This window comes from Pecten maximus, chromosome 8, assembly GCF_902652985.1.
Source record: "Pecten maximus chromosome 8, xPecMax1.1, whole genome shotgun sequence".
NCBI classification, from domain to species: Eukaryota; Metazoa; Mollusca; class Bivalvia; order Pectinida; family Pectinidae; genus Pecten; species Pecten maximus.
Window position 1 is genome coordinate 26,910,151 of NC_047022.1, and position 61,329 is coordinate 26,971,479.

Consider the following 61,329-nt stretch of genomic DNA (forward strand, 5'->3'; position numbering starts at 1 on the left):
GCTTTGCTTCCGTAGTGCTATTGGTCATTTTAACAGCAGGTTTTTGCTTTTTTGTTGTTTTTGTTCAATGTGACTTAAAAAAACACACAAAAAGAAAGAAACAAATTAAAATATTGGGAACAAGCCCTCAATCATCAAAACAACTAGTGCACAATTTGTAGGCTGGGAAAGTATGGATGTTAATATCATGAAATGTGAAATTCACAAAATTTAAATCATGACAAAGAAACAAGAAATTTGTAACAAATGCTCATTTATTATATATGAAACCTTTTGTTTATCATCAATTCATGATTACAACTACTGTAGGATTATGAAGAATAGACTCATATATTTGACTATCTACAAACTTTCAACGCTGTAGTCTTGTACCCCAATTACAGCAGGAGGAAGCTGGCTTATTATAACTACAGCAAAGAATTTGTTCTCTATCGTAGAGAGTTTGGTTCCCATAATTGATGTTTTATGTTTCCAAGTCAACACTTTTAATATTTAGCATTCAGATAACTTTTTTTTCAGACCACTTATTTCCACTTTGTTTTTATGGAATTATTTTCTTGCATGTATAGACCTTAACAACTGGACTGTCTATAATTTGTAATACACATTACATAGAAATGTTCGTTCTTTGACAGTCAGATATCACAATACATATTCTTATTTAACAATGATTTATACTGTGTCCTGTACATGCTACAATACCTGTCAAATATACAAAATAAATAAATATGCACATAATGTACAGATATAATCTATATACAAAATATCACAGTTTTTTTTATTACAGATCCATAGTATATAAGCCTTCGGTATCGATTCCCTTTGCACCAATATCTACCAACAGCTGATTACTGGTACTTCAATATAATTTGAAATTTTAACTGGATATAAATATTTTGTAGTTCTTCTTTTTCAAATGAAATTCGATACATTTAACTGAAAAATGTTTCCTAATTTCTTGAAAAGCTCAATAATATGTTTTCTTATAATATCAAAAGCTGTGATTTCAATCAAACACTATTGATCTCAATAGATATTCACACAAGCCTACACTTTTTGAGAAGTCAAATGTAATTTTGTATTATGATTGGTTTCTCACTGTTGGTCAAGGCAATAATTTCAATAGGACCTTGTTCCTTTGTCTTGATTAAATCTTCACATTACACTAACATCAAAACACACCGAGTATCCAAGATGTTATCAAACTTCACAGGTCATATTGAAACCTCATCTTCATAATCATCTTCATAATCTTCAAAATCATCATCATCGTCATCATCATCCTCTTCAGAATCCTCATACTTGTAACTGACTTTCTTCAGGCTATCCTCATCTACCTGTTTTACATTTGTCTCCTCGTCTACAGAAGGTATAGAGAAATGTACAGGCTGATCCTTAAAGACCACCATAGAAGGGCTGTCCCTAGGGGCAGGGCTTGGCAAGGTGGGGGGAGGTGAGGCTGGAGGACTTTCCCCGGACTCTTTTGGTATTAAAAACTCTGATTTACACACATTAGTGACAATATCTTCATTCAAGTCCTCTAACTCCACAGAAATATCAGCCATACATTCATCCATAATGTGGTCAGCAACCCTGATAAGTACATGGAAAATGAAATTAGAAAATGGAACTTTTACAAAGGAATTCGAATAGATCTTACAGAACCCAAACAGCAGTCTTTAAGAGACCCTACATTTAAAGAATGATATATCTGTCAGATACATATTTCAGTTGTGTTTACAGTGGTTTGACATGTTTTTCTTTCCTTTTTTGCCTGAATGGTTTGAGATTTTTATTGCTAGCTCTGAAGTCCATAACTTGGTCATAACATGGTAAATTTCTGATAGATGGTCGTCATCAGAGAGCAGTGTAGGCAGGGTATGAATATTCGTTCTAGGTAAATATCTAATAGCTTCAAAAGTATCACTAGACTGGTCTTTTATTAGATAAAAGTCTGGCATTTATAACTGGTTTCTAACTGTTCTGAGTGCACTAGTAGACCTTCAGAAAACATACATGTACCATATCGCCTACAGTAGCCTTCTACAGCTGACATACTGCAATAATGTGGTTTAAGATCAACATAATTATCAAGTATTGTTCTACTGTGGTAATGTGATTTAAGAACAACCTATTGTTATCAAGTATTGTTCTTGTCAACCTAATGTTATCAAGCATTTTTTCACTGTAGTCTAAGGTAAGATACAATTGGTATGTGTAAATCACTTAACCACTTAAGGATTGAATCTTGATTTGGCCTTTTGTACTAGTATATCCCTACAGGGTACATACTTCCTTCCCTGGTTTGTCTGTGATTAATTATAATTATCTCCCTAGACTCATGATAACACAAATACATATCACCTGAAAGAACATAAGATTCTAACATGAAATAATAACACTGACCATAATTCTGCTGTATGGCTAGAGGCTGAAATGCAACTTGTAATTGTTAGATTTTCCACCTTTCCCAGTAATCAAAATGTTTAAAAGTATAGTGTAAACTTACTCTTCCATCAGCCTCCAGGGATCAAATTTTCCAATGCGCTGGTGAGAGGTCTTCTTCAGATACCTCTCGTAAGCCTCCACTCCAGACATTATTCTTTCCCGTACACGCTTGGGTATTGAGATCTGTACTTCTGGTCGACTTCTCATTTCATAAGCAGAATCGTTAAGAGGAACATCATCGAAACCTGCTTGAAATCCCGTTTTGAATTCTGTGAATCTTGCTTCAGACTTCATTTTTGTAAATATGATCGGCTCATCATCTCTGCTTTTTGTGAATTCCCTGAAAATTATACAAATATTTATGTCAGTAAAAGAGGTTTCCATCAGTAAAAGGATCACAATCTTAATGAATTTCATTTCATTCATTTCATGAGATTTTAATTTTAATTTTTGCAAGCTTAGCCAAGCTTTAGAGACAAGATTAATAATATTTTGACAAGCCTTTGAGTAAAAACAATTTGTGGGCAGAAATCAAACACAGGTAGGCATTTAGTTGTACCATGATCCATTCATGACATAACATCATTGTTCATATTATGACATCACAATCCATTTCTGACTGGCTCAGCCAATGAAAACGCTCATTACACCAGTGACATATATATAAATCATGTGTGATTTCACTGGATAACAGGATGGTTTTGTGATAAAACCTAAAGCGAGAATATCCCATTACAGAACTAACAGCCAAAACTCCATTTAAATCCCAATAAAACCTCATAAGTTAGAAATAAAATTGATTTACTCTGTAACAGAAAACACTGCAGGAGAACATAAACATCCACCCCCTTGGGCGCAAGACAAGAAGATCTCAATTCTCAGAGTAAGATTCTTAGCTTCCTAACACTTAGTACGCCTCATATTTATCAACTTTTATTAAGATGCTATATTTCGACAAAGTGTAATTATGATCGATTGAAAACAATAAAAATTACAGGTTTATGCTATCATTTTTAAATCTAAGGTGAACAATAGAACTGTATTGTTCACTGTATCGTTCACGGTTAATCACTCACCATATATCTCACTGTATCTCTCACTGTATATCTCACCATATATCTCACTGTATCTCTCACCATATATCTCACTGTATCTCTCACCATATATCTCACTGTATCTCTCACCATATATCTCACTGTATCTCTCACTGTATATCTCACTGTATCTCTCACTATATCTCTCACCATATATCTCACTGTATCTCTCACCATATCTCTCACCATATATCTCACTGTATCACTCACCATATATCTCACTGTATCACTCACCATATATCTCACTGTACTGCTCACAGTATTGCCCACCGTATCTCTCACATTATCCCTCATCGTATCTCTCACCATATATCTCATTATATCTCTCACCATATATCTCACTGTATCACTCACCATATATCTCACTGTATCACTCACCATATATCTCACTGTACTGCTCACAGTATTGCCCACCGTATCTCTCACATTATCCCTCATCGTAACTCTCACCATATATCTCACTATATCTCTCACCATATATCTCACTGTATCTCTCACCATATATCTCACTGTATCCCTCACCATATATCTCACTGATCACTCACCATATATCTCACACCATATATCTCACTATATCTCTCACCATATATCTCACTGTATCTCTCACTATATCTCTCACCATATATCTCACTGTATCTCTCACCATATATCTCACTGTATCTCTCACCATATATCTCACTGTATCCCTCACCATATATCTCACTTTATCACTCACCATATATCTCACTGTATCTCTCACCATATATCTCACTGTATCACTCACCATATATCTCACTGTATCTCTCACCATATATCTCACTGTATCTCTCACCATATATCTCACTGTATCTCTCACCATATATCTCACTGTATCTCTCACCATATATCTCACTATATCTCTCACCATATATCTCACTGTATCTCTCACCATATATCTCTCACCATGTATCTCTCACCATATATCTCACTGTATCTCTCATCATATATCTCACTATATCTCTCACTGTATATCTCACCATATATCTCACTGTATCTCTCACCATATATCTCACTATATCTCTCACTGTATCTCTCACCATATATCTCACTGTATTTCTCACCATATATCTCACTGTATCCCTCACTGTTTCTCTCACTGTTTTGCTCACACACTTCTTATGTAACTTTGACGTTAATCTAGGTCATTTATGCAGATACTAAGCTGATGAAAGATTTATTCAAATAGAGTTTGAAAGCTAGGTTAATTCATTTAAATATGTTTGTAGCCCTTCACCCCAGCATACTGATGCCCCTATATTAGGTATCTGGGTCTGTTGGTTATTAAGAAGAAGTCATTTAAACATTTTAAATCATTTGACCCCTTTGACCTTGAAGTTCAATGCCATACATTTGAACAATTGTTATGGAAGGCCCTCAACTAAGCATGCCCATAGCCTAATAGCAGGTCTCTGGCCTCTTTGTTATTGACAAGAAGTTGTTTTAAATTAAAAGATTTTAGTCTATTTCACCCCTTTGACCTTGAATTTAAGTCAAGGTAATTCATTATTACAAGCTTGGTAGCCCTTCACCAAAGCACTTCTTTCTTTTAATTTACCTGTGCATGTTTTTCTGGACAGTACGTGGAGGTACTGTGTGCCTTGTGATCTCCATAGCAGCAGGTGCTAAAGGACGACCAGGATCTGTAAAACAAATGGAATACTGTTTTATAAACGAGGCCAAAGAAGCCAATGTGTCTACAACTAATTAGTGATATAAAGTTTCATGTAGGCCTGGGGTACTAATTAAACCATTTTAATTAACAAGAATTTTGTGTAATTATGTCATAACTATTGCAGTATAAACACTGTTGCAGTATAAACATAAGGTTCATCTTGGTAAAAAAACATAAATGACAATTTCAGGTGAAAGTAATGGGGAAATATAAGCTACATGAATGTTAATCCGATATATTTTCTGTTTGAATTGGAAGGGGAGTATTAAAGTGTTTCTTGCGATATCATACAACAATGATCACTTTACTTCTTTATTGGAAAACATTGCAGCACACATTTTTGTCAACAGAATTCTGGGTACAGATGTACATGTACGGCAGATATACAGGTTGCAGTTTCAGGCACATAATCATTGTGTCCATTCTTTCTATTGGACGACTTCATTGTTTCTCTTTATATCTTATTAAAATCAAAATAACTAATTCATGCAAATCTTTTTATGTCTTATTAAACCTTATAAATCGAAACTATTGACATAATAACTGAGTAAATAGTTTTAAATATCATTGCCCTCCTTTGAGGGGTTCATAATCTGAGTGTTGTTGAGGGATGGCTTAGTACCCGAGCCAGAGGGAGGGGAATATTCCACCTCAAGACAACACTATCAGACCATAATGCCCTAAAAAGAAGGCAACGCTTTGTTCAGTACATCACACTTACATTTTGCTTTGCTAATTTTAAATATTCAACTGAATATTTCACAAATTGAGGGACTTTCAGCATCAGACCTTTTCGCTGCCTGCGTCCAGCACAACAGTAACAGTGATGTCATAAAGATTCACGTTCAATTTCATACCAGTTTGATAATGCCCCCAGGAGCAAGCACTATCGCCTCATAGTACCTATATGTGTATAGGACGTCAGTATCGTGTCATGGGATGTACAAACATAACTTATGTTTCCTCGGTAGTTCAGTGTCGTTATGATCCCAACAATAATGTCATACCATTAATCATGTGTAAGATTCCTTTTTACCTTTAATAGTACGTTTGGTTAAAGGTTCTGTCTCTGAGAACTGTACTGTTGCCCACCGTCGTCTTATGCTATGGCGTTCTTCCTGTTGAAGATACAAAACAAATTTGAATACCTGTATTTTCATATTCATACAGGTAAACAATAAGGCCATGAATAGAGCTTTATATTTTGCAATTTATTCTTGATGTTATGATTTTTGAAAATGTGGGACTGGCCTTCAACATTTGAGTAAGATATTAGTCCATAAGGAATGTAATTCTCTTCCTTTTCACATTGTGTTTCAACTGACCTCCATCTGCTCAAGCTTATACATTAGGTTCTCCAGAGTGGGACGGTCCTGAAGTGCTGCAGCCTTTTTCTCCGCCCGTTCCTGTCGCTCCAGAGCCTGAAACTCCTCTGCTGTGTCTGTGATAACATCCTGGAGAATCATCTCCGTCAACACGTCTCTCCGTTCCTCGGGCTGCAATCACAAAGTTTATCAAAATTAGGTAACAAATCAAAACCAATTCGATACTATTGTCATCAATACAAATGTGTGTTTTTGTCTTTAAAGACTTAAAAGATTAATTTGAGAAGACACAGCTAAATGGAACACATGAGGCATGGGCTTCACAATTTTCTTAATACAATTTGTATATTTTTGTGTGTGTAATTTCAGCTAAATTATTTCATTCAAAAGTCAGAAAAACAAAAAATAACTTGCGATTATAAGGATAATGTTAATGAAACGGAATGATGTGAACATGTCTGTAGAATTTACCACACGAGGAAAACTTACATTGGTGATCTCGTCTGCAAGCCCCTGTCTGAAAGTTGGATCAGATGCAGCCAGAAGCTGTTCCTGACGACAAGCTATCTCCTACAACATGTAAAGAAAAAAATCTTCTCAATATCACTGTCCATATTAGATGGTCATTTTACATGACTGGCAAGTTGTTACACTTCCCATACTTTAATATGACATAAAAACAATAAACAGAAAAAAACATACAATTAGTATTAATTACAATTAATAAATACTATCATATAAATATCAGCTTCATAATACTTCTTGTTTCTTTTTCTGAGCATCTTAAATACCTAGATTAGGTTTTGTTAACCAGACTATAGAAGCTGATAAGCTTCACTATAAATTCTTTGACCTCAAATAAAATGTCTGACACTCTTCTTTGTTCTAAAATATACCTGAAATAGATTATGATAGGAATATTTAATCTGAGAATTTTGTCAAGCTTTATCATGTCATTAATAGTGTGATACATGTTTCCTCCTCAAAAGATTACCTCTGCTTGGTCCAGTAAGGGCTGTAGTCTCCTCTGGATGGCTTTCTCAGCGTTATCAACCAGTCTCTCTGTTGGACTGTGTGACCGTGATGACCTGTACAAGATGGCATACAATCATACATAACACTGTGGAAAGACAAGCAATTCCAAGTTTGTCTTTTCATATCCAAGCTTGAACCCAACAAATCAATTAAACTTATTACATGTTGGAATGAAAAATAGCATCTATCACTGATATCTTGAATAAGTAACAAGAACTGTATTTAAGATGATAAATTTTCGTTCAACTTGAAAAGCTCTGTAATAATGCTGTTCCACCTTCCTTTACACTACGGGCATCAATCAGATTAATTCCAGATATGCCAGAGTTATGTCCCCTACAGGAATTGAATCAACTGAGAAACTTTACTGAATACAGATCAATTTAAAGGTCTCAAGTCCCAAAGCTTGATTAAGAACAAGATAATCCTATAAATTGTTAAACTTTACCTTTCCCGTCGTGAAGTGGCAGAATACAGCTGCCTGCCTCTGACTGGAGTCTTCTTCTGAAACATCAAAACAGGCATTATACTACACGAGTTACAAGGTAGACTTGTACATGATAAATTTAAAAGCATGTTTGTGTCTAGTAAATGATAATTATTTCAATTTTCTAAACATTAAAAGCTTTTCTGAGATACAGCATTCAATGTTTACATACTAGAGAACTCTTAGACTAGTAGATGTTGTTGGTACCCCCTAAAAAATACTACCATGAGCCAACTATTGGGTGATACATCTATATTGTTTTTAAGTGATATTTTTTTAACAAACCTTTTCTATGTGTTCCATGTCATCAGGAAATAGAGTTCTGAAACAGAATATTTATAAACAGTTGATATATTGTACATCTTAGCTGGAGAAGTTCTACAATTGCTGTCTTTATTGTTGGTCATAGTTAGACACATCTGGTAGACATTTATAATGTTGTATGATGGCTTTTTACATCAACACATTGCTAGTCATTGATCTTATCAGGTTGATATCACCACTTACTTGACTAAGTCTCCGTCAAGCATGTCCTGGATGAGGTGACATCGTTGTAGAGCGGGACTCTGTGAGCGGGTTCTTCTCTTTCCTCCTTTAGAGGGAGTACGGCCAGTGCCACCTGGTCGCCATGGCTCCCGTTGTTGTCCAGGACTTACTGATCTCCCTCTCCTTTATTTAGATCAATCAAATATTGTCTCTCATCACCATTTGATTTATTCTCTTTTTCTTTTTAAATTCAAAGAAGGCTGTTTAGACAATGACAGCCAATACTACCACGTCGTACAATACATTTATAATCAGATCAAGTTATAATGTCCTTTTGATAAAAAATTGCTCATAGTCACTCTAAATTAATGAGGCTATACTGTAACAATTCACTAATCCTACAATTGGAATTCAGATACAATAATGTTCTATCTGAAAAAGGGGAGGTAACTGCAACTTCATTACAAAAGGATTTCCAAATAATATGATGATCACCGTTTCATTTGTTGAAGACTTTATTTCATGGTTGTATAATAAATGTAACATTTTGCTTTGTAGAAGAACTACACGTTACTGTTCAATCAACAGGTAGTTATAGCATCTTTATTCTTGTTTTTTTTTTAATTTACTTTTTTTTTTTAATTTACTTTTTATTCAATTTCAGCAATACAATGTAATGTACATTATATATGATATGCCTTGCTCATATTTATTGCTCACACATACATACTGACCACCCTAGATCAATTGTAATATAGATTAAGATATATATATACATTGTATATATAAATATATATTCTCAGAGACACTATACATCAACTATACAGTTACTGTTATTATATAAAATTACTGTATTATCAATTGCGAACAGAAGGTTTCTATATTTTTATCCATACACCCTCGCACCCTCTCATTCACATCCTCTCACCTATACACATACACCCTCACACAAACATTACAGCACCTTATTCTTACCTGGAGGGAGTGGGTGGAGCAGAGAAGGATCGCTCCATGACAAGGTTATGCTGAGGGGTTACAGACTTGAGATTTGAGGACACAGTAGGATCCGCGAAGTGACAGTCGCTATTTACCTGGACCGTAGCCCTCTGAGCACGGGCTCTCTTCTCCTAGAAATGAAGTATATAGGAAAATAAATGACAGTTCTCCAAGAAATTAGATAGTATGGGAAAACCAGCACTCCTGACGTCTTAAATAGCAGTCATGTTCTTGCAATGGATGGATACCTTTAAGTATTTGGTAGAGATCCTCACAATGTGGTGGACATAAAATTTAAATAAAATGAAGGCTGTACTGGTAGATACCATTGGCATGTTTTGATCACTAGCAGCCATCGTCATATTATTTTCTCCTACAAATGGGGTATATAGTGACAGTAGTTGTATGAGAATAACCTGGACAACTCCACACTTGGTGTGGGCTCTCTTCACATTAAAAGTGCTGAAAAATTTGTCTTGTTATCAAAGTCAATTTTCTCGGTGGTAATAAAATCCCAACTGTATCAGGTTTATCACTCCAGCTCTATGGAACGTTCGACATGTATAAAGATTCTGAATCAGCAGTTAAGGGAAATAACTCAAACCTCACACTTTCTGTTCAAATAACAGTGCCATTAATCAACCAAAAGCATAAAAAAAAGATTGATTAACCATCAGTATCAAAAATAAAACCATTAAAGAGCCAATTGATTAACCATCAGTATCAAAAATAAAACCATTAAATAGCCAACAACATTAGAAACAAAACCATTGATTTACCAACCGCATCAAAAACAAAACCATTAATTAACCAACAACATCAAAAACAAAACCATTGATTTACCAACAACATCAAAAACAAAACAATTAATTAACCAACAGCATCAAAAACAAAACAATTAACCAACAGCATCAAAATCAAAACCATTAAATAGCCATAAATATCAAAAACAAAACCATTAAATAGCAAATAGCATCAAAAACAAAACCTTTAATTTACTAACATTCCATGATTTATGTAAATTACAGGAAAGTTTGGGTGCTTACCTGTAATTTGGCTGGGAGGATGAGACTTTTAGCTGCAGCCTGTGATGGCTGATGTCCAGACACTTCCCAAGCCATCCCTGCTCTACCTTTCTTAAGCTCTCCAGCTTCCACCAGGGCAGCAATACCTGCTCTCATTGTTGCTTTCCTGTCTGGTGTCCCATCCATTACAACTAAAATATTTATATAACAAGCTCTTTCATTTGAACAATCTTGATAGCCCTTCACATGCTTTAGGCCCAATATCAGGTCTCTATACCTTTTGGTTATTTTATACACAACACACCAAAACAGTATGAAAGTCAAAAATTTATTGAATGGAACCAAAAACTTGTTCAGGCTCATATTAAATATTATCTAAAGGTTTTGGCATTCTTAGGGGCTGCTCATTCTTACAACTAAATAACATCAACTAACAATATTACATAATAAATTTTTACTCGCTACTCAAAAGATACACCTAAACAATTAAGATACTAATTATACTATAGGGGCATGCAACCCCCAAGCTAGAGCGATCATAGCTTAGCTAGCTATGACTAATAGAGAGGAGAGAAACCTAGCTTGAGCGACCTCAAGCCACAGAGTAAGCAGTTGGTAGCTAAAAAGCAGGCAGTTCTGCTAAGACTGTTTCAGATGGGGCGACCCCCGAGCTTGGGCGATCCCAAGCATATCATCTACATAAGAAATAAATACACAAAATATGATATAATGAATTGGGGGCAAGAAATTCCCCGAATTTAAAAGTGCTAATATCACGGCGTGATAAATTCATTACTGTGAGTGATATCCTCTAACTATTCCTTACTAAGAAGAGCAGCCCAAAATAAAAATAAAAATGTGACAGCTTGCATTGTAACAAAATAAAGCTTATAATTAACCAACACAGATGTACAAAAAGGTGCTGCGAGCCGGCTGCCCCAACCTGAATCAGGGAGGTAGGTTTATCCAATGCTCAGACCAGCTTGCCAGGTGTTGTCTCACCATGAGGCCTTACTTACCCCTAAACAAATGAGCCCGAAACAAGTAAAAAAGACATGTAATAAATATAAATATTATAATTAAGTAAACACATATAATAAAAACAACATATACACATGAAAAGTACAGGCAATCAAAACAAAACAACAGTATATAAATATTAAAAGGTAATTATAATATAATATAAACAATTATACACAAACCACAGTAAAGAAAACTGCAAATTATCAAAGGTGGAGGTGGGGCGGATGGTGGATGATGAATAAAACACTGCTGCTACAAATAATCACGCTGCTTGAAAATGAATGCAGGTGGCGCTATCCCCTGACGTATTTCCATTGGTCAAGAACATCACGTGATCAAAGGCGCGAGGTTAGAAATAGATATTTACTAACATGAAGACTGTGACGGGGTTTTTAAATGTTGTGTACAAACAACTATTTAGTAAACAAAATATCATTTTATACACAACACACCAAAACAGTATGAAAGTCAAAAATTTATTGAATGGAACCAAAAACTTGTTCAGGCTCATATTAAATATTATCTAAAGGTTTTGGCATTCTTAGGGGCTGCTCATTCTTACAACTAAATAACATCAACTAACAATATTACATAATAAATTTTTACTCGCTACTCAAAAGATACACCTAAACAATTAAGATACTAATTATACTATAGGGGCATGCAACCCCCAAGCTAGAGCGATCATAGCTTAGCTAGCTATGACTAATAGAGAGGAGAGAAACCTAGCTTGAGCGACCTCAAGCCACAGAGTAAGCAATTGGTAGCTAAAAAGCAGGCAGTTCTGCTAAGACTGTTTCAGATGGGGCGACCCCCGAGCTTGGGCGATCCCAAGCATATCATCTACATAAGAAATAAATACACAAAATATGATATAATGAATTGGGGGCAAGAAATTCCCTGAATTTAAAAGGCCAAATCGAAGAGGTTACAATAAAGTAACCGAATGAGAGCCCCCAAGAAAGAAATTATGTGCAAGAAGGATATGACAATGTAATATTTTTAAGAGTGTAGATAAAGTGAATCGATGATGAACTAGAAAATTATTGATTATAATCAGTACAACTAAGCACAAATTTGCCTATAGAAATTAATGCACCGTATTACATATATACACACATAATTATCATATGCTCTAAAATGAGACATTAAGAAGTTAAATGTGGTCAGTGGCACAGTAACTGGTATAAAGCTTGCAGATAAACCAAGTAATGACAAGAGTTCAAATGATTGAAAGGTTATATCACGTATGGAATAAAGCTGAAAAAGAGAGGAAAAACATACCTAATACTATAAAGTGAGATAGTATTTAAAGGAGCACTAGATTCTGCGTCTGTGAATGAGACAGATGCAAGAACTACATCCTTCTGATGGAGGTCTAATTAAGGAAACAGTGCCAATGATAAAGTGTTAAGGATGATAATTAGGTACTGGGAACGCACCCTGAAGATGTAAGAGGATAACAAGCTCCGTATGTCAACTATATCTACTAATAATAGACAAAGAAAGGGTTGCAGATGTCCTAAGAAAGTCAACAAACTGGTTGCCAAGACTAAGGAACTTACATACACAGAACAGGTAGTTATAATGAACCTGCCAACACTCAAACTGATTACGATGCATAAAAGGAGATACGATTAAAGTTATAAGTACTTAATGCAATAAGGATACTGAATGTAGTACAGGGCTTATACAGCTAACTTAAATAAACAAGATGTGAGTATTCCGAGAAACACCCAGAGAAGAGACTTGACTCTGTCGGACTCCAGAGAAGCAGCTTGACTCCAGGTATTTCACAGTGAAGAAAGAAATTGAGTACTCAAAACTAAAGAAGGGGCTTGACTCTACTGAACAGCAGAAATACAATAAGGATACTGAATGGTGTACAGGGCTTAAACAGCTAACTTAAATTAACAAGACTTGAGTATTTGGAGAAACACCCAGAGAAGAAACTTGGCTCTGATGAACTCCAGAGAAGCAACTTGACTCCAGGTATTTCACGGTGAAGAAAGAAAATGGAGTACTCGAAACTTATAGAAGGAGCTTGACTCTACTGAACCGCAGAGAAGCAACTTGACTCTAAAATGCCTGACTTAGAGAAGAAGCTTGACTCTACTTGACAGCAGAGAAGCAACTTGACTCTAAAATGCTTGACTTAGAGAAGAAGCTTGACTCTACTTGACAGCAGAGAAGCAACTTGACTCTAAAATGCCTGACTTAGAGAAGAAGCTTGACTCTACTTGACAGCAGAGAAGCAACTTGACTCTAAATCATTCATACTGAAAGGTCCTACTAGAGAAGAAGCTTGACCCTACTGAGCCATAGAGAAGCGACTTGACTCTAGTACCCCTGTAGTGACAAACTTGACTCCTATGTGCTACTGGGAATACCCTTGGCTCAGAGTCGCAGTGACTCATGAGAAGAGACTTGACTCGCAGACACAGCTGAGAAGACCCTTGACTCTTGAGTTGTGATTACTCATGAGAAGAGTTTTGACTCATGATTGGAGAAGCGATGACATGACTGCATAAACTAACGAATCAAAACACAGCGAAGTAGTAGCTGGTGGCATGACAAACTTGACTCCTAAGTGCTACTGAGAAGACCCTTGGCTCTGAGTCTCAGTGACTCGTGAGAAGAGACTTGACTCGCAGACACAGCTGAGAAGAGTTTTGACTCTGAGTGTGATTACTCATGAGAAGAGTTTTGACTCATGATTGGAGAAGCAAAGACCTGACTACGTAAGCTAACAAATCAAAACACAGCGAAGTAGTAGGTAGCTAGTGCGGGACACTCTTGACTAAGTGCTACTGAGAAGACTACATACTTTGAGTCGCAGTGACTCATGAGAAGAGACTTGACTCGCAGACACAGCTGAGAAAACCCTTGACTCTTGAGTTGTGATTACTCATGAGAAGAGTTTTGACTCATGATTGGAGAAGCGATGACATGACTGCATAAACTAACGAATCAAAACACAGCGAAGTAGTAGCTGGTGGCATGACAAACTTGACTCCTAAGTGCTACTGAGAAGACCCTTGGCTCTGAGTCTCAGTGACTCGTGAGAAGAAACTTGACTCGCAGACACAGCTGAGAAGACCCTTGACTTCGAGTTATGACAACTCAAGAGAAGAGTGACTTGATTGTGGTTGAAGACATGACCTGATTACCCACAAAATAAACAAATAAAACATGGCATAGGTTGGTGGCTATTGTAAGGAAAAACTTCACTTCTTATGGCTGCTGAGAAGATCCTAGACTTTAAGTTGTGATTACTCATGAGATGAGTGACTTGACTCGTAATAGAAGAGGCTTGATCTGACTGATAACTAATTAAACCTAGTACATGATAATAACAATCTAGTAACAGACTAAATAAAGTGAGGAAGAAACATCATCTCTATATATATCTATGACAAAGCTCTCCTTAACAGTTGCATAATATATTCCGCACAAGTATAAACAAGAATCTGTGACAAGTACAAGGAAAACAATAATGCTAGATACAGATAAAAGGTGTGACAGCTATGCCGTAAACCAATTATTTAGAAATATCTGTGACAAGTACATAGAAAACAGTAACGCTAGATACAGATAGAAGGTGTGAACGCGAAGATATAAATGTTTACTAGAGTAACAAGTATCGAGAATGCTCCTCTGATATCCACGCTGTAACCAAAGTCTGGTCAGGTACAACAAGTCAAAATAGACAGATTGATGAGTAATCTCACCGCTGAAAAGTCCAAGACAACTGAGTTGGAAGCATAGTAAGCTGATGCTACGATTTCCACTTTATCTGCATGTCGCTATCATTGGGAGATGGAAACGCATAATGTAGTTCGGTGAGTTTCCGAGTCGTCTGTATGTAGTTATCAAAGTTGTTCGTTGATTATCCGAGGAGTCTGCATGTCGTAATCGTCGGGAGATTGAAATTCCGACTAGTTAAGTTGTTCGGTTAGTTCCGAGTACACTGCATGTCGTAATATCGCGAGATGGAAATCTAGACTAATAATGTTGTACGTGTAGTTCCTTAATTATTTTTCCTTAAATCAGATAATTACCCCTACAAAATTAACCGTAAACGCCAAAGAAGACGATGCAATGCCCTACAGTGTTCGACAAGACATGGGCGCTGCCATCTTGAATCCCGCACGGAATCCTGGGATCGCGCACCAAGCTGCTGGTAGTGACGCGTTCCTGACCTGCTTGGCCGCCATGTTAGATGACCCGAGACGGTTTACAAACTGATGTCTTTCGATTTCCACTAGCACGAATAAGTCACACACAAAGTTAGATCCCGATAGCAAAGAAAACACATTGTGGTTGCATAAAGACTGTTAGGATCCAAATAGGAAATACACAGCTCGATGACGAATGACATTCGTCAATGTAAACTAAAGGAAATGTCCTCGACACACGTCGATAAAAATGTAAACAAACACAACACACGTGTAAATACCGTTATTGGTGTGTACTTCACTGTCGTAGGAGACGACAACTCCAGGCAAAACACTAGTAAGTTCAAAAGTCAATAGGAGTTGTTGCGACGAAAGTAAACAATAGGAGAAAATAATGATGAATAAAACACTGCTGCTACAAATAATCACGCTGCTTGAAAATGAATGCAGGTGGCGCTATCCCCTGACGTATTTCCATTGGTCAAGAACATCACGTGATCAAAGGCGCGAGGTTAGAAATAGATATTTACTAACATGAAGACTGTGACGGGGTTTTTAAATGTTGTGTACAAACAACTATTTAGTAAACAAAATATCATTGAGAAGTGGAAAATGTAAATTGCTCATGAAAGGACGATGCACGATTATTTAAGACAATTAGAATAGGTCACTTGAAACATCATCAGGTGACCTAAAAAGTATAACCAATCAACAACTCTGTTTTAGTTCGGTTTTTCTATAGACTTTATATGTATTGTAAAAGAGAAAATTTTTTCAGTCTATCAAAATGAATGAATTCCTTGTCAGATGGCTGATACAGTGTAATATATCTTTATTTGTTCATTTGGACAAATTAGAAAAGAGAGAGATTTTGGTTTGTATTTGTATTTCAAATTTAAGGCAGTTTTTATTTTTATAAAGGAATATAGGATAGTTGTAACAGCATCCTGACTGACAGTGAATTCGAATAGCTGTAACATATCACTATCTGTACTCTGTGTCTGTAGCCTTGTGATCCCAAGGTGACATAGATAAGGACAAAGCACAGTAAATGTAAACATTGTATACAAGAAACATGTTGTCTATACATAAGACTAAAGTGTTAAATTCACCTTAAAATATATATTTATTTAGTATCTTTTATACCCAATGAAAATTCACTTACCAAACATAGGAGTTATCTGTATCATACTGGCTACTAGACCATTGATGTTTTTAATTAACTGATGTATATATGCTAACACATTCACTAGTCTAAGACCACTCTGGCCATGTACTGTGAAGTTTTAGTATTGACTATTGAAATGTGGTGGCATTTTTCCTATTACAGTATAATGTGTTTCAGAAATTAAAATCAGTAAATGTTTAGCATTCAGAAGTGCTGTTTTACCTTTTCTGGGTTTTTCTACCTTCCTAGATCCTGCTGTAGATGGTTTGATGATTCCTGAAGACACATTAAACAGAAAGTTCAACAGGAACATAACAGACTTTGTAACAGTATTTACATCTAACTTAAACTCAGACAGACTGGCCAGGTTCACATACTGACATTTACATGTTTGTAACAACATCCATTAGGGGCCAAAGAAAATGATGTAAATAATTACATTGAACGTTAATGAAAACACAAAAAATGAGAAAGTTGAGTTATTGGACCCTGAGACTGATTTTCTATAAAGCTAGATGGTACTATCTGGGGAAAATTCAGGGTTTCCTGGTGCAGTTTTCACATTTTTTCAGAAAAGTCTTCTGGAAATAAACAATTTTTGCTGAAGAGGTTCTATTTTGTTTGATAGTATACAGTATGTACCTTTCATGGGTTTGTTTTCTTTGCCTACATCCCTCCTCTGCACCGGGCGACCTCTTGGTTGGGGGTCTTGACGAGCGGGAGGAACCCGAGGTTGTTCCCTAGTCTTGGTAACTACAGGTTTGGCTGGCTCCTTCTCTGGTAAATCTTTGCACCATGCTTTGTTAAGATCCTTAATTGAAAGAAGGTGTAATACATACATATTTATTTCAAAATACCATATTTAACCAAAAAAGTGTACAGTGCACTATAGGTTGAATAAACTATGGTTAAAAACCATTATTTCATTTTAGATTTTTATAACATTTTCAGTACAGACTTTACATCAAACTTGATGCCCGTCATGTTCTTGGCTTCATACATGGAGTTACTATAGTCAGGGGTAAAATCTCTAGTCCACTTACACAATAACAAAGAAACAAAAACCTGATGAAAATAAAATTATTTTAATACTCTTGCTTAGATGACTGACATACTTCCATTGATGATTCAGATATATTATCGAACATACCAATGTCTACATAAGAAAAGTATGAGTATCACAGTGATTTCTGTATTTAAATGCAACTTATATATAATCAAAGGCGTTGTTGATTTTTACGTATGATATCTTGATTCAGACATGAAATAGACCAATTTCCCTGAGAGAACATTGGGTCCAGAGATATGGTATGCATGGTTGACTTTTATTTATTTATATCAGATTCAGAGTAAATTTTTAAGACATCTGACTCATAAAACAAATATCCCATGAAACAAGGTAGGAATCCTCTAATTACAACAGAAAATGTACACTCACGTCCACCTTGTCAAGCATCTTGAGCAGGTCAGCCTGTACACTGGACTGTTCAGAAGCCATCTGGTTACTGAGGAGTGTCATCTGGCGTATGAGGAGGGCCAGCTCATGGTAGGTGGCGGGAAGGCCTCCACTTAAATCAGTGTGGGGTAAGTTAGCAACGAATGACTGGATTGCTCGCACAGCTCCACGGTGAGCTGCTGCTAGTCGTGCTGAGCTCCGACTCTAAAAGAAAAAAAAGAATAATGATTAATTTACCATTGTTTGTATGCAGAATTCAGCTTTCTAATTGGTTGAGTGTTTTTGCATACCTCTATGAAAAAATGTCTGTAAATGGCACGAAAAATGTGACGTCACAAATTCGGCCATTGACGTTGCGTATTGATTCGTGAAAAAAAATCCCTTAAAAATCAGTTAAATTGTACATATAATATGCTTTGATTTTGAAAATCAATTTCAAAAATTAATAATAAGTGTCGATGTTAATTATTTTTTAGTTTCATAGGGGTATGAAACAAGGGCCCAATGGCCCAAATCGCTCACCTGCAATGCAGTGATCTTTTCATATATGGATCCTGCAGTTATTTGAAAGCATGCTACAGGACTAATATAATGTCTCTCTGCACTTTTGGCTTTTCACTAAAGTCATTTAAGATTTTAAGCATACTTGATTGAAGTGACCTTGAATCGAGTCAGGGTAGTCTTGAACAAACTTGTTATCCCTTTACCCCCAGCAGGCTAAAGACCCAATATTAACTCCATGGGACTCTTGGTTATTGAGAAGAAGTCGTTTCAAGATTTTAGCCTTTTTGACTCCTGTGACCTTGAATGAAGGTCAAGGTCATTCATTTCAACAAACTTGGTAGCCCTTTACCCAAGCATGCTACAGACCTAATATCAACTCCCTGGGACTGTTGGTTATTGAGAAGAAGTCGTTTAAAGATTTTAGCCTTTTTGACTCCTGTGACCTTGAATAAAGATCAAGGTCATTCATTTGAACAAACTTGGTAGCCCTTTACCCCAGCATGCTACAGACCCAATATCAACTCCCTGGGCCTCTTGGTTATTGAGAAGAAGTCATTTAAAGATTTTAGCCTTTTTGACTCCTGTGACCTTGAATGAAGGTCAAGGTCATTCATTTGAACAAACTTGGGAGCCCTTCACCCCAGCATGCTACAGACCCAATATCAACTCCCTGGGCCTCTTGGTTATTGAGAAGAAGTCGTTTAAAGATTTTAGCCTTAATGTTGTTTGCAAACTTTTGTAAGAATCCGCTATGCAGATGAAACTAACAAAAATTGCCATCAATGCTTAAATGAATATAATGTTTATAAAACATTGCACCATTATCCATGACAAATTTTGCCATACAGCCATTCATTTGATAAGAGTATGTCATACTTTCTTTGTGTGCTTTATTTTCTCTGGTCCAAGGCGGATACACTCATTCTGCATCTCGCGGACTTGTTGTCGTAACATATAGAGCTGGCGTGAAGTGCGTGTTGCCAACTCCTCCATGCGCACATGCTTTCGCTCCGATCCCTCTTCCACTTCAAGATACCCAACTTTTGGACGGTGTTTAGAGGAAGGTTGTAAAAAAGTTGTGTTTTGATCTGTTACGTAAAAAAGAATTAAATAAAAAATCATTAAACAACTGCAGTTCAATTACAGGTATACTCATGCAATCATTATGTAAATTTGTATTTGTGATTTAGGCGAGATCATCTGATGAGTTAATGTTATGTTTTGAAATATTGTCCTCACATGTAGTTGATATTGACCTCACATGTATAGTTGATAACACTAATATTGTACTCACATGTAGTTGATATTGACCTCACATGTAGTTGATATTGACCTCACATGTAGTTGATAACACTAATATTAACCTCACATGTAGTTGATATTAACCTCACATGTAGTTGATATTGACCTCACATGTAGTTGATAACAATAATATTGACCTCACATGTATTTGATTGTGATTTCATTTTGGTAAATTATCACTCGATTTATTATTTACATAAACCTTGAAAGACACTCTTCGACACAGACAGACTTAACACATGTGTACTGCTTGTCAGGTTGTGTAAAATGGGGCGATATTTCAACTTTTTGGGCGTTACAGTTTATGGGGCGTAATACATTTGTGGCGTAATATGGTAACAGATTTGGGGCATAATGGAAAAAATTTATAAAGAACAGTATTTAATAATATATTACCAATCATTGCCCGCTGTTCTATAATCTGAATTTGCTGTAGATAACCCTCCATTTCATGCTGTAGTCTCTCTATCTCTTTCTCTGGTTGGGTAGAGGGAGTTGTCCGTGTAACAGGGTAGAGCTTGAAGTCTGTGTCCCTTGATGGTGGTGACTGTGATGATACTGAGAAAAAAAGCAATGAAATTTAATGTTATTTCATATTTTTGTGCTTGAAATAACAAATAAATTATTCTTTAAAAAAAAGTATAAATTTCTGTATATGGATCAAGCATTTTTTGACAATTCACTAGTTTTGTAAATGTTCATTTATTACAAATTTAAAAGCTTATATGTACATATACAAGCTTTAAGTATACTTATTTATTTATATATATTTATTTATTAATCTGAAAAAAAAATCACAAATATGTTAAAGTAAAATTGCATTTTCTTTGATGTTTTTGTTTTCTTAATATGATTCATACACAAATGGTGCATGCATATATTGAGGTTACAATTTCAGTCATTTTTTCTGTTTCATAAAACTATCAATCATTTACATATTAAATCAGTCAGTGCAAACAGATTTTTTTATGAGAAGAAAATCCTTGTGCTGTAATTTATATATACCTGGCATTGACAAGTCCGGCACACGCCCTCCACCTGGGCGTGACAATCTGGGAGGGGTTTGTGTTTTGGCATTCTTTGGACTACAGTTCCTGTCATGTTCTTTAATCTTTAAGTTGGCTTTGCTTTTCACAGGTTGGCGACGCATCCTATCTCTTGATGCTCGATCTCTTATCACTTTTGTTTTCCCAAATGTCTTTGGAGAAGGAGAGCGTGATTTTGTTCTGGTTCTTCCAAGTTGCTTCTTTATATTTTCTTCTTCTCTTTTCTTACGAATATCCCTCTGGGCCAGTTTCATAGCTATAGACATTCTATCTTCCGACATGGAAGACAAGTTTAGCCCTCCTGAAACATCATGAATGCCCCCTTTTGGTGGGCCATGGACACCAGCATGACCGACAGGAAAGATAACTCCTGGGGGCCCTCCTCCTTTATCAATCACTATGGGGTTTGGTCGATGGAATTTGAAAGCCACATTCTGCACATTACTGGGAACATCTAGATTGAACTGCAGTTGATTCTGTATAGGAAAGAATGCCATATCTGGAAGGAAAAGCAAATTCAACCAACAATTAATTTCTTTTAATAATCAAGATTAGGAAAGACAGCTAGGGTCCAACTGGCCATGTGCAATTATGAGTCTGTATAATTAAGTGTGCAGTTTTTTTTCCCCCATTGATTTAGGATGGGGCCTTTACTAAGCTTCATTTTGGGAAGAAAATTTGAGATTTCAGGAGTTAACTGAAATTTGAGAAATTTGGCTTAAATATGAAATAATTTCACTTTGAAAGTGCCATCTATTTTCTCTATTTAATTGTGATATGTAATCATTAGATCACATGTTACCAAATTACTCAGTATAACATAAACGGCTTTTGCTTGCTTTTTATCAGATGTATTGTGCTGACTGCTGTACAAAGCGCCTGTCGAAAATTCCTCACCTCTAACCTTGCTTGTTGGAGTAGTAAACAAAGGTAAAAAGCAAATTAGAATTGATTGATTCAGAGCTTTCTTTTTTTTGCTTTGTTTTTGTTTTAATCATTTCTCATTGCATACCACCTACATTATGTATGAGGTTATTCAGGAGCTAGCCAATGTTCTGTACAGTAAGTTGAGATGCTGGCTTATTTACCAATGAAATAATGTAAAGTTTATTATTTAATTAAAGGATGTTGTTTAATAGCAATCCTTCAAAATCAGACTTTAAAAGATTTCTCAGAAATAGTTATTTGACTTCTGAAATTGCTAAAAGTCGATCGAGGGTCAACTGAAAGCCGTGGTCATGCATTTGTTATATACAGTACTCTCTAGTCCGAGTTTTCTCTGGCCCTGTCACCATGTCTGGTGTAGGGCCCCTATATTTAGCTACACCAGACATGGTGACAGGGCCAGAGAAAACTCGGGCTAAGTACTCTTCAGCTCTTTGTTAGGCGCAGGTTGTAAACTAATATATCCAATCCCACCTTATGACGAAGGTGCGATTTCTATACACTTCCTCGTGTCGGTGTCAGGAGACTGAAAGACATTCACAATGTATGATACGATATATACTGTATTCGTATTTTTTCAGTCTTTGTCGTCGACAAGTACGGACACGAATCCATAGCAAAACCGAACCGAAGTTTGTAGATAAATTCAGTTTTCAGATTGATGTACATGAATACATTCCATAGTATCAACTAAAACAAGCTAGATATACACAACAAAATAGTAAAACCAAGACAAGGATAGTTAAAAACAATCGCTCACTTCTACACCTCGATATGTCATCTTACCGTGTTTGTTGACAATTTTTGAAAAGTACAACTCCTCAGTTTCGTACAAATCGCTTAAGCACACACAAATTTATGTAAAGTACTTATTAAATACCACAATGATAACAATGCTATGTAATGAAATTATAAAGATAATTCATAAACAAAAATATGGTATGATCTGCGTTGTATTTCAATATTTGTTAAAAGATAGATGTCGCTTACCTCAATAATAATTATCAAGTTACTTCCCTTTGACCGTGTAAGGAGACCCTGAGGTACACCGATTTGTCATATTTTTTTTGTAACACATAACATTGCAGATGTGAATCTTGACGAACGTGCAGATAGTAATCCAGACCTTCAAAGTCTTTGCCATATCTTGTCAAAAAGCCACCGTGTATACCGCGGTAAATGAAAGCGGTCCTAATGAAGCATCAAACGTGGGGGTGACATTAATGCAAAAAGAAAAAGAAAAGTGTTACATACTCAGCATAAAAAAAAACAGAGCCAAAAATTCTATACACTTAACGGGCACATCCTCCAACAAGTACAAAATAACCCTTATCTCGGCCTACAAATCTCAGAAGACCTCAAATGGAGTACTCACATTAAAAATGAAGCAAAGAAAGCAAACTCGAAAGTAGGCTTCCTAAGACGCAATCTACGCCACTGCAACAAAAACTGCCAAAAAAACCTGCATACATCTCGCTTGTAAGATCAATTATGGAACATGGATCTATCGTCTGGAACCCATATACAAAACCAGAAATTGAGAAGCTAGAGAGAATACAAAGACAGACAACCCGGTTCATAAATAAAAATTACTCCAGCCGAGAAGAAGGATGCGTGACAAAAATGGTAAAAGATTTGGATTTGCCATCACTCCAATCAAGAAGAACAGCTCAACGCCTCATCTATATGTTTAAAATTGTCGAGGGGTTGGTACCAGCCATACCACCATATGATTTCCTACAAAAATCTAGACCTAAAAGTGTCATCAGAACACCAGGAAACTTGGGCAACTTTATATCAACAAACATTGTGCGCCAAAACAGTGGAGGGATTCAAAGTACATGTATCCCTATCAAAGCAGCGCCAATAAAGGCATTGCCCTCTCTCTCTCCCTCTCCGTCGCGTAAAATCTAGAATTGGGACATGCGACGTAACGATTCAGAATGTCGAGTCCCATTTGGCGGCTTATCTTCATTACCATTCTTAAGTTACAAAAATTCGAATCTTTGGATTAAAAAAGAAGAAGATATTCACATACATTTACACTTATAATTTACATAAAATGACCAAAGACCGGAATTTATCTTCATTCATAACATTTTATTAACATGACTTATGATATTTGAATGACTCGAGAAATTAGACTACATCATAAACGATATATGCATAATTTGAATACTATCAACAATTAAGTCCCAAATTCAATTTTTGTAACTTCATTCAATTTGAAGACGTGTGTGTATATACAGTAATATGACCCCGCCCCCGCCCGCTCTTTGAAACCAATTTGTAAATATGTATGTCATCTTGCTGTAATGTTTATGTATAATTTCACCGGGAAAGGGCTTCATATAAGTTGTATAACTTGTGCCCAATCTCTTTGTTTATTTAAGTTACAAATAAAAATATGTTTAAATCAAACCGTGCACTCTAAAATCGTGTGTCCTTTACGGAAAACATTTCTTTAAATATCTGTAGATCGAAACTACATTGGTCCCTAACGCGAACCCTTAAAATCCGCGCAACGAAACTTAATAGGTCCCTATAAGTCCGTACGTCGAAACCACGTTAGTCCATCTCCCCTATAGCGAAACCTCACAAGTCCGTATAGCGAAACCTCATACGCCCGTATAGCGAAGTCTCATAAGTCCGTATAGCGAAACCTCATAAGTCCGTATAGCGAAACATCATGTCCGTATAACGAAACCTCATTAGTCCGTATAACGAAACCTCATACGCCCGTATAGCGAAACCTCATAAGCCCGTATAGTGAAACCTCATAAGTCCGTATAGGGAAACCTCATGTCCGTATAACGAAACCTCATTAGTCCGTATAACGAAACCTCATAAGTCCGTATAACGAAACCTCATAAGTCCGTATAACGAAACTTCATAAGTCCGTATAGCGAAACCTCATAAGTCCGTATAGCGAAACCTCATAAGTCCGTATAACGAAACCTCATAAGTCCGTATAGCGAAACCTCATAAGTCCGTATAGCGAAACCTCATAAGCCCGTATAGCGAAACTTCATAAGTCCGTATAGCGAAACCTCATAAGTCCGTATATAGCGAAACCTAACCTTATTAGTCCGAACAGCGAAACCGCACTATTTGTTCCTTTCAATTCCTACAGTAAATGAGCAGATCATATTAATCCGTCCTATTCATTACATAAACTTTTATTCCTTAACAAACTTTGTTAGTCCAAACAATGATTCGATCGTTATATAAATTGTTCTTAGTTTTATTTTGTATCAAGGAGAACGGATTCTCACATAAAGTACAATGTAGAAGCCTATATATATCTGAAGTCCAAGCAGGTAAACTAAATCGATCACTGTTTTTATCGGTACTACATTTTGCAGTATGTACAACAGCGTACTGTACCTGGTTGCGAGTGTTTGGCGAGCACTGGTTCCACGTGATACCCACGGTAATGGTGAACAGCTGCAAGGAAAGCAACTCCCAACAACACCTATTATTTGTCTAATAGACGAAAATCATCTTCACGCAAAAACAGGAAATATTTTTGAAGATAAGATTCGAAAGACTTACGTTGTCATGGTAACCCTTAGTAATGTTAGCGAAGATAAAGAGAAAGTATATATATACATCATATTACAAGGTTTTCCAAAAGAAAAATGTGAGCGCGAGAGATGTAGATCTGTGTATGTGCGGATAGCTGTATAGACGTAGTACACCAGGCCGGTGAGCAAAGGAGCGTTGGAGGGGGCCCAGTAAACACGGAGTTGTATTTTAATGTATCCACTCCTCCTCGTAAACGCTCCAGCCTCTGGGAAAACGATCAAAGTTGCATAGATGTGAGACGTTACAGTGAAAACTTGTAAAACACATGCACTGTACCTACAAAGACACCGTATGTGTGTCGTATGGGGCTGCGCTTTTGGTAGTAGTGGAATTGGTGAATAATCTAGAAAGCTAGAACGCAAGTCACTAATCTTTACTCCATGGAATTACTAAGTCTTTAATGAACTTAATTAAGTCGGAATCACATGGAGATTCTGACGGGTATCAGTCGGCTGGATAATTTTCTGTGTGGAATATAACCGTTTTATTGTGTGTGGAACCAGCCCCAGGGGTGAGGAGAAGTATGGTGGTCCCGGGGGAGAAGTTTGTCCGAGTGAATTATCGACACTACCACTCCTGGCTCATACCACGGTCAGCTGTCTGTGGACTTCTGTCATGTGCCCTAATATCCATGTTGATTGGAATCATCCTACTTCAGTTCGGAAGGTCAGTATCAATTAGCAAGTTAATGTCTCCGTATAGCATGTCGTCTACACGTATTATCTATAACCTTATCTAAATGATCTTATACAGTCTGTACTCACAATATGTTACCCAACAAAACCAGACATAGAAATCATGTTTCATTTTATACCGAACTCATTCCGGTTATGCGGTACTTCTGTACCAGTACATTTATAGTATTCCTTGTATGTATTATCACAGGCGCCTGCTTCTGGTTGGTATTAAACAGTCCCTAGTCTTGTTGATGTAGTATGGGTCGGGGCTAATATTTGTTTCTATTAATACTAACCATAAGCAGACGCCTGTGTTATTATCAAAGAACTACATTGTATAACGTTTATAACTTGTTTTTTTCTTCTTAGTAACGTATTTAATTAATGTTTACTGGCCTCGTTTGTTTATGTATGGGACACATACCCACCCTGTAAGACCCTGCATACCTGTATCGTCAGGACCACTCATTGGTCATCTGATGTAGACTGACCACTATCATATACACACATTTATATTACATACTGGTATAAGTAGGACTATATTTACAAAGCTCGCTTAGCTTAATATTTCATGATTATCAAACCGGAACCTACTCCAGTTTAGATATTGTAGTTACCGGTATCAGACGGAAAGCAGTCAAGACAAATATGGTATTCAACTCATTCCTCAGTGGAAGGATAGAGAAAATCCCTGCTTTTACAGATAATTGTGAATGAAATGTCATGATTTGGTTGTCATTAAGCTAAACCCCTCCTCGTGTCTCTGTGACATTGCTGATATTACTGGAAGGGTGGACATTCCTAGCTGGTTATCGTTAACAGCCGCGCACACTCAGTCGAGGTTCAGAATTTACAGGGCTCTATCAAATGGTACGTACTGGACTTTGATTCCATGAATGTTTGTAAGGTAATACTGGCATTGATACACTAAACAAACTCAGACAACTGTACCGGACAATGATGTAAAATTATATTGACGTGTTTGATGAATTGGAAATGAGACAAATATAGGTAACCATGGCATTGGGGATAATCATATACATGTACATACAAAAATGTACAGGTATTCTTTGTTCAATAGGACGTACTTAACCCAATATAGTATAATGGTCCGAGAGGAAGCGGACGTACTACCCACAATAATATAATGGTCCGAGAGGAAGTGGACGTACTACCCACAATAATATAATGGTCCGAGAGGAAGCGGACGTACTACGTACAATAATATAATGGTCCGAGAGGAAGCGGACGTACTACGTACAATAATATAATGGTCTGAGAGGAAGCGGACGTACTACGTACAATGTACAATAGTAAACTATAATGGTCTGAGAGGAAGCGGACGTACTAAGCGCAATAGTAAACTATAATGGCCTAAGCGGGCGTGTTCTGTCCCCTGGCCGAGACATACCAGAGTCATTAAAAATGGTAGTTGCTACTAGTACTCCTGCTTAGCGCTCAGCATATTAGGAGTGGGACGACTGGTTCGCCCGTTGTCAGTATAATGTGACTGGGTGGGGTGTCCTGCTGGGTGTCTTCGGCAGTATGCTTCAGTGAGATAGCACTATAAATCGGCAAAATTTCCGGCCTGAGCACGAACATACCACAGCCTCCCAAAACACACATACGCACTCGCCACACGCATGTATGTCGCACGCACGGGAGGCTGTCCTTAAATGACCTTAGCTGTTAATAGGACGTTAGACAAAATAAACCAAACGAAAGCAGTGTTCTTCGAGGAAACCTTACGATTTTGTAACGGGAAATCTATGAGGAAAAGGTATATGTTTATACTCACATCATTACGTAGGTAATTTGTAAAGTATCTACATGTATACAATTGTACCACTGATGAATATTACACAGGTAATATGTAAGCCCGCGGAGGAACGTTTGATGTGCGAGTGGTCTAACAACCTCCTGAACTAGAGGTCACGTGATAAATACCACTAACGTCATTCAATCATTATCATCTGGTTTAGGGCCATTCATAAATCTCCGGTACTATCTCTATACATAAAACACTGGCTGTTTATATAAACAGTGTTTTAAAGTTGTAACCTCTATATATCTTGGTCTACATGTTTGCGTACTCTAACGCCAGTCAGTATGTCGGACATAAATACTTACTGGGGGCTTTGATTGTGTTTATAAATATTAAAACCATATACCAGTCACACACACAGGACCACATGACTTCCTCCCAGTATCGATGGGAATAGCACTAAGCAATTCTTTCAACCTCTTCTTCAGAACAACAATACCTAGACTCTGAAACTTTGGTGAAGAGGTATAAGAAAAAAAAAGTTTGTTTAAATGAATGACATGAACAGGTTCAAGTTCATACGTATATCGGGACTGAGACCTGTAACTAAGGTCAAACAGAGGTAACAACTGAAACATGAAATGTAGCCTTATTAGTACATAGTAATCACGGCCCTCCAGGTAGGGCGTTAGAGTTATTCTAACAGTAACTCACAACCTCACTGCAACATTTGTAACACGCGACTAAAATTTGAAATACTATCTTTTCCAATCCTCCTTAATTTTCTCTTTCTTGGCGCCTCCCTTGACACTGTCTCATACTTTAGGGACGGCTATGGATTACGTCACTGACTTGCGGACAACTGAGGCCCAATTTAAAAGTTCGATTTGAGGAGTGGTTCGCCCGTTTTCAGTACATTTTTTGTATCATGTGACCAGGTGGCATGGGGTGTCACAATTCCTGGCGTGATATTTTAATGTGATGACACCTTAAATGCATCTTTCAGTACCCACCACCATCCATGGACAACGTCCTTTTAGTGACCTTGATATGTTAAAAGGACATAAAACAATACCAGACCAAGTCAAAACACAAAGGTTGGGTCTGCTGTATATAACCATGGGTATACACGGTCCAGGGCTAGAATAGATTACATTTAATAATGTCACAAAAGGGCTAGGTGTGGGATGTCGTAAAGTCGCAAACGGGTCAGGTGTGGGATATGTCGTAAAGTTACAAACGGACGACGTGTATGATATGTCGTAAAGTCACAAATGGGTCGGGTGTGGGATATGTCGTAAAGTCACAAACGGATCAGGTGTGGGATGTCGTAAAGTCACAAACGGGTCAGGTGTAGGATATGTCGTAAAGTCACAAACGGGTCAGGTGTGGGATGTCGTAAAATCACAAACGGGTCAGGTGTGGGATATGTCGTAAAGTTACAAACGGACGACGTGTATGATATGTCGTAAAGTCACAAATGGGTCGACGTGTATGATATGTCGTAAAGTCACAAACAGGCCAGGTGTGGTACATGTCGTAAAATCACAAACAGGTCAGGTGTGGGATATGTCGTAAAGTCACAAACGGGTCAGGTGTGGGATATGTCGTAAAGTCACAAACGGGTCAGGTGTGGGATATGTCGTAAAATCACAAATGGGTCGGGTGTGGGATATGTCGTAAAGTCACAAACGGGTCAGGTGTTGGATATGTCGTAAAGTCACAAACGGGTCAGGTGTGGGATATGTCGTAAAGTCACAAACGGGTCAGGTGTGGGATATGTCGTAAAGTCACAAACGGGTCAGGTGTGGGATATGTCGTAAAATCACAAATGGGTCAGGTGTGGGATATGTCGTAAAGTCACAAACGGATCAGGTGTGGGATATGTCGTAAGGTACAAAAGGGCCAGAGGTCACAAGGGTAAGACAGCAATTCGCCAATCAGTACCACAAACTTGTACTTTTTTAAAGTGAGGGCTCATTCTTTGTGGATACCCACGTGGATACTTTCCATACCTTTATGGAAGTACCTGTATACAACAAGGCTAAAGTCGATGCTAAACATACTTGAAATTTATCGTTGCTACTAATGTGGAAAAAACTATTGGACAACCTCGAAGGGTCAAAGGAACTGTGAAAATATGTATATAGATATATATGTACTCTGCCTGGTCCTATAGTCTATAATGATACTTGCTCTATATTACCTGCCTCGTCCTAAAGTCTATAAGGATAGGTGTTCTATGTTACCTGCCTCGTCCTATAGTCTAAGGATAGGGGCTCTATGTTGCCTGCCTCGTCCTATAGTCTAAGGATAGGGGCTCTATGTTGCCTGCCTCGTCCTAAGGTCTAAGGATAGGGGCTCTATGTTACCTGCCTCGTCTTATAGTCTAAGGATAGGGGCTCTATGTTGCCTGCCTGGTCCTAAGGTCTATAAGGATAGGTGATCCTTGTTACCTGTCTCGTCCTATAGTTATAAGGATAGGTGTTCTATGTTACCTGCCTCGTCCTATAGTCTACAAGGATAGGTGCTCTACGTTATTTGCCTCGTCCTATAGTCTATAAGGATAGCTTTTCTATGTTACCTGCCTCGTCCTATGGTCTATAAGGAAAGGTGTTCTATGTTACCTGCCTCGTCCTATAGTCTATAGGGAAAGGTGTTCTATGTTACCTGCCTCGTCCTATGGTCTATAAGGATAATTGATCTATGTTACCTGCCTCGTCCTATAGTCTTCAAGGATAGGTGCTCTATGTTACCTGCCTCGTCCTATAAGGTCTATAAGGATAGGTGTTCTATGTTACCTGCCTCGTCCTATAGTCTATAAGGATAGGTGCTCTATGTTACCGGCCTCGTCCTATGGTCTATAAGGGTAATTGCTCTATGTTACCTGCCTCGTCCTATAGTCTATAGGGAAAGGTGTTCTGTTACCTGCCTCGTCCTATAGTCTATAGGGAAAGGTGTTCTATGTTACCTACCTCGTCCTATAGTCTACAAGGATAATTGTTCTATGGAACATGTCTAGTCATTTTTAGGCTAATTGGTTGAAAGTTTCGTATTCATGTAAATAACTCCCATTTTTTTCGCAAAGGTATTTACAACTTGAACGCTGGTTTATATAATCAACATAGGACTGATCCTAAACTCTGCTAACATTGAATTATACTGATTACACACGAATCTGTATACTTAGGAAGATCAAAACTATCGTATCTTTTTAAGGTTTTGTGCAAATACCATTTTTATGATTTCTTCATGAAGTTCTTAGCTGAATGCTGATGCTGCTTGGCTGTGAAGTGCTTTGATTTGCTGCACATACAAATATGCATATACATTTCATCTGATCTTTATGATTACAAGCAGTCCCACTGCTACCAAACATCTTGAGGGATTTTGATGAGAGCCGGGGATGTAGAAGAGAGTCTCACGTTTGTTCGCACCAACCTGTTGGTTGTAACACCGAGTGCTATTTTAAGGGTCCCCGGGGGAGGGCAATGCCCCGGTATTGGTGGTGGTAATACACTTATGAAATTCGGGATTATTACGATAAGACAGGGAGTCTACATATTTATTTAATACACCAAGGGCTGTGATAGACTTTCAGGAATCCTGCCGTGCGGACATCGGCATCTCAACCCAGAGATATGCTTCATCATCAATCTCCGACTATCTTCTCTTCATAGTGCCAGGTCGAGTGTGTTCAGACTCTATCACCGCCCTCCGAAAATTACCAATTAATATAACATCTTTTTCACAATTCCGAATTATATGAAGTCGATGAAGAATTCTGATTCAGAAAACGTTATAAATACACAATTACAATGGTCGAAATAAATCTTTTAAAAGACGAAATATTTCAGTAAAATATTTTCTGTTGGGATTTTTTCTTTGAAGAGGAATAGAGATATTTTGTTAAATATTCATTTGACTAGATAATTAAACACTTTAGTGATAAAATCAAATTAAGAAAGACATTCAGAGATAACTATGCGTAATAGTCTAGAACGATGTAACAGTATATAACCCCAATGGACGTGAGAAGATCTAGGTCAACCATATGCTGATAATGGAAATGAAACATACATGTAATTTAATATGGAGTTACCACTTTTTTGTTATAACATATCTTGTAACGCTTATTTGTTAATACCAATCTAATTAAAACTTGTTATTTCCATTCCTCTACGATACACTGCAATGCAATGCAGTGCATAATGCATTACAGTGTATCATAAATGTGCGAAAATTACAAGTCTAATTTTAATTAGATTGTTGTTAATACTCAATTGTTATAATTTTCTTTTGTCTTTAAATACTAATTTGTAATTACTTGTTTGTTATTGCTAATTAGGAAGGTAACCCCTGATCACTTAAACCCAATAAAGTGTGTCGATTGATATCGATATTAGACGTTACCAACAGTAACCCTTCCAGATGTATCACGTTTTCTTGTACATTGATGTAAATATCAATTACTAAAAAGCTATATCAATTAAATTATAACAAAGAAGGAATATGTAACCAATAAGTAATAATGAATAACTGACACAGCATGTCCCTCCGCGGCTTCTATACTTTCGCGAATTCTGAGCTGGAGAAATATTTTAGCTTACAGTAACATATGTACCTTTACATGTATATCGACCCATGTATTATATAAACTTTGTAATTGTGAACGTTGTGAAATATTCATGTCGGAAATGGTGTTCAAAGGCAAGGTACTTGACAGGGAGGGGGAGGGGATACTTCACCATCAGACTGAGATGGTTGACGGGAACGTGTCTCGGAGTATATGGTACATACAGCAATACAGAAACAGAGGAAGCCATTTTTCTATGTGGATTTGTTTATATAGTTTCACGTGTACATGTTTAGCATCACTTATAGACCGCCATTGCACTAGTTAATTTGTCTGTTCCCCAGGGGACGATTCATCCATCCTCACAAACTATCAACAGCTTCCAGTTTAAATAACTCTGTAATGAAGAATTCCATCGATATCATATTGTGAAACATCAGTCTGTGATTCTTTCTGGAATATCTTACTATTTTGATTGGATATAAAATATGAAGGATAAGAAAGGAAACAACGCTGCCTTCTAACGTATCCTGGTATACCATGCACGCAAAATTTGGCGCTACACAACCACCCACTGTAAACAGTGACGCCGTGATAGTGTAAACGTTACTTCCGTTCCCCAAGCTTACAGACATTTTATCGGGCCGTTAGAAAGTAATGAACGATACCTACATGGATAAAATGGATAAATGCTGAAATTACACGAGTCACGTGGAGGTCAAGGGAGATCTGGTATACAGAAACATGTGGGATGTAATATGTAATGGGGTTTTATCCCGTTGGGGGAAGGGGGGGGGGGGGGGGGGTGACAGGAAGTAGATGTTTGAGAGGAGGAGGGGCATGGTTATGGGTACGGGAGGGAGGAGAGGGAGAGGAAGGGATCGGTATACAATGTGCTAGTATTCATGTTCAATCTTGACCCAAATAAGCGACCAGTTGTCGGTCCCAGTATGAGGTCAGATGTATACTTGTTAAAACGTAGATGTCCAGCTGCTATTATCAGTGAGGCGACTGTGGTCTGGGTTGGGAAAGAGATTGGGTGTTTGAATAGGATTTTATGGTTGTGCGAGTAAAGGATGGATTGTAAAGGTTAATTCCTCTCAGTTGAAATTTGACATTTCGAAGTTATAAAAATTTCAGAGGTAGAGGCCAGTCAGCCTAATGATGTTCAACACTTTCACCTTTGAAGGGCTACATGTACATGCAATGATTTGTCGTACTACATCAATACGCTCTGTTTTAAAAGCCATTATTTACAATGTATAGACCCTTTCCTACAGCGAACAGGCAAACTGATAAAAGTCAATCTCTGCCTGTACACTTTTAAGAAACCAATGGTTTCACCAGGGTACTTCGCAGTTTAAGTATCGCTAAATGCGCGTGGTCTTCGTGTACATTTTGTATATGTGGATGTTATCATAAACACTCATGTCTATTTCTCCTTACATATTGACCCCATGTGTATAATTGTTCCTCGCCGACAGATGGCGCGTGAGTGTGGGGGGTCCCGATCATTAGCCGGAACATATTCCACCCTTCGCTGCTACTGACGGTATGGAATTCAGAACGTCATCAATGAAGTACTTCATAAACATTTGAAATACAATGCTTCCTTCTTCGGTGAATACAGCGCATTTTCTTTGGTATCTCGGTTAAGTGGGTTATGCAATTTTAATGTTGAGGGTTTCGATGACGTTATTAATTGTTTTATAACATATGGTTCTTAAAACGAAATATACAAGAGAACATTAAGAATTGGAACCCAACCACAATGTATCCAGTGGTATCGGTGACGTCTCTACCAGTAAATCGAGAACAGCTAATCAGTTTTGTAAATCTTGTTTAAGATGCAGTGTTCAGGTGAACGTGTCCGGAACAAGTCTCACAAATACCATTTTGTTATGTAACATAATTGATAGATGTTGTTGAATTACCGAACCTGTATATCACCTACTGTATCTTACGTCATTGCTGTTAAAACACCCACCATTGTACATACCAATAACGTCAGCAGGCCAGATATGTGTATTTGGCACAAAGTACTACTCTGCTAACGAGAAGACCTCGCTGTTATTTCTGGCTTTGATACACGTGCCACAAACTAGAATAGATCACTTAGAAGTGGCATATGTACAGGTGTGGCAAAACAGGCAGGTGCGAGAGTTACCATAATAAACATAAACAAATCGTAGACAGATGCTTGTCACCAAAACAGTACAGTTATTCATTAAGTGACAGCTGTGAAAGTGCAATAAGAGAAACGTTTAGTCCGTACAAGGTAATTACATTTTGTGTCGTCGGTGATAGACTTACACGTGCCAAACTGGTCATTAAACTCATCGTTCCAATACTGTTTCAATAGTGATGCAATGCAGAGCAAGTTTGCTAAAACTACGGCATGGCTTATAGCCGCTACCATTATCAATTAAGATATACATTGTATATACCATTCCTATTGCAATGTTCCGGTTATCCGCCATAGCCGTATAATATTCTTTTGGCCCCGGATATGACGCGACAGGTGGCATTACTGGTCAAGATGAAGTATGTGATTGGTCAATGTAGCGGTAAATGCAAAATGCAGAGAAACAAATTGAATGCAAGCTGAATAAGTGGATGTATCTTTTCAAATGACACATTAATAAAATTATATTCCTGATTCAAATGCAGTCTTATTATCACCAAACATGATTCAAACTGATATAATTTTGTTATCCGTGCTGAAATGCATTAGTTCGTTAATCTATTTCACCAGCAGTTTTACATTATAACCACCAGCAGTAAAACTATGCCGTTTATCTTTTTTTCGGCATAGCCGTCTAATTTTCTTTTGGTCCCGGATATGACGCGAAAGGTGGCGTTACTAGTCAAGATGAAGAATGTGATTGGTCAATGTAGCGGTAAATTCAAAATGCAGATATGCAGTTAAAAACGAAGCAAAGTTAAGATTGAATGCAAGCTGAATAAGTGGATGTATCTATTAAAATGACACATTATCAAAAATGATATTCCTGATTCAAATGCACTGTTATTATCACCAAAAAATGATTCAAACTGATATAATGTTGTTATCCGTGCTGAAACGCATTTATTAATTAGTTCATTAATTTATTTCACCAGCAGTTTTACATTATAACCACCAGCATTAAAACTATGCCGTTTATCTTTTTTTTAAAGATATTTCTTGTTAAAGATATCTCTAGTTTTTATTTGCATTGCAATTCTGAGGTAACTCTTCCAATTCGTACCTAAAGAGTGTGACATTTCTTGGATTTGATCTAGATGTACGATGATAAACATTCAACTGCCATGGTAGGTTCGGAAAGCGCTGACCGTTCTGAAACACCTGGTATTACACTACTGGCAGTCATTTATTGACATCAGTATAAACCTTTGTTATTTTTACATTTTCTTTGATTTCATTTTATGATTTTGTCTTTTATACACCTAGGCATTCTCTTGCTGTATGTGATCTCTTGTTGTAGGTGTCCTCTTGTTGTAGGTGATCTCTTGTTGTAGGTGATATATTGTTGTAGGTGTTCTCTTGTTGTAGGTGTTCACTTGTTGTAGGTGATCACTTGTTGTAGGTGATCTCTTGTTATAGGTGATCTCTTGTTGTAGGTGATATATTGTTGTAGGTGTTCTCTTGTTGTAGGTGTTCTCTTGTTGTAGGTGTTCTCTTGTTGTAGGTGTTCCTTTGTTGTAGGTGATATCTTGTTGTAGGTGTTCTCTTGTTGTAGGTGATCACTTGTTGTAGGTGATTTCTTGTAGGTGATCTCTTGTTGTAGGTGTTCTCTTGTTGTAGGTGATCACTTGTTGTAGGTGATTTCTTGTAGGTGATATATTGTTGTAGGTGTTCTCTTGTTGTAGGTGATCACTTGTTGTAGGTGATCACTTGTTGTAGGTGATCACTTGTTGTAGGTGATATCTTGTTGTAGGTGTTCCCTTGTTGTAGGTGATCACTTGTTGTAGGTGATTTCTTGTAGGTGATCTCTTGTTGTAGGTGATCTCCTGTTGTAGGTGTTCTCTTGTTGTAGGTGATATCTTGTTGTAGGTGATATCTTGTTGTAGGTGATCTCTTGTTGTAGGTGATATATTGTTGTAGGTGTTCTCTTGTTGTAGATGTTCACTTGTTGTAGGTGTTCACTTGTTGTAGGTGTTCCCTTGTTGTAGGTGATCTCTTGTAGGTGATCTCGTGTTGTAGGTGTTCCTTTGTTGTAGGCGATCTCTTGTTGTAGGTGATCTCTTGTTGTAGGTGTTCTCTTGTTGTAGGTGATCTCTTGTTGTAGGTGATCACTTGTTGTAGGTGATCTCTTGTTGTAGGTGTTCACTTGTTGTAGGTGTTCTCTTGTTGTAGGTGATCTCTTGTTGTAGGTGATCTCTTGTTGTAGATGTTCCCTTGTTGTAGGTGTCCTCTTGTTGTAGGTGATCTCTTGTTGTAGGTGATCTCTTGTTGTAGGTGTCCTCTTGTTGTAGGTGTTCTCTTGTTGTAGATGTTCCCTTGTTGTAGGTGTCCTCTTGTTGTAGGTGATCTCTTGTTGTAGATGATCTCTTGTTGTAGGCGATCTCTTGTTGTAGGTGATCCCTTGTTGTAGGTGTCCTCTTGTTGTAGGTGATCTCTTGTTGTAGGTGATCTCTTGTTGTAGGTGTCCTCTTGTTGTAGGTGTTCTCTTGTTGTAGATGTTCCCTTGTTGTAGGTGTCCTCTTGTTGTAGGTGATCTCTTGTTGTAGGTGATCTCTTGTTGTAAATGATCCCTTGTTGTAGGTGTTCCCTTGTTTTAGGTGATCTCGTGTTGTAGGTGATCTCTTGTTGTAGGTGTTCCCTTGTTGTAGGTGTTCCCGTGTTGTAGGTGTTCACTTGTTGTAGGTGATCTCTTGTTGTAGGTGATCTCTTGTTGTAGGTGTTCACCTGTTGTAGGTGTTCTCTTGTTGTAGATGATCTCTTGTTGTAGATGATCTCTTGTTGTAGGTGATCTCTTGTTGTAGGTGTTCTCTTGTTGTAGGTGACCTCTTGTTGTAGGTGTCCTCCTGTTGTAGGTGATCTCTTGTTGTAGGTGTTCTCTTGTTGTAGGTGTTCTCTTGTTGTAGGTGATCTCTTGTTGTAGGTGTTCTCTTGTTGTAGGTGTTCTCTTGTTGTAGGTGATCTCTTGTTGTAGGTGATCTCTTGTTGTAGGTGATCCCTTGTTGTAGGTGATCTCCTGTTTTAGGTGATCTCTTGTTTTAGGTGTCCTCTTGTTGTAGGTGATCACTTGTTGTATGTGATCTCTTGTTGTAGGTGTTCTCTTGTTGTAGGTGATCCCTTGTTGTAGGTGATCTCTTGTTGTAGGTGATCCCTTGTTGTAGGTGATCTCCTGTTTTAGGTGATATCTTGTTGTAGGTGTCCTCTTGTTGTAGGTGATCTCTTGTTGTAGGTGATCTCTTGTTGTAGGTGATCTCTTGTTGTAGGTGATCCCTTGTTGTAGGTGATCTCCTGTTTTAGGTGATCTCTAGTTTTAGGTGATCTCTTGTTGTAGGTGATCTCCTGTTGTAGGTGTTCTCTTGTTGTAGGTGATCACTTGTTGTAGGTGATCTCTTGTTGTAGGTGATCTATTGTTGTAGGTGATCACTTGTTGTAGGTGTTCACTTGTTGTAGATGATCTCTTGTTGTAGGTGATCTCTTGTTGTAGGTGTTCACTTGTTGTAGGTGTTCTCTTGTTGTAGGTGTTAACTTGTTGTAGGTGATCTCTTGTTGTAGGTGATCTCTTGTTGTAGGTGATCTCTTGTTGTAGGTGATCTCTTGTTGTAGGTGATCTCTTGTTGTAGGTGTTCACTTGTTGTAGGTGATCACTTGTTGTAGGTGATCTCTTGTTGTAGGTGATTTCTTGTTGTAGGTGATCTCTTGTTGTAGGTGTTCTCTTGTTGTAGGTGATCACTTGTTGTAGGTGATCTCTTGTTGTAGGTGTTCCCTTGTTGTAGGTGATCACTTGTTGTAGGTGATCACTTGTTGTAGGTGTTTCCTTGTTGTAGGTGACCTCTTGTTGTAGGTGTTCTCTTGTTGTAGGTGTTAACTTGTTGTAGGTGTTCTCTTGTTGTAGGTGTTCTCTTGTTGTAGGTGATCACTTGTTGTAGGTGATCACTTGTTGTAGGTGTTTCCTTGTTGTAGGTGACCTCTTGTTGTAGGTGTTAACTTGTTGTAGGTGATCTCTTGTTGTAGGTGTTCTCTTGTTGTAGGTGATCACTTGTTGTAGGTGATCACTTGTTGTAGGTGTTTCCTTGTTGTAGGTGATCTCTTGTTGTAGGTGATCTCTTGTTGTAGGTGTTCTCTTGTTGTAGGTGATCACTTGTTGTAGGTGATCTCTTGTTGTAGGTGTTCACTTGTTGTAGGTGTTCTCTTGTTGTAGGTGATCTCTTGTTGTAGGTGTTCCCTTGTTGTAGGTGATCACTTGTTGTAGGTGATCACTTGTTGTAGGTGATCTCTTGTTGTAGATGATCTCTTGTGTTTGTCCTCTTGTTGTAGGTGTCCTCTTGTTGTAGTTGTTCTCTTGTTGTAGGTGTCCTCTTGTTGTAGGTGATCTCTTGTTGTAGGTGATCTATTGTTGTAGGTGATCACTTGTTGTAGGTGATCTCTTGTTGTAGGTGTTCACTTGTTGTAGGTGATCTCTTGTTGTAGGTGTTCTCTTGTTGTAGGTGATCTCTTGTTGTAGATGATCACTTGTTGTAGATGATCTCTTGTTGTAGGTGTCCTCTTGTTGTAGGTGATCACTTGTTGTAGATGTTCTCTTGTTGTAGGTGTCCTCTTGTTGTAGGTGATATCTTGTTGTACAGTGTAGGTGATCTATTGTTGTAGGTGTTCTCTTGTTGTAGGTGTTCTCGTGTTGTAGGTGATCTCTTGTTGTACAGTGTAGGTGATCTCTTGTTGTACAGTGTAGGTGATCTATTGTTGTAGGTGTTCTCTTGTTGTAGGTGTTCTCGTGTTGTAGGTGATCTCTTGTTGTACAGTGTAGGTGATCTCTTGTTGTACAGTGTAGGTGATCTATTGTTGTAGGTGTTCTCTTGTTGTAGGTGATCTCGTGTTGTAGGTGATCTCTTGTTGTACAGTGTAGGTGTTCTATTGGTGTACAGTGTATGTGTTCTATTGTTGTACAGTGTATGTGTTCTCTTGTTGTAGGTGATCTCGTGTTGTAGGTGTCCTCTTGTTGTACAGTGCAGGTGTTCTATTGGTGTACAGTGTATGTGTTCTATTGTTGTACAGTGTATGTGTTCTCTTGTTGTAGGTGTTCTCTTGTTGTAGGTGATCTCTTGTTGTAGGTGATCTCTTGTTGTAGGTGATCTCTTGTTGTAGGTGTTCACTTGTTGTAGATGTTCACTTGTTGTAGGTGATCTCTTGTTGTAGGTGTTTTCTTGTTGTAGGTGTTCTCTTGTTGTAGGTGATCACTTGTTGTAGGTGTTCACTTGTTGTAGATGTTCACTTGTTGTAGGTGATCTCTTGTTGTAGGTGTTTTCTTGTTGTAGGTGTTCTCTTGTTGTAGGTGATCTCTTGTTGTAGGTGATCACTTGTTGTAGGTGATCACTTGTTGTAGGTGTTTCCTTGTTGTAGGTGACCTCTTGTTGTAGGTGTTAACTTGTTGTAGGTGTTCTCTTGTTGTAGGTGTTAACTTGTTGTAGGTGTTCTCTTGTTGTAGGTGTTCTCTTGTTGTAGGTGATCACTTGTTGTAGGTGATCACTTGTTGTAGGTGTTTCCTTGTTGTAGGTGACCTCTTGTTGTAGGTGTTAACTTGTTGTAGGTGATCTCTTGTTGTAGGTGTTCTCTTGTTGTAGGTGATCACTTGTTGTAGGTGATCACTTGTTGTAGGTGTTTCCTTGTTGTAGGTGATCTCTTGTTGTAGGTGATCTCTTGTTGTAGGTGTTCTCTTGTTGTAGGTGATCACTTGTTGTAGGTGATCTCTTGTTGTAGGTGTTCACTTGTTGTAGGTGTTCTCTTGTTGTAGGTGATCTCTTGTTGTAGGTGTTCCCTTGTTGTAGGTGATCACTTGTTGTAGGTGATCACTTGTTGTAGGTGATCTCTTGTTGTAGATGATCTCTTGTGTTTGTCCTCTTGTTGTAGGTGTCCTCTTGTTGTAGTTGTTCTCTTGTTGTAGGTGTCCTCTTGTTGTAGGTGATCTCTTGTTGTAGGTGATCTATTGTTGTAGGTGATCACTTGTTGTAGGTGATCTCTTGTTGTAGGTGTTCACTTGTTGTAGGTGATCTCTTGTTGTAGGTGTTCTCTTGTTGTAGGTGATCTCTTGTTGTAGATGATCACTTGTTGTAGATGATCTCTTGTTGTAGGTGTCCTCTTGTTGTAGGTGATCACTTGTTGTAGATGTTCTCTTGTTGTAGGTGTCCTCTTGTTGTAGGTGATATCTTGTTGTACAGTGTAGGTGATCTATTGTTGTAGGTGTTCTCTTGTTGTAGGTGTTCTCGTGTTGTAGGTGATCTCTTGTTGTACAGTGTAGGTGATCTCTTGTTGTACAGTGTAGGTGATCTATTGTTGTAGGTGTTCTCTTGTTGTAGGTGTTCTCGTGTTGTAGGTGATCTCTTGTTGTACAGTGTAGGTGATCTCTTGTTGTACAGTGTAGGTGATCTATTGTTGTAGGTGTTCTCTTGTTGTAGGTGATCTCGTGTTGTAGGTGATCTCTTGTTGTACAGTGTAGGTGTTCTATTGGTGTACAGTGTATGTGTTCTATTGTTGTACAGTGTATGTGTTCTCTTGTTGTAGGTGATCTCGTGTTGTAGGTGTCCTCTTGTTGTACAGTGCAGGTGTTCTATTGGTGTACAGTGTATGTGTTCTATTGTTGTACAGTGTATGTGTTCTCTTGTTGTAGGTGTTCTCTTGTTGTAGGTGATCTCTTGTTGTAGGTGATCTCTTGTTGTAGGTGATCTCTTGTTGTAGGTGTTCACTTGTTGTAGATGTTCACTTGTTGTAGGTGATCTCTTGTTGTAGGTGTTTTCTTGTTGTAGGTGTTCTCTTGTTGTAGGTGATCACTTGTTGTAGGTGTTCACTTGTTGTAGATGTTCACTTGTTGTAGGTGATCTCTTGTTGTAGGTGTTTTCTTGTTGTAGGTGTTCTCTTGTTGTAGGTGATCTCTTGTTGTAGGTAATCTCTTGTTGTAGGTGATCACTTGTTGTAGGTGATCTCTTGTTGTAGGTGTTCACTTGTTGTAAGTGATCTCTTGTTGTAGGTGTCCTCTTGTTGTAGGAGATCTCTTGTTGTAGGAGATCTCTTGTTGTAGGAGATCTCTTGTTGTAGGAGATCTCTTGTTGTAGGTGTCCTCTTGTTGTAGGTGTCCTCTTGTTGTAGGTGATCACTTGTTGTAGGTGTTCTCTTGTTGTAGGTGATCTCTTGTTGTAGTTGTTCTCTTGTTGTAGGTGTTCTCTTGTTGTAGGTGATCACTTGTTGTAGGTGATCTCTTGTTGTAGGTGTTCCCTTGTTGTAGGCGTCAAAATTACATCTCATTAGAGATAAGTAAGCAGTTATGTTTGCAGTTTTTTGTACAACTATAGAATCAGAGTCTTTGATTGTATCTTTTACTTGACGCCCGTCTGATCACATGACCTTCTTGGACGAAAAACTGCTGAGCAGAAAATCTCGATGATCCAGCCAGCTACACTGTCTAACGCGATTAACGACAATAGGAATTTGTCGGTACAAACTACTACATAGACAACTACCACTAGTAGAATGTTCCTATGTGTGGAAATGGCATATCACTTAGCCATCAGCTGTAGCCGAAACTTACCGGGAATGCTTACCCAATCAAAACGCTTGTAGCAATAGTCGGTCCTGGTGAGAGGGCAGCTGTCGTGATAACAAGGAACGACTGACAATTATACAAGCTGGCATTGATAACGGTAGCTTGATTTACACGAAAAAAATGTATCGTAAATGATAAAGATATCAGTAATGAATATGTGTGGTTAGACAGACAATTACATTAGGTCAAAATCACTCCCGTGAAAAATTATGTATTATTCAGCCAAAAAAATATATACGAAATTTACGCCCAATTTGCGTTTCTCCCGAATATGTATCACTGAAAAACCCCAACAAAACGCCTTAACTATCATAGTGTGAAATCAACATCGCAGAAAAGTGTTTCTTTTGGGACTTGAATCGAACCCCGCGCGTCAGCGTTGATGACCAGTAGCTTTTTTTTTGTATACGCCGTAAATCTTGTGAAGGACTTTAACTCAGAGTGTTTGAGTTTGACGTTTCTGTAATAGTTAAGTTAAAACTACCGGATGCTTTAGTGCGAGTGATATCACATAGACTTGCCACCAGACCTAAGTTCTTTTTGTTAAGAATTGGCAAGCTAATTCTAGAACCAGACATATCCTAGGGACCAAAATCATAAAAGCTCAATTTTATTTATAATTTAAATATTCTAGATACAAGGGGCCAGTCTAGATATCACACTGCAATGCTAAACTCGGTCATGGGAGCATGTCACCTCACCCGATCACATTATGTTGTCAACAAACTAACCTGTCTCGTCCGTCGACTCATTTAACACCGACCGTTAAGCAGGGAATGGTACCAAAATGGTCAGTCCCCGTCTGGTCTGGGGACGGGACCCCTCCTCACGGCGGCGGACGTTCAACAACAAGTGTGTTACTAGGAATCTGTAGGGGATTCATTCATTAGTACGATGTAGCACATACAAACAGTAGTAACAGACGGTTTATTGTCGACTTACAAAGCTGTTATATCAGGCGAGGACGTAATTTCTGTAACATTCATAGGCTCCTTTATGTGTACATATTGGTACTTTTTTTATACAAACTTCCGGTATTTGTACTGCATGCACAACTGACACAGTGTGATGCTGTTTGGTCTCCTAGATGTGCCTGCCTTGCCAGCCCGGGTCCGTGTAAATATCGTTGACGCCACGCACTATCCCTCCATAAACATGTTACATAACATTACTGTTGTCACGCCATCTTCTATTACGGACATACACCAGAGAATGACGCCAAGCATTCCTTATATTCTCTACTGATAGAATCATTTCACTAGGTATCGCTGATAATAAAAATATTTACGACGGATGGTTCAGATTAAGTCCTGTTATTTAATTACGGATACCAAGAACATGCCCTTGAAAAAAAATGTTGTTTGTTGATAACTCCCCCCCCCCCCCCCCCCCCCCCCCCCCCCACCCCCCAGAAAAAAAGAATCGACAGTAAAAAGATAGAAAATCCTTCACTTCCTGAATGGTCCCGGTGGTGTATAAGACGCTGCTCGATTGTAAACTATATTGTATATACAAATGTATATAGCTAAGGGTTCTGTCCTACCAGAGTCTCATGAATGTAGTTGGTACTCCTGCTTAGCGCTCATCATTTTGGTAGTAGGACGACCGGTTCCTCCCATGTCAGTATTATGTGACTGTACGTAGTGCCTTGCTGGCCGATGTCAGTATTATGTGACTGTACGTAGTGCCTTGCTGGGTACGGTAGTAGGACGACCGGTTCCTCCGATGTCAGTATTATGTGACTGTACGTAGTGCCTTGCTGGGTACCTTCGGAAGTATGCTTCAGTGAGGGAGCACTATAAAGTCGTCATCAATTTTGCGCTTTCAAAAGGAGACAAACACAAACATACCGCAGCCTCCCCAAACAGACACACTAGCCACACCCATAGAGCTCGCAGACTGGAAAGACTGCCCTAAATGACCATTTATGTAGTTTTTCCTTAAGTTTCCAAACACAATAACAGAAACTCAAACAGTTACAAAAATGTCCTCATACAAGAGGGCTCTCACTCGTCATACTTCATTCATTCCGGATACTAATGTTCATTTCATTCAATAATTATTGAGACTTCTGTTTACTTCCGGTGATGCAATTTTACGGTAAATACAAAGTGATTTGTTTTGGTTCTTCTCTTGTTATACTTTTTATTATAAAGCGTCTATTAAAATAAACTTAATAGACATTCACACACCCGATTCCTCTTCAGTAGGCCTACTTGACAAACTATGCAATTATTTGAGTCCTGCTTCGGCTTGGTACATCCCATTTAAATGGAATGAGATAAAGATAAGTATCTTACACATGATTTGTAGTACATACTTTACAGAATGTTATCAAACTAACTCGATCATAGTAGTGTAAGGGTGAGAACAATATTTTTGAAAGCACTCGTCCAAGGAGTGCCTCATGAGAACCATTTTGCCATTTTTGTAGTAAGCAAGTCATGAGTTTTCCTCGAGACCTTCGATTACCTCCCATATTTACTTTAACATCTGTCACAAGGAATGAATAATATAATCTTCACATTGATATACATTGTTTACTAATTGCTGTAATCCTAATTTGCACGTGACGTTATTTGATTGGATGTATGGCTGTCATATCATCAGTGGATTTACCGTTGTTTCGCATTCAACAGACGTTCCATATAAACAGGAATTAAGTGTTCACATGACAAATTTGCTGCATTGTTGAAGATGGTACAAATGTAAAACAGCAGAACCAAACAAACTATTTAGGTCGATATACAGTGACAAAACACATACGTAAGGTAGGGAGTACATACAGTAAGGATTGTAAAAGGCTAAATCAGTCTCATCGTTTGTCTTCTTGATTTTTATTCTTTTCTTTCTTGACACTGACCCCTTTTGGTATTCAGATGACCATTCGCTCTTTGGGGAAGAGTATTGCAGAGATAAGTCTATACAATGGGTACTAGCTGTTTTGCTCTTCGTTGCTTGCCCTCATTGAGCGTTAGATACGGTTTTCTCCCGCAGTAATACCAATCGCGCACTTCCAACCGGGTCAACAAGAGTGATCCACATAAGATGATAGATAGTATTTTTCGCTATTGTTGTAAATAAAGTTTACACTCAACATTTAGATACGTTAAATATGGCGGTAAGGACACGTTCACCCGTAGCTTTAATTTGACACGTTAGAACGTCGTGTTACCGTGACCTGTTGTAGTAATTCAATGTGAGACACTATAACCATGTGGCCCTAAAATTCGTGAACAACGTGAATAAATGACCTTATGACCGTGATAAATTATTACACTACGCATATCGTGGTCGTCACATCCATCGCTATATTTAGCACTAATAATCCATTGCTATGGTTCTACACTATGGATGCCTGATTTGTTCACAAACCCTAAGGTGTTGCTAGGATTTTAAACGTTTACCATATAACAAAGACATTCCTAAAGTATCCGTGATGCTCGTCGGTAGGGTTAGCAGTACTGGTCGTGGACATTTTGTGATTGAGAGTCGTGCTAGATATCATTATAAAGACTCTTGACTCACTACACTACGGAAGCGATGAGCCAATGATTTAGGTAAACTGTCGTTTGTATGACCGGCATTCGATGATACCAAAATACCTCCCGTACCAAACATTCCAGGGACTAGCATCAGAGACATGAACATTTATCAACATGTCACATTCCTCAAGGTCAACCATAGGAATGGATTATTGGAGCTAAGATAATATCTCATGTATTTTCCTTGTTTTCTGGAATGTTTTCGAATACAGATATTTAGGTTAATGAAGTTCAACTTGGTGTACGGCGAGGTATCTTAATGTACAACAGTCATGCAACTAGTGCCGTATTTCACACTTTAAAATCAATTCATTTCAAATCATGCATACGTAATATTGGGCTTGCAAACGTATGCTTTACATTACGTTGTTGGAAAGGTAGAAATCAAAATTTTCACTTGCCAGGATTCTTTTAATTTGTGTGGAAAGAACGAGATATTTCGGATGATGAATACATTGTACTATTCTCATTATAAGTGTTCTTCCTTTTTTTATTTGATCTTTCAACACATAATATACAATACACAATATACAAAACATACTACCATAACACAGCTTTCATTCGCAGTTCACAGTCTTACACATAAATATACATATGCAGGTATTTTGAACAATATTATCATGTTGATAAAATAAATAAAGTATCCTGGGTATAAAAGTACAGTTCATTTCTAATCTAGATATCTGTCACTAAATTTGCTAGTATTTGGTTTGTTTTTGTTCAACGTCCTATTAACAGCCAGGGTCATTTAAGGACGTGCCAGGTTTTCGAGGTGGAGGAAAGCCGGAGTACCCGGAGAAAAACCACCGGCCTACGGTCAGTACCTGGCAACTGCCCCACGTAGGTTTCGAATTCGCAACCCAGAGGTGGAGGGCTAGTGATAAAGTGTCGGGACACCTTAACCACTCGGCCACCGCGGCCCCTTAAATTTGCTAGTAATCTCCACTTTTGATGAAAAGTTGATAAATAAACTGTCGACCTCAAATGCTAATTTGCACCTTTTTCATATAATTTTTGTATCATGTTTTGCCACGCTATTTCTATACTACAATGCTACAGTGGTCCTCTCACTCACTATGTTACAATTACCGTCGAAATAATTTTTGCGGTAAACTATAAAACAAAATGGCTGATAATACCAGCTTTCAGTAGTTGGTTGTGTTTGATGTTTGCTGCCAAATAAAACCTTTTAACTTTTCTATGAAGTGAGAGTCCTGGGGCTTGGTGTGTAGGAAAGATGGAATACCTGATGGATTCACCTGACGAGATACAGAAATCATTGGAACACACACGAACATCTGTTAAACAGAAACATAGAAACAACTGTATTGCCGTCAGCTGTGCAGCCATTGACTCCTGTCGTACGGACGTGACATATACATGGGAATCATGGGATATGTGTATAATGCTCAGATTGTATCTGTCATTTCACCTCATTTAACCTCTTCACCTCGTATGGTATGGATCAAAAGGCCACAATAATGTTACTTTACACCTAAAACTATGGGATAATTATAGGTCAATAATTTTGGTATTTGAAAAAAACCCACTTGATTTAATGATAGATTCAGAAATTATCTGAATAGCTTACAGCGGTATTTCTTGTTAATTGATTTCATGTACAGCACGGAATGTAGTCTTGTGGGTATACAAAAGTGTTTAGTCTATTTTTATGGTTGGTATCAAAATAATAAATCATATACATATATATATATGTATTATTATCTTATTTTTATCGTGAGTTATACCAAGGCTGATTGATATGCTGTTTATATGAATTTTGCCGGATTTTGCCCTTCAGTATCTATACATTATACACTTTGCCAGCGGTGTTTAGGGTCTTAATGCCACTTTTATAGAATTCCTTTTCTTGGCTGTTCAGGAAGTTATCAACTGAATGTATGACGTCATCATCGGACTGAAAGTTGGTGCCTGAAATTACTGTTTTCAGTTTTGGAATAGATGAAAGTCTGATGGAGCGAGATCAGTTGAATAAGGCGGATGCTCAATCAATGTAAAGCCACAATCGTGAATGGCAGCCATGGTAATGACAGACTTGTGAACAGGAGCATTGTCCTGATGGAATAACGCATCTTTAGTGAGCTTTCCGCGTCGCTTAAGTTTAATATTTTCCCGTAACTGCCTCAGAAGGTGAATCATAGTATGTGCCATTGATTGTTTGTCTCTTTTGGAGATAATCTATCAGCAGAATATCATATGTATCCCAGAAAGCCGAGGTCATAACCTTCCCAGGTGATGGAACAGTCTTTGCCTTCGTTGGCGGACGGGAGAGCTGGAGGGTGCTTCTATTGTTTCGATTGTTGTTTGGCCTCTGGTGTAAAATGATGGATCCATGTTTCATCCATAGTGACAAATCAAAGTTGGCAGGATCTTCCTCAAAAAGGTCAAGATATGCACGCGATAATGTGCGCCTGGTGTGCTTCTTATCAACTGTCAAAAGTATTGGTACCCATCGGGCCGAAAGCTTTCTCAATAGAAGATCCTCGGTCAGAATGGAATGTACTCTTTCCTGTGAAATGCCAGCTCCACTGGCTATATATCTTTCTGTGACTCGTCTTTCAGTCATAACAATATCATGAACATTATTGAACATTTCTTGGGATGCAACATCGACAGGCCTTCCAGGACGGGGGTCATCCTCTTTCGTTAGTGTTGCTACAATAGCATTATGGATATCCTTAGGTGTTAAACCTTTCTTTCACCGATTTTGTCCATTTTGCAAAAGCCGCTTGTCTTGGTTATTTTAGAGTGCTACTTCGTCGATATAAACTAACCAAGTAAGACCAGTCCTTAGGTGCACGGTCCTTGATAGTCAGAGAATCGTAGGACTGAAAAAGAACATCCTTTAGTACCTCCTTCAATACGAGGCTCACATCATATCAATCATCTCTCGTATTTGAATAAAACAATGGGGAGATTATCATCACTATCATTCTGAATTATTAGGGTGCTTACTTTTCATTTACCAATCGAAATAAATCTCGTCTTTACCCATGGATACCCTACATTATACCAATTTTCCTTAAAGACCAAACATATGATTATAGGAAGATATTTTTAACGAACTGTGTATATTAAGATTCTTAAGTCTTCAGTGCCTATTGACCATGAATTGATATTGTTTGGCATTGACGTACTTACAAACCCACTCTATTAAACAAATGTGAAATCATAGCGCCTGAAAATAAAAATAAAAATAAAATCATTTCCAATTTATAAGTTGTTTTGAACATCACTCGAGACTTAACTACGCCTACGTTATCACAATAGATCGATCCCAGGTAAATTATTTCGGCATAAACGTATACAGAATGATAATTATCATGCGTATAATGAACAAGAATCGGTCGTAATCGGTCGAGACATAGGATATACCTAGACAGTCCCCCGTCTCTAGAATATTAAAATTACAAATAAAATTGAGCTTCATGATTTCGGTCCCTAGGATTTTTCTGATTCTAGAAGTTTCAAAATAGGGGCAGATAATCTAGTATTGGAATTAAGCTTGACAATTCTTAATAAAAAAATAACTGGTGGCCAGTCTTGGGTATACCAGATGGTACTCAAAGACTGCTGAACACTTCTAATTAAATACAGTATGTTGGATAGAATGGTGTCACTCCTAAGGTAGGTTGCTGGTCACAATATTTGTCTTCAGAACTGTGTTTTAACAGCATATTATGTTACCAATTTAACTTAAAGTGAAAAAGAATATTCCCAACATACAATATCGTACTGGTTACAGAAGTGGACTTTTTGTTGTCAACCAGAACATTTATGAGTATGGTGTATTCTATATAGTAGGTAGACATATCCACTCTAATGCTGAACTCTTGTTACCAAAAAACATTAAGACGTGAAAAGGACATCTTGGAAATTTCGCTTTAGGAACATCTTGAGAACGACCCTTATCTGCATACAAATGTATATGTTAACTGTAATCATAGCAGGCGAATCATAAGTCGCAGCAGTATAAAGCATGTTTGACTTCCTAAACTTTCAAAACAGTCTTACGTGTATCAGAATACCAAGGACGTGTTTGGGAGAGATTGTTACCAAGTCATGTCTCAATATAGCATGTCAGTAAACACCTGTAGAAGAGTATAAATGTCCTAAACGAACACTAATACTAGTATGTCAACAATGCATCGCACTGACGAAATTGTCTTCATAAACTTTTCTCACTGGCGCGTGGATCATTCACTACAATGTAGAGGTCTCATGGCGGGCATTAATCCGGAATTCATATACCGAATAAATCCTACACAGGATACTGATCTTACGGAGTTAGGGATTAAAAATATTCATATTGTGAAATAAACCACTTTCTAGCTGTATCTTTATGCTCGGTACCATGTTCACCAAACGAGAATATCGATGATAATCTCATATCAGACCATTGTTAGTCTCCCATGGCCTTTACAGATAATCATTACATTTAAAACCTGGAGTGATTTTCGTTGCTCAATCAATTAATCAAGCTAACATTCATTTATATTGCGAACGAACTACAAAGAATATATTTGTGATATGTTCATACAACCATATAATGCCTTTCAAATCCTATATGTACTTATCGTTATTTTGAATATCAAAGCATAATGCTTTTTTAAACATCTTTAAGACGCGCTCCTGTGTAACATGGAATATACTTTTAAAGCGCTAAAGAAATATGAATTTCAACCCCCACTATAACAGCTGTAGATAAATAGCTTCCTTGTGATCAAAGGAAAGAAGTTATGAAAAGAACAGTCTTAACAATTTCCATTTACCGATACAAGATCAAATACGCATGTGGAAGCGATAAGTTCGACATTTGAAGCGCGTGCGGCCACTGAAGAATGCAAGAGTGTTATCGGGTAATTATGGGCTAATTAATGTAGCTACGGATATCGGGGATTCCCGCCTACTCCGCTCCAGACTAACGATATAATCTCTCATTAAGGTGGTACATGTATGTCATTTAGAGTCCATAAATCAATGTCACAACCTCAGGGCTCTCTATCCGTATAGTGGAGCTGAAAAATAATCTCTAAGTAAAGAAAGAAAAATGTTGTTTACGTTATGGGTAACCTTGATTGAAAAGTCGTCATAAACCAATTGAAAATTAAGTCGGTTTAGTTATACTGGACAAAGACCATGGTTCATTTGTTCATGTGACTCGCCCTGAGCAGATGATGCCGCAGAGACAGGCCCTCCCTTGTTACATACAGTACGCACTATTACAGATGGCAATAAAATGTATCCTTGTCAGGCCATATCGTCAAATATACCTTTTCCTTATGGTTTTTGCAGTATCAAATTCGTCAGCCAATAATGTGAATTGTATTTTAATCCGTGCCTTTTCTAAAGTCTTCATCTCTAGAGATAAACTAAGGTGTTATGTTTTTCCTTAAGCTGATAACCTGAATCTGGCCTTGAAAACAAATATCGCTATTAATGGTCATGACCACGTTGACGTCCTTGAATACGACTCCTTTCCTCTCCTCACTTCACCGACAAAGTGTGAGGCAGTTTTTATCTCGTAACCATTGGCAATGTGTAAAACAAAATCGGTACTGTAAAGGTAACTATATTCTATATTAGCAGACATAGATCCCTAGTCGTCTGAATGGTCTTAATTCAGTTTATATGTCACAGTAGTACATATAAAGGAAGTAACATCAGTAACATAATTATCCCACGCTGAGTGTGTCTCTTCATGTACGTGCTTAATAACAGGTTTTTTTGGGGGAGAAAACGGTTAATTGGAATTTGTGATTCGGCAAATTTTGGCAGTGTTTCGTCATAACAGCGGATGGTTTTATTTTGATCGCTAAATATTGCGTTTCATATAAAGCTCGTGTCAAATTCTGGTTTATTCCTAATCATGTTTCACCTGAGGGGTAAAGTTTGATCTTTGTCGTCCTTAAGCATCACTTTAAACTCTTCTTTATACAGATCTGCCGTAGGTTTCAGCCTTGTCATACAGGAAGGGCGTAAATGATCGCACGAGGCGACTTAATTTGGGGTCTTATCATTCTCTCTCTTTAGAAACTTTATTCTTTCTAATGTCTCCCTTGGTAACTCCTCACTTTTGGCCATAAGTTGAGCGTTCAACCCTGCGAGGAAGGCGATGAGTTCTGACCCCTGGACGAGACATACCAGAGTATAAAATTGGTAGTTGCTACTCCTGTTTAGCGCCCAGCATTTTTTGGAGTGGGACCACGGGAGTCCATTCTCGTATCTTTGAACAAAATCTTATATATTTTGTGCATACAGGTGTTTTTTTGTTTATCAATTACCAATAAATTACTGGTACATTGTTCGATAGAAACAGTCGACGAGTATGATTTTGTTGGTCCTGTTCTAAGCCTCAATATTCAGCGCTGTTAATCGTTTGAGATCATTTGATTCTAACAATTACCGTGTTATTCCAAGGATTTGTAAGATTGTCCATAATTTACTTTGGGTCATAAGAACGTTTTGGTTCACGTTTGTGTGGGCGAGATAAAGTTGTCAACTTGAGATACAGACTTTGCGGCGTGACAAAACCCAGATAGGTTTCTGTTCGCCATGCTATCGCCAGGTTCCTGTATAGGTGATTGTTGAAGGAGTCGGGTTCCTCTCACCAAATATCTTCATTGTTCTAGTAATGCTGTTGTTATTAGCGGAACGGGTATAAGGTAAATCCTCTCAGACAACGAACTCGAGGGATACCTTTATTACTGAAGCACAGTATAACTTCTGCCAAGATTTGAATCCTCGCAGCAGTTTAAGACGTAACGAGACTGGTGCCGCTTTCAAGTTAACTCAACCTAATGAAGGACAGGCATTGGTTTTGTCTGGAGACTGGTTCTTAATGTCAGATAAAGGACAATTAATGGCGAAGAGAGAAATGGTTAACTGAGTTTTACATGATACCTTACCTCGTACACTTCTACAGTGGGACACTTCCTGGGTCTTTGGTTTGGTTTATTTTGTTTAACGTCCTATTAACAGCTAAGGTCATTTAAGGACGGCCTCTCGTGCGTGCGACATGCATGAGTGTGGTGAGTGCGAATGTGTGTTTTGGGAGGCTGCGGTATATTCGTGTTAAGTCTCCTTGTGATAGGCCGGAACTTTTGCCGATTTATAGTGCTACCTCACTGAAGCATACTGTCGAAGACACCCAGCAGGCCACCCCCACCAGGTCACATTATACTGACAACGGGCGAACCAGTCGTCCCACTCCTAATATGCTGAGCGCTAAGCAGGAGTAGCAACTACCATTTTTAATGACTCTGTTATGTCTCGGCCAGGGGACAGAACCCAAAGCCTTCCTCACGGGGGCGAACGCTCAACTGAAGACCAAAAGTGAGGCATTGTCAAGGGAGACACTAGAAAGAAGAAAGATGTTCAGAAAGAAGTGAAAAGATAAGATCCCAAATTAGTGGGTCATTCCATTGTTCCCGAACATGGATATCTCTATCGAGACACTTATAACTATTTAGACTAAGCGTTAGGGAGTTTTCGGAACTTACGATGTTAAAGTAGACTGGCCCCCAGCCCCTAAGTTTTTTGTTAGAACTGCTCCACTAAATTTTAATACTAGATTATCTCCCCCTAGTTTGAAAATTAGCCTAGAATCAGACATATCCTAGTGACCAAAATCATAAAGGTCAATTTTATTTATAATTTTAATATTCTAGAGACGGGGAGCCAGTCTAATGTTAAAGGTATAAGTACCGGGATCTCCCATTAATGGGAAATTTAGAAATACCTCTAATTGTTTTCTGATCTGTAATACACATTTAATTCTACAACATGAATAATTTAAGAATCAAATCAGTCACCATTGTAATGAGGTGTTTGAGTAACGTGGCCGTTTTTTGGCGGTGTTCCTAATTGTTACAATTCAAATTGTGTAATTGGTTAGCTGATGTGTCTATAACTGTCTTCAAGGTTTGCCGATACCCTGAATGCCATGTTTAAATACTTGTACACATGAATTTGAATTGATTAAGTTTAAGGTTTTACCTTTGTTCAGTCCCATTTTGATTTCCCTGAAATCTCGTCTGGACTTCCCTATTTTTACTCCTAGCATCACTGACGAGTCCTAGAAGGAAGGAGGTGGGGCCGCGGTGGCCGAGTGGTCAAGGTGTCCCGACACTTTATCACTAGCCCTCCACCTCTTGGTTGCGAGTTTGAAACCTACGTGGGGCAGTTGCCAGGTACTGACCGTAGGCCGATGGTTTTTCTTCGGGTACTCCGGCTTTCCTTCACCTCTAAAACCGGGTACGTCCTTAAATGACCCTGGCTGTTAGTAGGACGTTAATTAAACAAAATAAACCAAACCATAGAAGGAAGGAACCGCTATATGATGTCCCTAACATCACTGACGACTCCTAGAGTGGCGAAACACGTGTAGGATGTCCGTAACATCACTGACGACTCCTAGAGTGGCGAAACAGGTGTAGGATGTCCCTAACATCACTGACGAGTCCCAGAATGAAGAAACAGCTGAATGAAAGTTTTATGTTGTATTGGATCATATTAAATGCGCTATTCAGGCTCATAGGAAAATGGTTTAATTTTTTCAATATATCATTGTGATGGTCCATAATTTACACTTGGTCATAAGACCGATTTGGTTCACTTTGTGTGGGCAAGATAAAGTTGTTAACTTGAGATACAGAGTTTCCTTGGAGATATGATTGTCTATTCGCCATGCTATCACCAGGTGCCTGGCGAGGCGATTAATGAGGGAGACGGAATCCTCTCTCCAAATATCTTGTTTGCGACAGTGTTGCTTCGGCTTGTAATTAAGACGTACTGTATAGGCCAAACCCAGCTCACATTTGATAGATAGGCACTTTACAAGAATGTCAAGAAAATCTCTCAGTTTTTTTTATTCGGGAAATGCTTTGGCAAATGGTGAACTCGTGAAAACATTGAAGTATGGCATTTAAGCCATTCTTGAGCATTTCATTATACTGTTTTTGTTCAAGTGAAGGGGATGAAACAATATGTGTTGATAATATAGAGGGACTACAATGTTTACGTCTTTTGGCACACGCATTCTTTAATTTGAACAGCTCTGCGTCCTTGCAGCGGTAACGTCGTACGCTGTCATAGTATTGGCATCTCGTGGCACTCACGCCAGACCAGTGAAGAGACGCTGAGATATTGGACAGTATCTCAATGCTATTTCAGAATTACCTGTAAAATCAAGAGTCTACATCAGACTTAGAAAGAGCTGGACCACGTACTGATGTATTCTGTGACTGTTGATACAATATCAGTCAAGTGTGCAAAACAAGCATTCGCACGCATACACGTGAATATTCTTTTGAAATCTTGGGTGTTTGACACCTTTTGAAATCTTGGGTGTTTGACACCTTTTGAAATCTTGGGTGTTAGAGGCCTTTTGAAATCTTGGGTGTTTGACACCTTTTGAAATCTTGGGTGTTTGACACCTTTTGACATCTTGGGTGTTAGACACTTTTTGAAATCTTGGGTGTTAGAGGCGTTTTGAAATCTTGGGTGTTAGACACCTTTTGAAATCTTGGGTGTTTGACACTTCCTACGGAAGCCTTGTTTACAGACTGTTGCATGAGATATTACTGATGTGTTGTACATGTTTACACTCAAACACGTCATTATAGCGAACAACACATTCACATGCAATATAAGGTTTGGTAGTACAATGTCAGTATGAAGTGTAACTGGATTCACATGCCGACGGAGACTCAGTCGTAGACTAACTCCAATCGGAGGGGTAAATGGTATTCTTTATGGTTATACTTTATCCTGTCTACATCAGCCAGTCTTTGCCGTCGTCACCTCTTTGATTTAAACACACTTTTGTGATTTCGGCACGAGACATCTTGATATAAGCATACACACGTGATAGAACGTTTGGCTGTTACTATAGAATTACACATGGAGGGAGCAAACGCCTGTCAAAGGTCCGATATCAGCCCCCTTGATTATATGTACATTTTCCTTTTCGTTATTTTTTTCCCAGTATTTTATTATCCGATCATATGTTTTATTTTTATCTTTCGGTTATGTATTTTCAATTCTTCGTTATAATTTCATTTTGTAGTGTATTCACGTTATCACGTGGTACATGTATTTCCTGTCCCTGGCCCCGGTTCATCAACTTGCATTAACCCGAGGAAATATTTCTAGCCTATTTTCCACTGGGAAACATTCTAAAGGGGGAAATCGTGTTACCATTCTGTAATATGGGAAACGATAGGTTAATGAATTGCATTAAATAAAGGAATATCGATGAAACCAGAAGCAGGTTGTGTTCACATTATCGGGTTATTCATAGTATACCGTTGTGATTAAGTTAACTGTTTTTTTTTATTTCCAGTATCTTGATTCCATGGGGCGCCGTGGTGTTCGTGGTGGGAGTGCTATGTCTCTGTGTGTGTATCTGCCTGTGTCTTCATGCTTACTGTATATTCCAACTGAAGGATCAGGAGACACAGACCGAGGTAATCATAATATAATATAATATATAATATAATATAATAATACACATGTAATATAATATAATATAATATAATATAAATATAATATACATTGCCTTTGTCAACAGTACAATATCAATGTACTTTTATAATTGCTGTAGAGTTAAAAAAAACATCTCTGTATGCATTGTGATACATTTATATTTACATGTGAAACAGACAGGTGATGTTTTTTCAAGTCTTTCGATAAAAAAAAGCGCAAATGTACCAGCATGCTTTAGACAAAATATCCAGGTATTAGATATCTTGGTTATACAGATGGTGTTTAAAAGTTATATCAAACTTCGATCCTAGTCTTGTTGAAAGTACACGTAGGTCAAGGTCGACAATTTGAGCGATTCACCATGATAACCTCTGCCATGGCACAATACTGTCTAAATGTCATGACCGGGTTTTAGAAGTGCAAATTTATTGGTTTAAAGACAATTTACACATCCATGTGACCTAGTTAGTTATTGGGTTCAGTCATTTTTAATTCATATGAACAGACGTGATAACCTCTATCCAGCATGCTTTAGTCCAAATATATATAAAAACTTTGCCTTTAGTTATTCTTAAGGTCATTTTAATCAAAGCAGCTTAGAAAGAAAAACATACTCTGGTATACACTTTTATGTAGACGACCTGAAAATTGGTCCTGTTTAGGTTTGCAGAATGCTTTATTGTCAAATATTATTGCATTTTTTTCTTTGTTTATTTTCTAGGATGAAACAATCATTATTTCCTCAAAGGATTCAGAATTGTCACCGAACTTCACCGTATTGGATAAGAAACCTCCACCTGGGCCGGACAGTGGGGTGAGAAATGGGCGTTACGGTGGGGGTGGCGGGTCGTTAGCCAAGAAGCAGGTGTCTATATCTCCGGGAGTGAGTATCCCTATACAGCACCACGGGCCACAGCAGGTACAAGTGTCGTATGTACAGGCCAACAGGGCATACCCCCAGTCAGGCACCTATACGACAACGGGTGGTCAGCCAAATCAGTCGCCGGGGCAACAGATGTCAGTACCTCACGCGCAGGGGTCCGCAGGTTACGGTTCGACAAACACTGGAGGTCATATGACCGGAGGTAGTGCTAATCATATTGGAAGTAAACAGGTGTCAACCGGAGCAGACCAGTCGCATGGAGGAGTTACTGGCAGTAATATCTCTGGAAATTACAGCGGAAGTGGTGGACACGTGACAGGAAACTATCCTCCCCACAGCACAGGTCCCCATGTAAACATAGGCTACTCTCAATATGGCGGAAGTGGGCAGTTATCACCCGGAGGATACCATGGCAGCAGAAGTGGAACCATGTCCTCTGTTAGCTCACGTGGACACAGTCCTGGGTATGGGTACCCACTCCAGCCTCACCAGCCTACCCCGTATAGCACACTGACGCAAAAATCTGTCACTCCTGTCAGTATGTCGCATGTGCAACATGGTCACGTGGTGAAACAGACTGGAGGATATGACGAAGACTATGACAACACTGCGGAAACAGCCCCTATGATAGGACAGTCACAAAATCAAAGTAACCAATCATGGCGTCCGTCAGGTTTGTCACGTGATGACGACGTACCGGAGCCTCAACCATTGGTTTATCCATCAGAAAGACGACCAATGACATTTGAACAAACATCTACGTCCAAAATGAGTATATATGATAATATGTATTCGTTAGATAAGCTAGATGAATGAGTCAGACAAACGAAATACAGGAATCTTGTTTACAGCATTTCGTTTCATGGCTTTCATCCTATTGGACCTATAGCCCAGCCAAGATGTCGATGATCACACCAACTTGACACTCAAGGTCATCTTAAGGTCATGGTTTAAAGTTTACCGTTTATGGCCCATAAAAAAGACATCTGGAGAAGAATTGTAATACGAACATTTTTAGAGCAAGACATGATTCTATTCGTGTGTGAATGCACAGATTAGTCTGTCGAATAGTTAAATTGAAGGATGATAATTCCAGAAAGACGAGTTAAGACCGCCGATGTAAAGAGTGCAGAGCCAGTCTTAAAGCATGCCATACCTCGTTAAAACAGATGCGCGCATTCGCTTTAATACTACTGGTTCAGGACATCTGTACATGCATATTTGATACGCAATATATATTAATTTACCGATTGGTAATATCACTTTTTTTTTTACATGATTCTGATTTCTGAAGTTCATACCTCAGAGACTGATGTAATGTGTTACTATTTTTTCGTATTGTAAAGTCTATTTATTTAAGATATTAGCGTGTTCAGTCATACCGCGGTGGTTGTTACAAAATTATTATTTATTATTTTTTTTTATCAATTATGTACTTTTGCATGTATATTTATAAAAAGTTCTGGTCTCGCCCAGGCCCAGGCATACCGTAACATACATCCTTCACTTGATCAATTACTGTCGCCATATCAACACGTGTCGAGAGGCTAACCAAAGTACGTCCTTAACTCCCCATTACGTGTGTAACATGATAGTACTGATAATACAAGCATGTCACAGGTCCAACCCACAGACACGCTTACCTCCCTTACATCCACAGGTTTAAATATTGTGGTGTCTTTAGCTTGGTATATTATATCATAATTGCAAACAAATATACATCATAATTTTGTATTTAAAACAATCAATATAAATTATGTCTAAATTACAGTATTTTATTATAATAAAGTAAACATTGAAAGTATTTTATTCTGTTATTTTTTATCTATTTTATTTTTGGGGGGGGGGGGGGGGGGGGGGGGGGTGCTAAATTTACACCCCTCCATTCACAGGGGATTGGCACATTCCTATGACTCGGACTATCCCCAGATCACTTATAATTGATAAGCGATCTGAGGATTAGACCATGGGGTAAAAATCATTCTCGATAAGAGTAACCTGCCAAGCCCCTGTGCTTCCACCCACGCCCAGCATCACAGATATTAAGGTTAAAAGTAAATTTCCGTAATCCTCCACAACTTGCAACTCCTTGCAAACGAATATTCTGTTAATATGTATCACCCACTGCAAGGAAGACTACAAGAGCGCATGGAAGGGATAAAAAAAGATATGTTTAAGTACAATTTTTGGTTTAATATCTTTTAACCCCAAACCTCCCGCTGGTGTAACAAAATCTGCGGAATGTTATCTAAGTTTCACCAAACTTACAGGATTAATTATACGACCCAATGTCTGGTAGGTGTATAACGTATAGTTAAACCAAAACTAGACTAAAGACTTATGTTCTAAATATTATAAAATAAGTTTTATCAACTCAGGCAGTCCAGATCACTCTTGTTCGTCTTGAGACACACGCAATGGGTCTAACTCTCATGAACTTGACACAAGTATCCAACCCACGGACTATCGGTACTTACGTGTATAGTTATATATGGGCCTTGGGTTGGTAATTTACACTAGTGCCTGTGGTATTACTAAGAGGTGGAATGATATAAATGACTATTAAATACTTTCTGAGATTTAGCAATAACAATTTATCCTGTCGAAATTCAAAATCGCTGCTTGTCGGTCATTTTGTTTCTCGATCAGTCTCAAAATTGAACTTGCACAATTATGGAGAAATAAGAGCCTATATAATATGAAATTTGAAAAAAGAGAGATTCTTTTAGTTAGTTTTCAAGAAACAGCTATGACAAGAATTGTCTCCGGACGGACAGACAGATTGACGACAGACCACGTATCGATACCTTCAGTACTGAAGGTTGAAGGTAAACCTGGAAGTATAGGAAGAATAATATTTCCACACCGACTGATACAAATTCATAGGTCAAACCTAAAACACCAAGTTAATTGACATGTTAAGTATCCTTAACGCTCACACGAATCGGAAGTAAAACATGGACTCCCTTGCCAAAGGAGCCCAGTCACGTACATATCTCAATAGAATTATCAATAGGATAGGTTGAAGGTTATAGTCAATATGAAAATTTAAGTCTAATCAACATATCCGAGTCATGTAATACACAGTCGACTCAATTTGTGCGTGTGCTTTATAAAGATTATGAAGTTATTTTAAATAGTTTTAGAGGTATGTTTCGGAAATCATGAAATCGGTGAATTTGGCAATAGAGCAACTACGAAAATATAAAAACGGAAAAATGCGCCATGGCCAAAGTCGTTACTAGATCAGTTGATTGATGTGTGTAGATATTATATGAAATTATCTTGAACGAGTTTTAAGATATTCTCTGGGAACGCCCCGGAAGGACGGACGGACGGAATCAGTTTGAACGGGGGAATATCAGTTGTACACGTTTGGTGTAAGGGAGATAACCTCTGCTTTCCTATTCAAACCAGTGCCAACTAAAAATGTAACTGATGGTCTAGTCTGGTTGGTTTTGTTACCGAAATAATCGTGTTACTAAAATATATATCAAAAGCTGATGAACTGTAACTACTCGGTATTAAGGTATAAAACATTACTAGAAAAGTGAAAATACTAGATTTTAATTTCCAAAATCCCATTGTCATCCAAATGACTGGAGTATGTCAAATTTACTTTACAAATGTACATGATAAGTAACACATAATAGGAATAGTCAGTAGGTAATTGCACAAACATTACTGAAAGGTTGTTTTGTCAAGTTCCAAACTGATACATGTACCATCCCTCTAAGTAACACTTAACTACAATGTGTCAGTCTGAAGCATGCCTGGGGTCCTTGTTTTGGTATGTCCAATGTGTTAA

At 38.0% G+C, this 61,329-nt stretch overlaps 2 protein-coding genes across 3 annotated transcripts; one reads left to right on the top strand and one right to left on the bottom strand.

The window, feature by feature from the left end:
- Positions 1–236: 236 nt before the first annotated feature.
- LOC117333023 (protein moonraker-like) lies at positions 237–23,033 on the bottom strand. 2 transcript variants are annotated; one of them, XM_033892136.1, is made up of 19 exons: positions 22,995–23,033; positions 21,223–21,762; positions 20,614–20,775; positions 19,792–20,003; positions 18,394–18,615; positions 17,598–17,766; positions 17,178–17,231; positions 10,608–10,777; positions 9,541–9,692; positions 8,587–8,748; positions 8,365–8,401; positions 8,041–8,096; positions 7,552–7,645; positions 7,047–7,127; positions 6,558–6,728; positions 6,269–6,350; positions 5,116–5,200; positions 2,510–2,788; positions 237–1,593 (listed from the first exon to the last, which is right to left on the bottom strand). In XM_033892136.1, the coding sequence occupies exons 2-19, from the start codon at positions 21,758–21,760 to the stop codon at positions 1,215–1,217; spliced, it is 3,105 nt and encodes a 1,034-aa protein (XP_033748027.1). In that variant the 5' UTR covers positions 21,761–21,762; positions 22,995–23,033; the 3' UTR covers positions 237–1,214. The 2 variants fall into 2 exon arrangements, with proteins under 2 accessions (XP_033748027.1, XP_033748028.1); XM_033892137.1 differs by lacking the exon at positions 22,995–23,033 and adding an exon at positions 22,969–22,987.
- Positions 23,034–25,686: 2,653 nt separating this feature from the next.
- LOC117333024 (filaggrin-2-like) lies at positions 25,687–58,933 on the top strand. The gene is made up of 3 exons (XM_033892138.1): positions 25,687–26,462; positions 56,496–56,619; positions 57,360–58,933. Exons 1-3 carry the CDS (start codon positions 26,320–26,322, stop codon positions 58,335–58,337), a joined length of 1,245 nt encoding a protein of 414 aa, XP_033748029.1. The 5' UTR covers positions 25,687–26,319; the 3' UTR covers positions 58,338–58,933.
- Positions 58,934–61,329: the final 2,396 nt, after the last annotated feature.

Bases quoted from the DNA above. Each gene is read 5' to 3' on its own strand.
- LOC117333023 (XM_033892136.1), bottom strand. From the start codon at position 21,760: ATGGCATTCTTTCCTATACAGAATCAACTGCAGTTCAATCTAGATGTT. The intron at 6,729-7,046 runs GTAAGTTTTCCT...TTGTGATTGCAG, and splicing joins TTGCAGACGAGATCACCAAT to CCCGAGGAACGGAGAGACGT. The intron at 5,201-6,268 runs GTAAAAAGGAAT...TTTGTTTTACAG, and splicing joins AACCAAACGTACTATTAAAG to ATCCTGGTCGTCCTTTAGCA.
- LOC117333024 (XM_033892138.1), top strand. From the start codon at position 26,320: ATGGTGGTCCCGGGGGAGAAGTTTGTCCGAGTGAATTATCGACACTAC. The intron at 26,463-56,495 runs GTCAGTATCAAT...TTTTATTTCCAG, and splicing joins ATCCTACTTCAGTTCGGAAG to TATCTTGATTCCATGGGGCG. The intron at 56,620-57,359 runs GTAATCATAATA...TTTATTTTCTAG, and splicing joins ATCAGGAGACACAGACCGAG to GATGAAACAATCATTATTTC.